The following is a 72,089-nucleotide window of genomic DNA, read 5'->3' as shown; positions in this document are numbered from 1 at the left end:
ACACACAACAAACACAAAGTCACATGCACACGTGGGGAAGGGGTGGCTGTGTTTTAAAACACAGCGTGAATCAATTCTGGTGGGTTTCCGGCGCAGCATATCCCACCAAAGCTCAATAGTCTGATCTGTCTGTAATGAGGTGGTGACACAGGCAGGGTACACGGTGTCTGCTTGGCCAGGTGCCAGAGTCCATGATACCCAATACATGTACTTGAACAATGTTCTGTGTTGACACATGGGTTTTGACCCATGAGGGTGTCGTTGCACAAATATTTATCTTCTTTTTGACCTTGATGTTATGTGTGAAGTGAGCAATATGTGTCACGGTGCTTTACTGTCCCTCAAAGGTATGGACCTTTTCAAGAATCAACTCAACTAACAGATAGCCCAGTCAAATTGTATTATATAAACATGGACAAAATATGAATACAGAAGAAAGATCATGGCCACAGCCAAATATTTACAACTTTACATCTTTAAATTACATCAGTTCTCTACTTTCTTCATGCTTGAGTTTAAATCTATTCATTTGTCTGTATGTTTGGGGGCTCCTGTCATGGATTTCTAAAACCTTTCTCTTTATATACAAGTCTTAACACGTCCAAACTCACTGAAGTTCAAATAAAACAAAGACTGTGATTCTTGGGGTTTAATAAACATACTCAGGGAGAGTGTAAATGAGCAGATTATCACTTTAAAACAAAACAAGTTTTTATTTTTGTCTAATTTGATTTACTCTACTACAAAATAATCTCTATCTACCTGTTTTATAATGTACCGGTACATTTTCTCCAATTTTCTAAATGATTTGGAATTGCCCTCTCAACTTTGTCTCATCTTTTTCCCAGGACTTGCCATGTGATGCTGACCACTTTCAGTAAGTAGCTACCATCCTGTCTGTCCTCACATTAGTGTACATGTGTTGATATGTTTCTCTATATGGCTTGTACTGTTCTCTCTTCCCTGTTCCCCAGGAGGGTCAGTGATTATTGATCACACTAATGAGTTTCCTGCTCCCTCTCGCTCCTCTCCTGTTTATACGGGAAGAGACGCCATTATGGAACTTACTTATATAACCATGCTGCCGGTTATACAGGGTCACTAATGTGAGAGGGGAAACATATTCCACTTGTCCAGTTGTAAAGCCTTGCTTAGCCGGTATCCCTGTAAAGATGCATATTGTGATAGTAAAAAGTGCAATTTACCTGAGTTGTTTAACAAAGATCTTTGCACTTAGGCCCATTACTGCCGTATATCAGCACACAGAAAATGGTTTGTTAACACTGGCATGTTTCCACAATGCAACAAATCAAAACTCGTATAACTCTCTCTTGTAATTGCATTTGCAGTTAGATTTATCGCCTGTCATTTCCCTGTGTTCAGGGCTCTGCGTGAGGAGAATGCAGATCTACACCAGAACCTGCTGCAGACGGTGGTTTGCATCGAGAGCCTGGAAGCAGAGCTGCAGAGAACCAGGGATGAGCTCGGTCTTGTCAAGGACAAATATAAAAGGTTTGGCGCAAGATTGATTCACATTGCATGTGCAGCGTGTGACATGCATGCCTAAAGTAAATACCGACAATTACAGTGAACATAGGATATCTGCCATGTGATGGGTGGTGATGTGGGACAGTGCAGTGTGTTATTGACTGGAAATCAGATAAAAATCCATCAACTAAACCTATGGCTTTCCATAACCGTTTTTTTTAAAGATGAATTGATCCATGGAACAGCTGTTTTATTTATTCTGTCCTGCACAGACAAGGGGCTTCAATGCTTCTGTTGTGTCCCCTGATTCTCTCTCGGGGCTGTTTCTGTCTACAAACAACTGTTGCTACCCACCAGGCTCATACCGAACGCTCACCAACAGAGTGGAGCAGCTGGTATGAAGGCTCACCTCACAGGGGGCTGCAGTCAGGTGTCAGTTGCAGCTTGTACATTTGGAGAGTTTGTTCAAGGCACTTGCCGTAACAGCTGGCGTAAAAAAAAAACGCCAACGACAGGGTGCACAGTGTGCAGTTGAAGAATATGTCGAATCAAGGGTTTCACAGGAGTGAATTGAGTTCTTTGAATGACTCTATATTTTCTTTGATTTGCAGCCTTCTGCAGACACACACTGGGACCAAACAGGCCAACAACCTACTGGGGGAGCATCTGCACATAGCGGTGAGAAAACTGGAGTTAAGCGAAGATGGCATAAAGAAAAACATGCTCTAAGAGCTATAGTATCTTGTATCTCATTCCTTTGCATGCAATTTGACTTTATACTTCTGTGTGCAGTCGGAAAGCCTGAGCAGTGAGAGGAAGTACCTGCTAAACCGTGTGTCTCAGCTGAACTCAGAGCTGGAGGACGCCAACAGGACCATCGCAGCCCTGGAAAACATCAACGTGAGGACACTGCCATCTACTGGCCATTCAGGCTAACTTCAACATACAGTAAACTTCAAAACATGCAGTAATCACACATTTTGTTTCTCCTTTGTTCTGACAGTAAATCTTTCTCTTTTCATAAATAAACGCATATATGAGCTTTTTATATGTATTAGATTCTTGTGACATCCAAGGCAAGACCACCAAGAGGTGACGTCCATCCATATTCATCTCCTATACAGCTCACCGAGGGCCTCGGGGCACAGTACCAGCTTACAGTGGGCCAAGGCAAAGCACAGACAGACAGATGACCTCACACACTCACAGTCCCAATTATGACCAAATTAGAGACACAAATTAAACTCAAATGCCAATTTTTGAGAAAGTAGGAGGGAATCGAAGTACCAGCAGGAAACCCATGCCCCCTCAGGCCGAGCACGCAAACTCCACAATGAAAGTATTTTTATGGCAATTGATTCAGAATTGCAAGTACAGAAAAAAAAAAGTATTTCATCGGGATGCCTGTACATTTGAGTGGTTTTTGGTCACAATGTTGCCAATTCTCAATTCCACTATTTGTCGTGAGTCAGGTTTCTTCTTCTTCTTTTTTTTTTTTCAATTAATTTTTTTATTTAAACTAAAGGGCTTTCTCGTATTAGTTTGCAAGTTCTCCAAGTGAACTCTCTCTCGATACACCAGTCTCCTACAGTCAATGCCATATATCTTTGTTAAGTTTATTGGTGACTCTCAGGTGGCTGTTTACGTAGCTGTGTGTGTGTGTGTGTGTGTGTGTGTGTGTGTGTGTGTGTGTGTGTGTGTGTGTGTGTGGTTATTGTTGGCCTCTTGCTATGTTTGTCCTGCTTTCTCCCCCAGTTTCAACCGGAATTGGCTTTAGCCACCACAAATATAACTTGAATAAAGCTAACATAGAAGATGCATGAATAAACACGGTTTTAGTTTCTTTTCTGCAGAATTCATTGGTAGCATGAGCAAATATTGAAGCACTAATAAACAATCACTGCACTGTTTAGAAATCTGGGAAGAGGACTGTGACTCTTCTGTCTTTTGAAGTTGATTTGCCGTCTAAATAAATAACAATCATGTGGAATTGTGCTTAAACCATGCAAGTTGGTGTCATACATTGTGAATAATTGTTTCCATCAACAAAACAAGGCGTGTTTCCATCACCTCTGACAGAATTAAAAATCAAATTTGAATTCAGTTTACAGAATATTTTTTGTGCGTGTCTGTCGTAGGTGCCGTGTTTGATCAAGGAGCTGCTGGAGAAGCACTTCGACTCAGTTGAGGCAGCACAGACATTTGTCACGGCCTCCCCACCGACAGATGGCCACTCCATCCCTCTGACAGTAAAGGAAGCCCCACACAACTGGCTGACGGACACCGACGCCGCTCCTGAGAGGGTCACCGCCTTCACGCCATTTAAACAGCCTCCGACAGGAAACGGAGAGAGCCTCCCAGAGCAGTGTGAGCGGAGCCACAGCCCACCTTTCTCTGTCGCTGACATCAGCACCGCTATCTATAAAAAGATAGCCGCCAGCTATGCAGCCAGACCCCCGCCTGTCTACCCCCAAAGCCAGCAGCAGTCCTCTGTGGGCGCCCACCACGCCGACCCCTCCTCGCTGGCCCTTGTGGGAGGTGATAGCTGGGGTGGGAAGGAAGGGTTGAAGGTAATGATTTTGGAACAGGGCGTCGGAGACGTGAACTCCGTGTTGGCTCAGCAGATCCTGGATGATTTTCTGCAGCAGCTGCAGGTTCATAAGGAGGCCGGAGCTGGGAAGGAGCAGCCGAGTGGGCAGGAGTGGGCCAGCGGGGTGGAACAATCCGGCAAACTCGCAGACTGAGAACAACACAGTGGGATGACTGTACTGCGTCCTCTTATTCAAAAACTGTAAAACAAATATGTAGAAAAAAAATATTTATTCACATATATCCTAAACATCTGTTTGATGCAAACACATGGAACATATTATTTATTTATTTATATGTAAATTCTTAATAATTCACTTTTAGATTAGTCATTGAAACCTGGAAATTGCTGAAATTAGATTTAGCTTAGTGACACGATTTTCTTACAGACAAATTAAAATTGTATCTTTCACCGGAATATAAAGTAATAATATTGTTTGAATTATTAATGAATGTAAAATTCATAATGGTAAATTTTGAAAAATGTACTTATAAATATGTAAAATTTTGTGTTTGCATCTAATTTTTTTTTGGGATTACCTTTGCTTTTTTTCCATATTATCTGAGGACAAGCTCTTATCTGTGACTTAATAGAGTTTGGCCACTTTGTGTATCACCTTTAACGGTAAAAAGAGAAAAGAAAAGAAAAAGAAAATACCTGCTTGTCTGATATTGCAAATCAATGCATGGCTATATGAAATATGAAAATAGTTTTAACATCCTAACGTTGAATAAAAAGTAACATCTATTAACACCAATAAACATGCAAGACATCAAGGTCTCATGCTATATGGAAATATAAATTTAAGTAAAATTGCCTTGACATTTCAAACTCAACATCTCTTGCTCTCATCTATAGGCAGCAGCCTCTTTCTCTTCAAAGTTAACCTTCTGCTTCAAACACACACTTCTTGATTTTCTTTTCTCTTCTTTTCAAAAATCACTTTTGATAATACCTCAACAATATACTTTAGAAACATGATGTTTATTAAACAGCTTGATAATGTAGTACAGTAACATGTAAAAGAAGTATGATACATTTAATATTTACTGACTAGAGGGTTTGCTTTTCTTTTCTGTAAGGATTTAATCGTTGTATGTGTGTTTGTGTGGGTGTATGTGTGTGCACATCATGTCTGCATAAAATCTTTTAAATAAATGTAGATGACGAAAATGTAGAGGGTAATTATGTACAAGTGCTGTGATGACTTAGATGAATAGAGCAATATATTGTGATTTCAATGTTTATGGCCTCATATGCTCATCTTTTCCAATACGAGTACATTTTGTGTATATTCAGCTGTTCTACTAATAAAGATGATTATGTTAATGCACCATCTCAGATTACAGACATCTGCTCATTACTTATGATTCTCCGCAATCGTGTCAACCTCAAACAATATAACGGCGGTCCTCTTGTCGAACAACATAAACACAGCATTTACATTATCAAAATGAATTACTGAGATCTTTACTGAGCTAAGTACTGGGCACACTTATGGTGTTCAGCCCATATGGGCCCATCAGGCAGGATTTACAATCTAAAAGTCCTCAAATGGTAACTAAAAAAAAAAGATTTCAAAAGAGTCAGTTTCCATAAAAGAGTCTCAGCTATCAGGTATCATCGATGAAAACTGAGCTTAAATACATATCTGCATTAATTGCTGTTGTGTCTCTCTTACTATCGTGCCTAATCATGGTTAAGGTGTCAACACTGTTTGACAAGCAATGTGGTAACGCAAATTGTTCAGTCAGCTCACAGTGTTGACAGCTTAGCAATATGATGACTTATTTACACATTCAGCTAGTTAATTAGTGGTACACGCATGTCATTTGGTGTTTTTGAGTTAATCAGTCAGGGCTCATTATGATCCGATCATGGATCTCACAGATTTAAGAACGAATAACAAATGATAAGCAAACAACTGAGCTAAACTCCCTACAAGTAGACACTAGCAGAGAGCTTATAGAAAGGTATTAATGTTTATTCACGGCCGTGACTCGCGACTGCATCTTAGGTAGGGTTTGCACGTAGTAGATATTTCATGTTTTGTTCGGAGAAAAGAGATTCTCCAGGACTACTGAGATATTTTCCCCAGTAAACAGAAGTTAAGCTAAAACGCATTGGACAGGCGTTGAGGAAGCAGGACAGTGAGACAGCAGCTGTGCAGCTCTTCACATTTTCAACAAAAATAACAACTAACGAGTCAAGAAAATTGCAGAATTTTTAGATTTGATATTCATTTTTTTAAACTAGTATTCAGTGATCAGAATGTTATTTGCAGTGTTGTCGTCATTCTGAACACTGACAAAGAGCAATGGGATGGAAATTCAATTCTTCACCAGTAACACAGCGGCAACAGAAATATGGTAAAGAAGAAGAAAGCTACAACCAGCCTACCAACCTCCACCACTCGAGGTCTACACAAGTTTGATTTCTCGTTTGAAAAGTGCAAATCCTTGAATCAGAGTCACTAATTAAAACCCAAACCGGAAACCTCACTGTTGTTGCGGTTGCAGCAACATTACGTGACAGTTTGCAGGTGTGATGACTGAATTATCTGTTGAAATGAGGTGGTATCGTGAGGCGTGCTTCATCCGCAGCTCTGATCCAGGCTGTCATAAATACTTATGATAACAGTTTAATCCAATTGATCAAACCCCAGCAGCCTCGCTGCCTACTGCACTGTATTCGTAATCCCCTACAAGCATCACTCTTGCCTTACTTTCACTTTGCGTGAACTAGCCTCACCCCAAATAGTTTCTTAACAAACGAATTGGATGCAATCTAATTTTCAGTTTAAACCAGTGGAAATGTGTGAGTGGGCACACTCAAGATAATCTAACATCCAGACATGACGTCAACGCTATTTATTACAGGTTTGGGAGGTGATTGTCAAGCTTTGGAAATATTTGATTGTTGGTTTTCTTTCCTTTGTTTTTTTTTTAGCTTAAATTTGGAGTTGAGTTGAGGTATGCAAACAGATCCGTTTCTCCTCAGAACTAGCAGTCAGTCATGGATTTCAGTGTTAGAAAACAAGGCTCAACAAATAAACTCGTGGTTCACTGTTTCGAATCGCCTGAACTTCTCTGCCTGCATTCCATATTTTTGCTCAAATAGTTAATAAAGCATTGAATAATATGGACAAAACAATGAGGTTCTCGCGATATGGATTTTAATGTCGCTAAGCAATCAGAAATGCACTTCCTCAGTTTCTCACCCATGTTACCGAACCTTCGCTGAAAGGTTTCAGGTAAGTCCACCTGTCATAACAGCCCGATTGGCCCCTCCCACTCTTTATGTCCATCAGAACAAGTTTGCTGATCAGACACTGGCCTGCTTTTCCATTGGCCCCAGGGCTTTAATAGGATCCCAAGTACTCTGTTGGAGGATTAGGGTTCCAAACTCTCGACTTTGGCCAGTCCCTGTGTCCTCCAACCATGGGTACAGCGGTTTAGGGGGGCGCAGAGACCCAGAGGGGCGCCATCAAAAGACCACATCAGATCAAGAGGAGGAGGAAATCGTTGGTTTTTAATTTGAAGGGGAGACGACTGCAGTGACGCCATCCGCTTGAGGAAAAAAAGCACTTTTCTGGAAAAAGGAATATCATCACCATCATCATCATCACATTTTCCTGTGGTTTCACTACAGTGGTTTGGAATATAAAGAATCATTTTGGGACAATATCACCATCCAAGTAAAAGCTTTTGGATTAATCCTCTGAGGTCGACGGTGTCCTTTACCATCCCAGGGATCTTACCTGCTTATCCCCTCCACCTGGAACAACTTAGATGAGCTCAACCTGCTAATAACTCACCAAACAATAAGGCCTGAACCGACCACTGACCAGGCCAGCAGGACACGCTTTGCAACGCTGAAACCCGATTCTTGTGAGCGCTGTTGGGTTTTCTCTCTTTACATGCAGCTGGCAACATCTGGATAGACATCAGTTTTCAACCAGAGTTCACGCCGTCTTCCTCTGTCCAGATCTCATACTCTTCTGACACTTTTCTTTCTGTCTTTGTGCTGACTGCTGCATGATAGTGAGCCATGGCGCTGCTGAAGATGAAGTTCACCCAGCAGAGGCGGGTGCGTCTGGCACAAGGCCTGTGGCTGCTGTCCTGGGTGGCAGTCATGTGCGGGGCCTTCATCTTTTGTCTGGGGGTCTACCTCAAGACAGAGCTGCTTCGGAGGGCCGAGGTACAGAGACCTGAATGCAAACGTTTGCTATAAATGCGATGTCAACCAGAGACACTCGAAGCTAAAGACAGTGCATGAATGTATTCAGCACTGAACAAATATATGATTATGGGCTCCAGCTTTGCTTTCGGTTGTTTGCTGAATCTGCTGTGCTGTGGCTTATCTGGGCTTTTTATCCACACTTAGCTGGGGAGTTCCATCCACAAATACAAACACACAGAAAAACACAAACGCAAACACACACATCAAGCATGTCAAGTCGGGTGGGTGCAGTCTGCTTAAATATAAATCCTACCCAGCGATGCATCTGCACAACAAACTCCTGAGTGGTACATTGAATGTGGGTTGAGGTGGTCGGGGCTCTTGTATGAGGCTGTTTGGTGTTTGATCGATCAGCGATTGATTTGGACAAGTTGGCGGGATTGATCGTATGTTGTCGACACAGGACAGCAGCAGGCATTGCACACACCAGCCTATCAATATTTATTGATTGACAATTTGAGAGACAGGGTTTGTTTTTCATGGCAGTACTGCAACAACTGAAAAGATGATACAAAATTGTAGAAATATTGAAATAAAGGCAACACTTGCACTCTGATCAGCGAAGAAGCAGCTCAAGGACCTTAAAGAATGATTCACGAAGGCTTAATCCTCCTTCACTTGGCAGACCAGTTCCATTATTTATACAGCTTTGTTCCACTTTATTGCACTTTTATTGTTGAAAATACATATTTTCTTTCGTGGAAAAGAGATTAACTACTTCTTCTCAATGGCATCCAAAGTCTAAGATTATCTGTATAAATGCTCCAGGCTGACAGACATTGCACAGTGTTAGAAGTTAACAATGAGCCTTAATTGTACATTTTTTAAACATAACATTAAAACAATAATTAGCCAAAGGTGTTCTGTGGCTGGCAGGCAGCAAAATGCTCATCTAATAATAAACCCAATCCATAATTGACTTTTGCTGTAACAGGAGCAATGAATTAAATTTATCATCATATTGCTATGTAGTTGTTGCGTCCAGCATATCAGCAGCTAATTGAATCTCTTGCCTGCCAAGGTCATTTGTTGAACAGATAAGGCTAATTGAATGTGGGATTATTACTTGCTGAAGGTGGTAGAGGAAATTGACAATGTGAACTGCAGTTGGCTGCAGCTTTTGTGGCAACTATGATCTTTGACAGTCTCTTCTTTTTCTCAAGGTGATGGATAACACAGAGATCCACGTAGTGCCCAACATCCTGATGATGGTGGGTTTGGCCTCCATGGGCACCAACTGGCTTGCCAGTCGAATATGTCAGGATTCCTTGGACGCGAGCCGCTTCCCCCGTTGGAAAGTCTTCCTGCTGGCCTGGTTTGCTGTCGCTGCCCTGCTCTGCTGCCTGCTTTTCTCTGTGGTGGTGCTCAGCTACGCCTTGCAGGGACACCTGGAGGAGTCTTTGAAGGTTGGCTCCATTTTTTTTTATCATTTCAATGAGGACAAGTCAAGTGATACAGTTGGTGTGAGTTTGGGTCTAAAAGAAGACATCTGTGTGAAGAACACCTCCCTGGAGAAAACACAAGACAAAACATGTTCAGTCTCAGGTGCTGAGGCTGAACGAGCCAGGCAGCGGCCTAAGATGTAGGATGAAACGTGGCCACATTCAGAGGAAGCTGCGTCGCAATGTAGACCAAATTTATTTTACAAGTCATTCAAATGTGAAAAAATGAGAAAAAAACTCATCACAGGTAGCAAATCACGCTTTCATCATTTCCTCAAGATAATTAACTATATTTACATGTTACAGTGAACAAGGATTTAACAGGAATTTAAACACCATTAAAAAAACCTGTGTCAATTTAAACAGAAAACTGTCAGAAATCAATCTGTGAACAGGTTTTTGCAGTTTCTTCACGGGTTGCAGTAGTATCAGTCTCAAAAACATCAGATAAAACTGTTCCCCTTTCTCACTTTTTGTCTTTTCAATGCAAGGTGGGCTTGAGGAATGGTATCCGCTTCTACAAGGACACAGATGTACCTGGCCGCTGCTTTCAAAAGGAGACCATTGATCGTCTGCAGATGGAATTTCGCTGCTGCGGGAACAACAACTTCAAGGACTGGTTCGAGGTGCAGTGGGTCAGCAGCAGATTCCTGGACTTCACCTCCAAGGACGTCAAGGAGTGAGTGAATGGTGACAAAAGGTGGAGAGGTTAATGGGACGTAAGAATGTGATGTGGAAAACAAACTTGAAATGCACTGATGGAGAAGGAGAAAGAAAGATGTCTGTGTGGGTGGTAGATGAGCAGACTTAACAGCCAGAAAGGTCAAATAATGTGTTATAGGAAAAGAGAGACCGGACATAATGATGTGAAAGTGAAGAGGAAGACTGTATTAAAAATAGATTTGGCCTTTACTGTGAAAGAGAACAACAGGCATGGATAGAAAAGGTTGGTCACGGATGAATAAAGTGAAAGGGAATGGGTAAACAGAAAGGTTACGACACGTGTTTTGAAGTAGGTCTGCATCCAGGTCAAAGTCAAAGATTCACCTGCTTTCTGACTCTCATCGCTTTGTATTCCTGGCTTTCATGCCTGTCCTGTCCCGATCGTCCCTTTTCCCCGTCTCCAGTCGCATCCGGAGCAACGTGGATGGCCGCTACCTGCTGGATGGTGTTCCCTACAGCTGCTGTAACCCCGCCTCACCTCGGCCCTGCCTCCAGTACCACCTGACAGATAACAGTGCCCACTTCAACTACGACTACCAGGCGGACGAGCTCAACCTGTACAACCGCGGCTGCAGGCAGGCTCTGACCGACTACTACATGGAGCTGATGAACTCCACTGGCCCCGGTGTGCTGTCAGTCATCTTGATACAGGTCGGGGACTTGAATACACTCCAACTATTCTGTCTGCTTCACCGTGGACAGTGTGGGCGTACGTTTTCCACAGTCGTCCTGAAGTCACCCCGCCCCCGCCACGTACAGCAAGAATGCAGAATTTAAATGATGCGTGTCGACTGACGCACAGTGTGTGCCATGACAACAGAAAGAAAGAACATTTCCCAGACTTCCATTGATTATTTTCCCCACCCTCTTTAATTAAACATGCACTTTTGCCTCTTTGCAACAATAACAGTATTGACAGCGCTGCTTTCCTGTCGACTGACAAAGACGACCCCCGAGCACGAATGGGATGATCGTATACGTGTTTCACAGAACATCATTACATGCAGCCCTGCAGCAAATCACACAATCCATACATTCTGAATGCAGCAGCTGGGTGTTGTGCCAATAGACGTCAAGCTGAGCTGTGTCATCTAAATCATCTGTTTGTTTTCAACCGCAAGTCTGAGTTCTTTGCCAAAATGTGCCTCATATAATGCTGCGCAACATCCAAGACAGAGAGTGATAGCAAAGCAGGAGATATAATTATTTTTCCACACTGACAGCAACGTGTTATTGTTCTCGAGTTGCCATTTCATTAAGACTCCAGCATTATCTAGTCTGCATCATGTGGATATTAAAGTTGGGAGAAACACATTGTTAATCCATTTTGAGTGAGGGATCTGATGAAAGTATGCCATTATTGAGCGGATGAGCGCAATAGTGCCTTATGTTTAGCAAGAACTTTACAAAAGTAAACGTCATAGTGTTAAAAGTTTTTAGTGTTTTTGGTTAGAACTAAGGATTCATGGATTCAATTTAGATACTTGAAATGGGACCTGGAAAATTGCTGAAAATAGTGAAAAAAAAGGGGAAATACTCAAACCTCATAACGCTAAGATGGAACAAGTGGACATAGGAGATGATGGATAGATAAGACATATACACACACACACAGATTTCAGTGTGAATACCTTAATAATAATTGGTGACCTAGTATGAGTCTTCAGGTCAGCTTTTTTATTGCAATGTTAGAGTGAAAAGTTAAAAATCATCTGTTGGTACCTTGTTTAATTTCTTCATTGCTGAAGTAAATAATCATAAGAAAAGGTTAATAATTCATCTCAAAGAAATTAACATTTGGCTTAAATGTGACTCACACAGTGCACAAACTGAAAACATCTACAAGATGGTAATATATATATATATATACCGGTATATATATATATATTTTTTTTTTTCCTTCCCCACATTAGTTATGGAGGTTGAGGCTGTGAAGGAGACACCAACAAGTAATTCTGCGGCTGTGCCAGTACTTCATGGCTTGTTTATCACAGTTTATAAATTGGTGATATAACAAAATTGATGCTTCTCTTGAGGCGTCAGTTTTTGTGAGCATATGAAGCCATTCGCCCATCTGATTGGGTGATAAACAATCTGTGAACACAGATTTCAGGCCCAGTTATAACACCATTCTTGCTTCTTTTTTTTCTACCCAGATGTCGGTGATTCTGAGCCTGCGGTACCTGCAGACGGCTGTGGAAGGAGCCATGGCACTGGAGAACCCGGAGGATGAAAGCGAGGGTTACATCCTGGAGAAAGGTTTGAAGGCAACCTTTGAGGACGTCAAAGCCACGGTCCTCGCCATGGTGAAATTAGCCAAGGTTGACCCCGCGGCCGCTGAAGAGTCCACCGCGGCTGGAGATGGAGAGAAGGGTGATAACGCCACGGAGAAGGCTGCGACTCCTACTCCTGCCAGCTAAAGTGAAATGATATTCAAATATCAGCTGAGGAGGCAGGAATGCAGGGGGGGGGGGGGTGTCTGGGGTGTTTTTCTTGGAGGTGTGAGTTGAGGGGTGGCAGCTAGGAGACCTGTTGGGTTTTGACACATTAGGCTTGATTTATGCTCCACCAGTGCAGCAGCCGCAGATCCCTTGTACATGGCCAAAACAGGGCAACACATGAGGAATCCTACTTAGCCCTGCACAGACACAAAAATGAACATCTCCTCTGTGCAGGACTTCACAAAACATGTAACCATCAGAAAATCTGTTCTGGAGATGTGTAGTACTGTTTGTTGTATTTAGAATAAAGTATGTGCTGTTCAATCAGGTTTAGCTTCAACTCATAATATCTTATTTATCACTTTTTTTTTGTTTGTTGACATTTTTATTATTTTTGGCAATGTGTCAATTACATGATACTGAAGTCCATCACTCATCTCAGAGCTGTAGAAGTTTGTCCTCAACTGCAATGAAATGCTTCCGAAACCTGTTAAACTGGCAATGCACATGAATTATATATTAAAAGTAGAACTTTTTAACTGCTTTGTAGTGTCGGCTTCCTTTTGTATGTGCAATATAAAAGAGACGCATTTAAACCGACAATGGGTTATCTGGGTTCAGCAAGGAGTTGGATTAAGAGTGTGTGTTCATGTGTGTGTGTGTGTGTGTGTGTGTGTGTGTGTGTGTGTGTGTGTGTGTGTGTGTGTGTGTGTGTGTGTGTGTGTGTGTGTGTGTGTGTGTGTGTGTGTGTGTGTGTGTGTTGCCCTATATGAAGCTGTCATCGTGTCTATTCTGGCAGCTCTGAAACAATCTGATAATCCTGGAGCGGTTAATCCCAGCACTGCTGCACAAGCAGTATCAGCCCACAGGAATGCACTCTGACACACGGGAGCAGACACAGCACACTGATACACACATAAGAAAGTATTTTATGACGCACAGCAGTTAAATTAAATGTAATTTTTTTTCTTTCCACCCCGCACAATCTATATGTGGTGATGTGTCCCAGCTACAGATTATATCCAAATGTGTGCATTTTTCTTCGTGAATAAAACTCTTATCATAACTCAACGGATGTCTCATTTGATTCCCAAACAAACAGAAGCAGAAAGTCTTTTTTTTTTTAAATTGGTAAAACACAAGTAGCAAACGCAAGAGCTTGAAAGCTTGATTTAATTGTGAGGCCGTTAAATAACTACCAATATCTCACGGCAGGTTTGAAAACATGAAAACAAACAAAAATGAAGTTCAGGTTGTTTTGAAATCACACTTTCATTCAAATTGACTTCACATGTACATGCATGTGTGTGTTTGTTTTCTTTTCCTAAACATTATAGTTGGATTGGGATTGCATTGCATTGTTGCTCTACATAACCCCCCCCCCCATTCCCCCCATATACCCCCTGGTTCAGTGGCACAGTGTAAAACATGTGTTTGAGCCCAAGTGGCCACTTTAAAGCGCCTGTAGGTGTGAATATGAGGATGCATGGTTGTTTATCTCCATGTGTTTGCTCTGTGAAAGACTCGCCACCTGTCCAGGGCGCACCCTGCACCAGGGATCGGTTCCAGCATTACAGATGGATGGAAAATAGGAATATCCTCTTCTAAACCAGCAGAGGTCACTCTTTGCAAAGCCCTTGAAACCTTAAAGCCTTGATCTAAAAAAACAAAACAAACAACAACAAAAAAAAACATTAAATTTCTTACTACTTTAATTAATTCATCTACCAAAGTTTCAGGCAAAACAAGAACAAAACACAACAATGCATTTGTTGTTTGCAGGGAGGAACTCCAGCTGTTTCCCCTGTTCGAACCCACATGACACGAATACATTCGTGTGACTGCTTCTTTAATATTTTCACACCTAAAAGGATTTAGAGAGGATGTCCGTGTATGTGACGTGTGTGGAGGGTGTGTTTAAAAGCAACGCTGCAACACGTGTGTTTAAAAAAAAAAAAGACGGTGTGGTTTTGCAATGAAACTGTCACAGTGAGAGGAAGAGGAGGAGGAAGAGGAGGAGGAGGGAGGGAGGGAGGGGGGGTGGAAGGGCCGCACTAATGTCACACTACTTCACTTCAAGATGGATCGTCTGTCATGCACACATTCGATAATATTCTTTTAATTAGCTCGATGCTGTCGCGTCTCGCAGCCCTCGAAACACAACAATGGAGTCCAACATTAAGGAGATAATAGAGGAATTCATGGAAAGTGCGTTGGCGCAATGGGTACGTCATCTGCCATTTATCACTTCGAATTACAGAGAGAGAGAGAGAGAGAGAGAGAGAGAGAGAGAGAGAGAGAGAGAAAGAGGTCATTTTCAGATACACAGAGAGAAACGAAGATAAAACTGGAGGATGATGTGGAAATTGTGTAAAAAAAAGAAAAGAAAAAAAAAAAGAGGCCCAGCTCTGTTATAAACTCCATATGAATTCCAGTCAGAAATATTTTACTTATAATAACTTCTGGAGCTGTCTGCGTTCCCCTCTTCTCTTCACATAAAGATACATTTTCAGATAGTTTGTCTAAACAATTATGAGTAAAAAACAAAAGCCTTGTTTCTGCCTTTTGTGAAGAGGAAAGCAAACGCTTCACTTCTCCTTTTGGCAGCTCCCTAATGACCAGCTTCCGTGTCCTTGGTGCTTGTTTCTGATCTGAGCACAACACAAGGTTACCCCCACCCTTTTCAAAACAGCAACATTCTCTCTGAGGATCTGTTGCATTTGTACGTTTCTGTATTTCTGGCCGACTTCCACACACCAGCGGTCAGCTCCTGGGGGATTTCCATCCCTTCTGGTCAACGAGCAGTGTTAATGATGTGCTTGAAAGATGCTTGCAGAACCTCATGGGCCAAAAAAGGAGGTCAGAGGTCATGGTTCAACAGGATGCCTGAAGCTGACACAGCCACAGCCTTGGTTTTTTTTGTTTTTTTTTGTTTTTTGCTCAATACCACTTCAGTAGGCCAGTTATTCACTGACCCGAGCGTTTTCACCGCTATCACCGCTGTGCCACCCAATTTATCCTGTCGCACTGGGTCTCCGGCTGCTCCCCTCTCACCTTATGGGCTGAGATAACTCCAGCTTGTTACTCTGTTTACCAACAGCGGCGCTTTTAGAAGGTGCAGGTGGGAATAAACCTCATTATATTGCAGTTTGTGCTGGCAAGACTCGTCTTAGATGAGAGAGAGCGAGAGAGAGAGAGAGAGAGACCTTGGCTGCAGTCCTGCTTGGCTGCCTGTCACTGTGAAGTGCTTCCCAGTGTGCGAGCACAGATCCCACCTGTTCAGACAGGTGCACCGACTCAAGTGGCTTCCTGTGTGAAAATGTTTGCCCCTCTGCATCGCCCTCCTCGTCTCTCACTCCCTCCGCACTCCTATTTTCTGCCTCCGTCTCCGTCCGACCTCGTCCCTGTCCATCGTTTGTGGCTGACACTTACAGCCACACAGACACGCAACACCGTCCCTCTGTGTGTCTCTTACAGGTTCAGCTGTTTGAGAATATGGTGGCGAGCGAAGATGGCATCACGCTGGACAGTCAGTACATGGAAGTCAACTCAAGTCTCAAGAGTGCCCGAGACCACTACCTCAGGCTGACCGACGGGATTTTTCTCAATGAGGTCATGAGGGTCATGTAAGATTGATCAAGATTTTCTTGCTTCATCGCCGTGCAGAATTGCATTCATGCTGTTAAAGAGAAAGCTAATGGGGTGACTTCCTGTTGACTGTTTCCCATCAACATTAAGCACTGAGATGGAAACATTAATTTTCTATTAAAAAAACAACAACAATGAAAACTATTCCATTTGTGCAACGTGGTTGTTTAGACAGGTATTCTAACTGACTGGATTGTTGTCTGGTGTCTTCCTCATAAATCTATTACCAACTAAAAACCATATTCAAAGAGGATAGTATGCAAAAAACATTCTCACGTAGTGCATTAGTTTCCACAAATGACAACAAAAGAGATATTTTATTTTGCATGCCAGTTACACTAAAATGTATCTTCACCTTTAGCGATCCTGAACAAGATAAAGAAACATTGAAATGCTCAAATAAGCATGTGTTCAGAAAGCTTCACAGTAGAAACAATTAACCAGCGTGACAAGAATTGTGCTTGGGAATTGCAACAGCTGTTGATATCAGTATTATGTTATGTAAAAAACAATTAATAAGTCTAACAGAGCAATGTGATTCACACTCTATGGAGGTTAAAAGTCTCTGGTTAGAGGTGACAATATAAATATATGCTGTATATGCCTTTTATTGTAATAATGTGAATAGACACAAGTGAGTAGTGCTGTAGCCAGCTTTAATACATCCATTTAAAAATTAGGCTAAAGCACTAAAATGTCACTTAGCCGAGTCATTCTAAAAGAAACGGTCTCGCTCCTTCATTTTGCCAGCATTGGTACCTATCGATCAATTGATCCATCCATCTTTGGTACCACTTTATACAAATTACATTCGCAGGACACTGGAGTCCATTCCCATCTGACTGGATGGAACGTCAGCGCAGTGCCGGGACAAAACAGATGCAGTCACACACTCTCACATTTACCCCAATAGTAAAATTAATCACCATTTAATATCGCATGTTTTAGACTGTGGGAGAGAAAAACAACACATACGTATTCTCTGTGAAATGCGACTGCCGACTACTACGATGCAGCCCACGGTGCTGCACTCCTTCACAAAGACGAGCTTTACTTGTTTTGAACTAAAGAATCAGCCAAGTCAGGTAACGAAAAAATGTTCAACCGAGTAAAAGTCACATATTCTGTTTCAGTGCCTTACTCCAGCTCTGCAGAGCTGCTGGCTCGGTTGCAGGCTTTGAGTGTGTTTCCATCCGTGCATTAAATGTAAACCCATTCTAAAGCCTCACGTAGTTCTGGAGTCTGTGTGAAAGATCGGTATAAATGTATCCCCCCCCACCAGAAAACCCCCCCGTAAATCATAAACTCGGATGCTGCACATATGCTGGTGTTTTGGTCATCGCCTCTGAATTCCATATCTTAATGTTCAGACAGCAGCAGAAAAATACCTTTTGTTCTCTCGCTGAAAGACGAGATGTTGGTTGTATTTGTTGAACAGCAGATTAATTTGGACTGACCTGAGTCCTTTTAATTCAACAAATCATTGCATGTGGAGTCTCGCCGGCTGCTTCTCGGGCTCATTAAAATTTTATTCACTCCCTGCCTAAATGCACTGTTGCATAAGAATTTCTCATCTGGCGAGAAATGGCACTGGACTGTTTGAACAGTGCAGCAAATAGACAACTGTGTTGTTTCTGTGTTTGTCCAGAGACCCCAACCCAAAAGTGGAGCAGCTGTACGGCGGCGACAGACACGACCACATGCTGCGGGTCCAAAACTTCTGCATCCTGAATCGACACCTCCGAGCCTTTTACCAGGTACGTGAAGGGTCGTGGGGTGAAGGAGGGTGAGACGGGAGTTAGGGTTGAGATCTTAAGCAATTAAATTAGAATTTTAATCCTGGTAGAGGTTTGGATAAGATAACATGCAAAACATTGTGAATACCATAAAAAAAAAAAAAAACCCCAGTATCATTTCACTTTTATATTTCATTTTCAACCTTAAATCAGTTTTTTCTTCTTTGAATCAAATCCTGTGGAAACGACTGGTTTAATGTGCATAATAAGGCTAATACGAAGAACAAACGCTCCACATTTCCATCTGTCGGTCTTCTTGATGAAGATGTGGAAATTAGATTTTGAAAATCAACTCTCAGTACTTGCAAAATAATATTTTCCTGACAGCTTCAGCAAACATCCACGTGTGAAAATTGTCAGTGTGCTACAGAGTGCATCAGATGGCTCCATGCAGCGCGGAAAATAAAACCGGTGGTGTCGAACCTGCGAGGATTCTCGCCTAACTTTGTTCTCTGCAGCCGTGCTCGGCGCCTCTCTCAGCTCATTGTTTGACTTTATAGCCTGCAGCTCCGCTGCTTTTCTTCACATTCACTCCCCTCATCGGCCTCTTTCTACATCCAGCAGACAGCTGACTTCTTCTGAGGAGCTTTTGATGAACTGCCTGTGTGCTACCTGTCCAGCTTCTAACGGCAGGCGGGTAAAGTTAGAGGCTGTGGTGAACACAGTGGATTATTTAACATTTAAAGGGCCTGAGGAGGTGGTAGAAAACCAAACAGGGCGAGATATTAAAATAAAAAAATAAAAAAATATCGTACCTAAACTCGCCAGGTCAAACTCGACTTCAAAATTGCTGATGCCACTGTATAAACACTGTTTCTTCATTTTGTGTATGTGTACAATATTTACGGCATCTAAACTGCAGTCTGTGTATAAATGTGGAGGATATAGCTGCTCCACACAGGTGACATATCTCATAAATGGACTGTTGGTGATGTGATTTCGAATCAGAGTGCGTGCAGAAGTTATCAGGGAATGAAGATGTGATTCGCTGCCTAATATATCAGGCAGGAGAGTCTAATCCTTTTTTTTTTTTTTTATCTCAGAAGTAACAAGCAAGCAGAAAATGTCTCTGACATTTCAAAGCAGTTAAGATGGCGGTTTCTGAAATATGTGAAGTTGTGGGTGCTTAGTTTTTGGAAGAGCAGGACACGGAAGCTCAAATCTTTACAGTTGTTTTATGCACAAATAAAGTCACTCGTAGTGTAGGTTATTTTGGGAGCTGGTTAGAACCAGAGCTTGGCAACAAAGGGTGCGGCTTTGATGGGTTTTTAACCATCCGCAAGCTAAATGGAACGTTTTAATCAGTGGGTGAAGGCACCATTTGTCTTCATAACCAGTCCTTTTTAGAAACTCCGCAAATATGATCACATTAATAACTGTCAGCAGAAGAAATCTCTTAAAAAATACATCTCAGACTTACACAGGATTAAGAGGTATAGAAGATGGATGAATGGATGGACATTTGCGAAAATGTTTGCTTGATTGATGGCACATTGGTTTATTTGCAATAACTAATGACGCAATACTGATAATTTCATCCGATTCTCCGCAAAACACAAAATAGATGCATTTCGCAAAATGTCAAAATACTACATTTGAACTGTTCTTATAGACGTTGTGCTGATATATAAGCATCATATAAGCTGAATTGGGTATTTTGATAGCGTGTCTTACTCGAGAATTACCATTTCAGCAGTGAGGCGAGTCATTACAAAATACTGATACGAACCTCTGGCACAATCATTCAAATTGCAAAATCTTTTGGAAGCAGTCTGATTCTGGTTCGAACTCCATCTGCTGTTGTGAATAGCCTCCATTCACTCTCTCAATCATCTCGAGCAACAAAGTTTTCAAAAACAACCTTGTAATAGGTTTTTTTTTTTTTTGGGGGGGGGGGGGGATGAACTGAAATGACTCCCAGCTCATCATGCGAAGACAAGTCCTGCAAAAAACACTGAAATATTCCTCTGCAATGTAACTTAGGGCCACACTTAATGGCAAAGAGGGTGCGGGGGATGGTGTGACGGCGGAGGACTGGAGAGTCGTGTTGCTGCGAGGTCGTGAAAACAGGATATGATGAAATTCAACTATCAGCGTTAATGCGTGAATATTTTGCCTTCAGGCCGCGGCGGACAGTTTGAAGTGTGCGCACGAGGTGACAGAGCGTTTTGCATGAAGGGGTGGTGAAAGAAACCGAATTTTCCATTCTCTGTCAACATGGCCCTACTTATCATCGCGGCAAAATGGGGTGAAGGAGTGTGTCGGGTTTGGCAAAGCGAATGTTTTAAACTGCAGCCGTGGTTCGAGGCGGAGGAAGGAATGAGAATAAGAGTCCGTCGCGTCGCCCTCAGGTATCACGCATTTCTCATAATGTGCGTCGTGGGCGCCCGCGGCGTTTGAGGAAATGACTCAATTCTTTCCCCCGGAGGACGATTCAAAAGCTTCTGTTCTCAGCAAAGAGAGCCTCCGTGCGCAGCAGTCAGGTGGACTGAACATGCGCTTGCGCCCGCCTGTCGCACAGCATCGGAACACGAGTCGACAAGGTTTCACTTCCTAATTTCCAGTGAGTCACTAATGTCCCTTGAAAGCTCAGAGCCACACGAGAGGCTGGCGATAATTGGGAAGCTCATATGAGCTCTCGAAGGCCACCGGGTTGCTCTCCACTGTTGCTGGGGACGTTTAGTTCCACATCCGTCATTGTTTTACTTCTTGCTGTCGTTTTTTTTTTTTTTTTTTAATGCTGCAACTGTGTTAATGTGAGGAAATGTGTGCGGTACAACGAAAAGGGTGTTTCAGGTTTCAACCTCAGAAGAAGCGAGGAGCCTGGAGAGACTTGATTTTCTCCACTGTGACCTCTGATTTTCTAATAAAGCAACTGAGCTATTTGTGTTGGCGACACAGACGTAAAGGCAGGCCAATTCTGCTTTCTATAAATTCTTCACTATATTGTAGAACTAAAGGTTGAGTATACACTTAATGACTTTGAAAACATTTCCGCTATAGTATGGTTATTCTGCGGCGAGTTGGTATATAAAGAAACCTTGGATACCTTATTACAGTTTTTCTTTTTGTTTGTAAAGTGCAAATGCAATTTACTTTTCAACAGAAGAACTGTGAAGTACAGCCATTTATCCTAAGGCTACCCAGACCAAACACTCATAAATTACGCTTTCATGTGAAATAAAAAAGTTCAGTTTTGCTTTAGATCATCAGAGATGTTTTAATTCTCTTATTGGATCATTTTCAGGTCGGAGTTTGCTGTTGTGTTGAGCTGGACAGTTTTATATTCAGATGTTTTTGACTCTTCCTCTGGAGATAATGGCTTCTACGACCAAAACTCAGTAATTACATCTTAGTAAAAATTTGATTTTGCTCTCTCGTCATCTGATCTGTTCTACTTTATTGTGAATTAGTCTTGTTCTCATTCTACTATTTTATGTTATTTCTTGTCTGCTTGGCTCTACTTTATCTTACTGTAATATGTTCTGTTCTGCTCAATTTTACTCTTGTCTGTTCTACTATTTTCTTACTTTTTCCTCTGTGATTGCATTTCGCTCTACTCTATTTTGTTCTATTGTTTTATTCTGGTCTGATATACTGTATCTTTGTGTGTGGGTTTTTTGTTGTTGTTGAAAATCGATTCTTATTTTTTTCACTGCATGCAAAAGCTTTTAATACCACAACATGAAGCTCTCACTTTCCAACCTTCTAATAATGGGAGATTTTAAATGTTCATTTCACTTGACGACTAATTTAGTGACCCTCTGCATTAAAAAAAAAACTCATTCTCAAAACCGTGACATTTGTAAGACCAATGGACATACAATAAATGTAGTTTCCACTAGTCTGCTTTCCATGGAGCCAAAAATGTAATAAATAATTCAACTAAATAAAAAAAAAAAAGAAGTGAAAAAGCACTGGAGAAAAATGAAACCAGCACCAGTCCAAACAACATAATGTTGGAAGACAGAATTTGGAAAAGACGATGTTGCAGATGGATATTAATTCTCTCCTCAACTGAAGCCAGCAGCTTGCTGAAGACATTTCTTCAGAATTTCCTACTTCTGTATATAGCATTCTATCATAATGAGTTTTAGACTCACAGAAGGGTAAAGGCTTATATATTCTGCAGTGACGTCGTAAAGATAAAATCTGTGCCTCCCTTGGAAATTAACCTCAAGCGTAACTGTCATGGAAATCATAGCAGAGATCACATAATTGCCCCTACTCATACTGTTAATCCCTCACTTTGCCAGGGTGATATTATTGTATCACATGATGAAGTAAAAAATATAGTGCAAGAGGGATTTGAGGAAATACGACCCGCTGTGTATTTTGGCTGGGCTGTCAGACAGGGAATTGTCCAAGCAAGGATATTAGCATGCCAACATCAACAAGCAGCTTCTATATCATTTTTGCTCTGGCTGATCTCCTGCAGGAGTCTGTTTGGCCGAAGACAAAAAAACCCAACAAAACCCACTCGCTGCATTATGACCAGCTCAGGGCTGTGCTCAATAATTCCCTTCACACCCTGAAGGAGCAGAAACGAAAGGGTTTGGCTGTGCATGCCAGTTGCAGGAGGGAGTCCCTGTCTCTTGGTACATTGCTATTCTCACTGTACAGTTTATAAATTATGGTGAGCAGCAGAGAGAGCTGTAATTGTGACTTGCCTCTGTACTCTGGTGGTTTTGCGTTGATGGATTGCAGGAGGATGCGAACAGGCTTTCAGAGCAGTTGGGTGAGGAGCTGGCCAACAGCAGCCGAGTGGCTCTTTGACATTTTTTTTTTTTTTTTAAATGAAGAAGTAGATCATTCTAATTGTTTCAGAAGACTAAATAAATAAAAAGTAACTGGACTATCGCTCGCTGCACTTGTGCTGCACTAGATGGCGGTGTAGGCGGAGGGTGGCGCTGATGAGCCACATGATAAGATGCTTGATTTCACTGCCAGAGACGCCAGGTTTCTGGATGGAGACTGTTTGAGGCATCAGCAGTCCAGCTCGAGGCAGAGTCGATTGAATCTGCCAACAGGTTTGTTCAAGAGCTTCAAACTCAAAATACAGTTTGCTGAAGCTGCCTGATCACACAGTGGGAATTCTGCTATTTCTGGGGAATCAAAACAACCTTTTAGAAGAGAAATTCGTGGAAAATGTGTCCAAATTAAGGAATATATTGCGTAAAGGCCCTGCATCTTTCCTCTACACCCATTGGCATCGGTGGAAAGAACAAACTCCTCACCAGGGAGGAAATCTCCCGCAGAGCCGGATTCAAAGGTTGGCACCATCCTGCCGACACCAGTTGGGTGTTGGTGGAAGTCGGAGAGAAAAAGGAGAGGACAGAGAGACAGAGAGCAACAAACGAACAAGCTGACATGAGACGAACGCCAAGTCAGACAGCCTGCAGACTTGATGGAGGCAGGAGACACAGATCACAAACCTCCAGAGTCAAAGATCCTACAAGTTTTCCAGCGAGGCATAGAGGGGAGAGAGACATAAAGTTGGTGAAGCAATGAAGAAAAGAAGATAATCACATTTTTAATATATCTTTTTTTTTATATCTATCCAACAACCAAATGTATCAAATTTGTGGTGAAATAATCTTCGCCAGTAATAATTTTATTAAATATGTGGAAAATGCACCAAACATCGACCATGTCGTGGGCAGGGAGGGAATTCTCCTGGAAAAATCTGATCGGATTATTTATTACACTCAAGACCAAAAGTAAATACTTGAACGTAAATCAGCCATGTTGGAGAGAATGTGGAACAATCGATACAGACCAGAGACACATGTTTTGGACTTGCTAGAAGATACAGATGTTTTGGACAACTACCGGTATACATATTACACTGCGACATATACTACAATACCACACTCCTAAGAGCTGTATGGTACTTTATTTGGGTAACAGTGGACAGACATAACACAGGAAATCTAAAACTGACGTGTGGTCTAAGACTATAAGAAGCAACTGAAAGAAATTGACTTTTTTCAGAAACCCGCATAGCGACAGACAATTGAAAGACAATGAAGAAGTTGAAAGCTGTGCAAAAGAATGCACAAAATAAAATGAAGCTCCCAATAGGGTATTACCCTTTTTCAATTTTCTTTTATCCATCTTTCCCCTTTGCTTTCACTTTTCTTTCTTTATCTTTCATTCTTTCTTTCTCATATATATCCGATCTCTGTCTGTTTATGTTAACTTCAATTGCATTTGTTCAGGATAAATTGTCATGTTCTGTTTGTGTGATTTGTTGCTTAGAAATAAGAAAAATCTAATAAAATGAAAGTGGAAAACAAAGGTTCCGATAAATAGCTTAACTTTAGCGAGCTTTAGTTTCCTGTTACTGGTTTCTTCTGGTCTCTTAAGCTGTCAGCTGTGACATTTTCAACCCGTCTGCCCTCCGCCCGCATCATTCGTATGTTTTGACCACAAGGTCAACAACAGAAGTACTTAACACATACTTTATTTTTACTACAGGCTTATTAATGTTTTCTTTTTTCGATTTGTTACTGTTGGTCAAGACTAGGGGTGTTAAACTCATTTCAACGCAGGGCCCATAAAGCCCAATGTGATCTCTGATGGGCCGCAACAAAAAAAAAAAAGATTTGCATAATGACCAATAAATAATGCAAACTCCAACTATTTATCTTTCTTGAAAGAGGCATGAGTATAATATACAATGTTTACTTTGAATTTATCTTCATTCAAAACCTGATAAGTTTTAAATATTAGAATAAGAATGCTGCAAGTATAGGAACATGTTAAAACAACAAAGCATAATATTCTTCTCAAATATTGTATCATTAAAAATATTATGTGTCTTGCCACAGTGCTTCTCTCCATGATTTATTCAGCTTTGGGTTTGCATGTTTTCACAATTTCACCCTTACAGTTGGATGTTGATAGCACTTTGCGAGTGATACGGTTGCTCTTTCTCTTGTCACCGCGAAAATCTCAACTCTTGTCTCGGCTGCTCTTACAGTGCAAAACCCAGTGAATAAATTAAAAAGAGCTGCAGTGAATTTTATGGAAACATTAAAGTTAATGTTGTGTTTGTAATTTTTTTCACGATGCAAGATGTTAGTTTTGGCCTGCTTGCTGTTTGTTTAACGTCTCTGGTAAAGACGGTTCAATACGGTGAAATGTGTATTATAGACGCACATATTTCATTTGAAATGTACTGAACCGTCTTGACATTCATGAATGAAGGTTGGGCCTCTATCACGACTCCTGTATTTACACCACAAATCGCAGCAGACTTTTTTTTTTTGTTGACGTTATTCCATCCACACTGCGGGCTCGCTGGTTGTACGGACTGGCTTTGCCAGCGGATCACTCCACATTTGTGATTTTTTTTTTTTCCCCCTGCACTTAACTTTTTCCATTTATCTTTTTGTTCAGGAAGACCTGCAACAGTTGATACTGATGCCCCTCCCAAATGTTGCCATTCTGGGGCAGGACCCCCTAACAGGTATAAGATAACAACACTGATCCTATCAGTGCCACACCGCTCAGCTGCAAGAAAGTAGTTATACTTTATACACAAGTCCATATCTCGGCTATCCGTGAAGCACATTAAGGTGATAATGACGGGGAGGATAGTGGTGTGGGGGGGAGGCCGGTGGTGATGATGATGATGATGATAATGATGATGGTGACAGTTATTTCTGTGTCCTTAGAGGCGGCTGTGGAGGAGCTCAGGCGACTGCTCCTGCTCCTGTTAGGGAGTGCAGTGCAGGTGATTTCACACTCATTCGCACCAGCAGGTTTTTCTGAAGGATGATACCATCTGCATACAACCGCCGCTGTTATTTCACTAATAGTAAATATCATCATCATAAAATGTATAAAAAAAAAAAAAAAAAAAAAACTCACAGTAAAAGAAGTGAATAGCAAATACTCATTATTGAATTCAATTAGTGGTTTTTTTTTAATGTTGAAATTTCATACATGTTGGATTGAATAAATGCTAATAGCGTTGCAATTAAAATCAACTGATACCACGAGTAGATTATGTAATTTGTACTTCCACTTGAGTGACTTAATATATGCTTTTACTATTAACTGAGTAGACTTCAGGTAACATCACAGTAGTTTTATTGGGATGCACATTTTCAGTACTCCTTCCAGCTCTGGTGGGGACACTATATCCACTTTTTGGTCAATTATTTAATGGTTGAATGAACATGAAGGTGAGACGGAGCTTTTTGCCCTAAAGATCGAAACCTAATAACGTTAACCTAATAACTAACGCTTCAAGTTTTTCTCCAAGCCCACTTTCTTGTCACAAAGTTCACTGACTCATTGCATTTTCTTATTCTGTTATTTCAGAAAGCCTATTTTTTTAAGTACGTTTGCTTGTTCAGTGTGACATTCAATGTCTATGTATTCAATTACCAATGCGTACATTCTTCTCATCACATTACCTGTTATCTACTAATCTAAATGTGCATCAGGACTTTACAGCATCGAGGACATGTTAAACCTAATTACAGGGTTGACTTTTTTCCACAACTCACCTGAAACCCTTTGAATTCATGGTACAGCTTTATCTGTAGTAATTTCTAAATTAATGCAATTTATTCAGCAGTCCCATTATATTCAAACAGTTTATGCTGTTAATAGTTACATAGGATGATATAATTAGTAGGTTGGAGGTGCATTACATTGGTTTCGTTGCACTTCATGGAGTAGTGATTATTTGAGCTCTGACTCCACCTTTGGCATTAATTTATGTGGGATATAGGAGACACACAGCAGAACAGTCTACCACTGTTACATTGGGGAGACAGTGAAAAAATGACAAGAATGTATTAGTAAATGTCAAATTGTGCAGAAAGCTGAGCCTTTTCCCACAACAGCCTTCTGTTGGCTCCTGTTGGGTTGGTGTTCAGCGGCTAAGCTTTCGGCTTTGCAGTATTACTTTATTGAAAAGCATAAAAGAAAGCTCTTGTGTGTATATGCTACTTATTAGAAGAGGGATTTCTGCTGATATGTGGGCATGGAAAGATTACACGTTATATTGTTGTCTCATAATGCAACCAAACACTGTAGGATATGTCGTGGAGTAAAATGAAATTAGGGCAGCAAATTCCTTTTTTTTACAATATGAAGTAACAAAGTAAAGATTCTTATTGAATTGCTTGGAAAAAAAAAGAAAAGATCACACACAATTTTCCAATTATAGCATCAAAATGTCAGAGTATGTCAATAGTAAGACTATTTCAGATTAGGTTGATTCGATTGATTGCTGATGATTCTTGTTCACGCACGCACGCACACACTAGCACACCTAATCGTGTCTGATTTTTCAGTGTGAGAAGAAGGAAACATTTATTCAGCAGATCCAGTCTCTGGACATCCAGACCCAGGCGGCCATCGCCAACTGCATTCAGCAGGTATGTCCACATTAAATCGATTCAAGAGTCTCTCAAACTATAAAAGATGTTCACCGTCCGGCCCGCAGTGGTGAGGATTTGGACTGGAGGAGACATCTCTCAGGAGGTTTTGTTCGTAAATGTTATTTTGTCAAGAAATTCTCCACTGTCTGGCCTGCAGGCAGAGAGAGTGGTCCTTCTTATGTGTGATTCAAGTAAGTGTGAAAATGAGCTACTTGTCATTCTGCCGGCAGCCTCCCCAGGACCTCCGGCTGCCCCGTGCTGCCACTGTGGGATAGATCCTCCACCCCTTGTGTCCACCTCTCCACCTCCACCTCTGTCATATCGTCGCCTCTCTTCCGTTACTCTCCGCTGTCCCCTCCAATAAGGCGAAAACGCCAAACTGTATTAGTTTAAAAATACTCCCCATGAATAATTGCCAGCATTACAAAAACAGCATGTTGCACAGCGGAGAGTCTGTATTACAGTAACAGCATGTTGCTACCTTTTTTTTTTCTGTACCGGCTTTCTCAGCCTAATAAATCATTGAGGTGAGAGGTGCGCTCCATGCGTGGATAGATATATACCCCCCCCTCAATTGTTGCTCACATGCCTTCCACCTGAGGACATTTCAGACCCGTCAACATGATCGTCAGTTTTGCATGAATCGCTCATTTTTGGATGCATTTCGCAGACAAAAACTTATTGTTTTTCCTGTTTTACACAGACGCTTAGTATTCACACTGCACTCTCACTGCCCGGGTTGTTTACCCCCTGACCTTGCGTCGTGTTTCCCAGACGCGCATAAGTCTTATGGAGACCTGAGCGTGTGTCCTTGCTGCAGGTGACTCAGGATCCTCGGGTGGTGCTGCCGCTTCAGTGGGAGGAGCTGGTGCAGGATGAGGGCGCAGACTTACAGCTGGTGTTTAGCTCCATGGCCAAACAAATCCAATGCCTGCTGGCACAGAGAGACACACATCTGGAGGTATGAACGAACACACTTGAGGGGAGAATTTGACATTTTCAAGAAATATGCTCCCTTGCCGAGAGCTCGGTGAGAACCTGAGTACCACTCTCATGTCTGAGCAGTAAATATGAGGCAGCCGGCACCTGGTTGGCTTAGTAGTAAGACTGGAGTCAGAGGGAAACACTGCGCCTGGGGTCTAAATAACAAAATCTGCCGCCCAGCACCTCCAAAACAATTTCTCAGCCAGGCACAGCCTCTTCCTGGAGTCAGCATGAGGTTATACAGCAGTACTGCCAAAACAGTAGCTTAGCACATTACCCTCTGAAAAATAACAACTGGTTGTTTTTACATTTTTAGTAGTCAATTAGTAGAAGCAGTTAATCCTAAAGGGGAGGGTTTTTTTTTTGGGGGGGGGGGGGGGGGGGGTGGGTTATGCCTCTCTTTGATATCACTGCTAAACAAGGATTTCCCAGTGATTATTAACTTTCTGAAAATGTATACATCTTTTTCTCATTCACACCTTGGCGTCACATCTTTTTGAAACTTGAATCCAAAGCAATGAGTGATCATCATCTGCCAATTTTTTTTAATGTTAATGTGACAAAAGTGACAATGGTGCAAGACCAGACCGGTTCAGGGTGAGAGGATAGTGCAAACAGACACAGGCGAATACAACAGTGTGAATATAGAGACCTGCAGACATCATCCATCAAAATCCACCAACTCATATTAGGAAGGAGGACAGAGGAGAGACGGGACTAATGATGATAGTCATCGGAAGTGTGGGGGCCTCACCTATCGAAAGTGGTCGAGCAAGGTATTAATGAATTCAAATTATTGCCAAGGTAGTCTCTTGAGACGCAGCGTTTTCATGTCAAGGGTAAGTCATAAACCTCGGTCACGCGGCACGACATCGATATTAAAGTGGCGTGGATCGTCGTCATTGAAATCTTCGGAGGACGGCTAAAAGAGACGTTAGGGAAGATTTCTACTGACGGGAAGAGAAAATCGTCATGTCGCCTCTCATCTATGTTGACTGCCTCCATCGGCTCAGACTGACGGGGTCAGATGTGCGTGGGCGGAAGTGCAGCGCAGCTGGAGTCTAATATCATGTCAGTGCTTGTCAGACTTCATGATGATTTTCATGTGAGTGTCCAGAGTTTAACGCCTGCCGTGAAACTTTGATTTAGAAAAAGATTATGCTGTTGGAGCTTTACTATGACACCAACCTGATTAGTGACATTTTAAAGAGAACAGAAGGAGTCCACCCAACCATCCATCCATCCATCCACCCAACCATCCATCCATCCCACATGCATTGAAAACACTATAAATTCTGCACAGAAATGCTTCTCAGAGCAGAGTTTAACCGGGGATATTCATGCACCAAGCAGTCCCTGATTAAAATTCAGAAAACATCAATGCACTGTTAAGTCTCAAGGTTGATGAGCAATTGAGGGTCAGAGTTAGAAGTTGCAATGAAACTTTTTTTTTCTTAAAAACAGATATAGAAATAGAAAATGCATGTTTTGAGCTTGTGTGTTTCTACTATCTGAGAAAAGGGCACACCGACAAGATTTTCAAACAACCACTTTTCTGGAGATGTCAGTGGCCTCTGAACATCTTCTAAAAATGAAACTTGGATTCCTCCTCATGTTCACTGTTTTGTGAATTCAAACACCGCCTAAATTTTTTTTAAATCAATATGCATAACCAATACCCACATTAAGATTTGTTTTATTCTCCATGGGATTAAAAGGGATTATGAAAGAAATGGTTTAAAATCAAAAGAAGCTCTAAATGCAACATTAATGTGAGATCAGAGCAGCGGAGGATATCAAATTTCTCCCACTCAAATGAGGCCTAATGAAACAGACTAAGCTCTGTCTCTGCTCCAAGTGTGTAACCAGATATGATATGATTGTTATGTTGCTTTGTCCTCATAGACGATATCACAAACTAGAGAGAAGAGCACAAACGAAAAGGTCTTACTTTGCAAAGCAATAAAATTGTGCTAGGCCCGTCAGTGTGAAACAAAAACACTTGATTATTCAGTTACTTTTATATGTTTTAACTGTGGATTCAATCACAGAGTCCCGTGTTTGAAATCATTTGATGTTAGTGGTACTAGAAGAATGATAACAGCAGCAGAGATTGCTTTTTCATTTTGTAATATGAGCATATATACCCAGCAAAACAATATATATATATATTTTTTTTTTAACCTTTATCGGCAATAGAGCGAAACACTAGTTGAATCAACATGCGGCTGACAAGAAAAAAAAATAAAAAATCCAACAAAATATTCCAACCTTCTACTGCTCTTGTGTTCTGGAGATAAAAGTTCACAGTTTGGGTTATTCCATGCTTCTTCTGTCTACTTCAGACATCGATCACTCATCTCTCTCTCTCTCTCTCTCTCTCTCTCTTTCCCTGTAAATCCCAGAGGATGGCAGAGCTCTGTAGGGAGCGGGAAGCTCAAGCTGATTCAACCATGGCGCCCCTGGGTGGCCACAGCGAGGCGCCGCCCCAAGGTCTGGCTCTACAGCTGGCAGACAGCAAGGCCAAGCTCCGCCGTCTTAAACAACAACTGTGAGTGTATGTGTGTGCGTGTGTGGACGTGTGTATGCATTTTCATGGGTGTGAGATGCATCTCTGTACATGTCATATGTGTGTGAGTGAGTGAGTGTGATAGAAAGGCTCAGGGCAACCTTTAGCAAAAGTTGTAATAAAGGTCATCTTGGGAAGAAAAAAAAATAAAATGTGCAAATGAGTTTGTCACAAACTGAGTTGTTCTTCAGCATCGAGTCGAGAACCAGTCAGGTGCTCTCGCCCACAATCCAATTTACACAGCATATTACATGTAGACTATAATATAAAGGTCACAGTTGCTGAATTACGATTTCTATAAATGTCTTCTGCTATTTCTGGCAAACATAATCCATGTTAATCTCATTTCATCGGCCAATTTATCACACGAGATGAATCAAGCGAAGGAAATGTCATGTAAACAGTGTTTTGGAAAAACTGCAATTTATTTTGTGTGTATTTAGAGAGGATAAAGGCGATCAGATACTGGATTACAAGCAGGAGATACAGATGATGGAGGAGCAGCTCAAGAAGCTTCAGAAAGAGGTACCGACACAAGATAAGAGAACGACACAGAAACATGATGCTTTCAGTTGTTCTCTTCAGACATTAGACGCAATTCTTTCTGCAACTCTCGTGCTGTTTTCTGTGGCACACTTCAATGCTTTTCATAGCAAATTAGTTGATTCTTCTTGGGTAAGGTATTCAGTAGGAGCCAGAGTCCTTCTTATTTCTTCTTAATGTGGACAGAAAAACACTACAAATATCTTTGTGGCTATTGCAAAACTAACAAAGCTGTAAAGTCACGACATCCTCACACTTTTGCATTCTGTTTTTTTTTTTTTTTGTCTGGCATTTACAATTTTAGTTGCAAAAAATTGTTCCTCAACCTTTCATATTGGGTTAAAAAGCAAAATCAATAATAAAAAAAAGCCTTTAAGAATCTCTTGCCTGCCAAAGTTTACTCTTTAAAAACTTTTAATAATGTAATTCAGACACGGTTGCTTTTTTTTTTCCAGCTGTCATTAAATGGACTTACATTCATGACTTCAGTCGTGTTTCTTTCTTATTTTGGAGAATTTCATCAGGCAGTATTGTTTTGTAACTGGATCTCCAGAGAATATCCTCAGTTTGATCAATTTAAGCATGGTCATTATCTCTTTGCATCCATATGACTTGTTATAATGTTGGTGTCACACAGGTTCACAATTGCAAGGGGATGGTTTCTTTTCTGTGTCGAAACCACTGCACGAATCCAGATTTGTTATTTTTAAACTGATGAATACTTCTCCTGCTTTCCCCCTTTCAAAGATGAAACAACCAGACAGTGTTTTCTGTGGCTTTGGGAAGAGCTTAGCTGAGCTGACGTTAACACATCCGAATGGGACATATAATACATATATCGGCATATACAGCTTGTGAAATGTGGTTTCTGCTTCGAGTCTGCATTTTTGTCTAAAACATACATGTATTGCCAAGGTGAGGCGTTCAGTGATAAAGGTATAGAGAAATCGGCCGAAGGGAGCAGCCGAAACAAAACAGTCTTCAAACAAGACAAGCCATTATAGATGGAATAAAAGTAAAATATTGTGAATACTAATGTTTCCAAATTGCAAATTATAGAAGTCTCAGCGCACAATTGATGTATGTGTCTTTGAATTTTGAATTTTAATTACTTGTTTGAGGTTTGGTCTTGTGATTCATACATAAAACAAGGTCATTTTCTTTTTCTTTTTGTGAGAACATTTTTGTACAGTACATATGTACCCACATGCACACGCGTCTTTTCTTCTTCGTGCATCAGACTTTGTCAATGTTTGCTTTCCTTCACATCGCATCGTGTGTGTGTGTGTGTGTGTGTGTGTGTGTGTGTGTGTGTGTGTGTGTGTGTGTGTGTGTGTGTGTGTGTGTGTGTGTGTGTGTGTGTGTGTGTGTAGAACCGATCTCTGCATGGTGAGGTGAGGGGCATGCGTGCGCTGCGGGACGAGCTGGACTGCGCCCGAGAGCGAGCCGCCCGGTCAGAGCAGCTGCAAGCTGAGCTTCAAAGTTGTAAACACAGATTACGCAGCCTGGAGCTCACGCGCACTCAGCTGAAGGTACACACACACAAACACGCACACACACACACACACACACACACACACACACACACACACACACACACACACACACACACACACACACACACACACACACACACACACACACACACACACGCATACGCACACACATATACACGAAGACAGAAGTTCCTCTTCTGAATAAGTCATTGACACCAGGAAGAAAACACGGAACAGAGATACAGCCACTCCACAAATAGCACAGCCGTTTGGTTTTTGCAGGGCATTTCGTGCAGAAGAGCATTAACACTGCACATTAAGTATAAAGGTGCAGACAGGCACACAGACTTTCAAAAGGCAGTTTGGTCTCTTAAGCTTTTCCAACGAAGGTCACATTAAGCAGATCCCTTCATAAACCTTTTTCTGAGTAGCTATTATTTTTTTTTAAAAGAAGTACTACTTAATCTCAAAAGCCATATATTCTGTCTCACAGCCCTGAGTGTTTAAATCAAGAGTGAGTATGAACAACTCGCGGCTCAAAGACGCCGAATGAGATTATACTGTGTGATGTCACCGGGATTTACAGCCCGGAGCTGCTTCGTTGACAAGGAACAGCTTCGGTTATTGGGACTTTTATACATAAATGAGATTCATCCTCAGGTGGTAAAACTCCTCTGAGGTAGAAATTGTGCTCATATTATTGTGAACTGCCTCACAGTATCCTCAGCTTTATCTGAGATGATTAATTTTACTTCCATTTGATTCCCCCCGTGACAGCTCAAATTAGCCACCAGGGATGTGTGTGTGTTTTTTTTTTATGTTTGTGTTTGTAATCAACTTCACACAAAATCTTTGTGTGGGTGTTGGTAGAAGGAAAACTATTTCTAAATATGCACCCATGAGAAGATCAGCCGTAATAAGACACTTTATGTCACCCCATCTCGGGTACTATTTTCGTAGTTTTAGTGATCATTGTAATCAGTAATAATCATGATGTTCTGGCACAGTTATTTGGGGAGATGTGAGAATGGAGGTGGGTGGGGGTGCTGCTAAGAATGAGACTCACGGGAACAAAAACTCAATAGGACAAGTTATTGCCGACATTTTGGATGTAATTACTTAAATTCTTAATGTGTAAATTGAGGTTTGGAAGCTCTGAACGAACTGTTGGTTTGTTTACAACTGCTGTGATTGATTAACTTTTCTTAATTGTTGCTGCGTTTAATTTTGATGGTGGTGACATCGAGTGAGTTGTCTGTTTTAAATGACAGCAACAAATTGTTGTTTCCATCACGTTAACATGTCCAATTCATGGACCCAACTCAAGGCTCCTTTGTCAGAAACAACCGTCAGTCGTACAAAACAAAATAACAAATTAAACATATTTGTATTGACTTTGACATTCCTCAAGAGTTTGCTTCTGTTAAGCTGAATTGATTGTGTATATCGTTTATTTTTGTTTTCTTTAAATTTGCTTTTGCGAGCCTTGTTTTTAAAGATACAGATAATAAGCTGATTAAGGTATTGTTACGTAAAATCAGTAAATGTGAAAAAACATGTCACCGATCTTTTGAAACTATAAATAACTGCAAATATCACCTATTATTTCTTACCAGGGATGATAAATGAAGTCATGAATATGAGTTATACCTTATAACACAAAGTGTTTATGTGTTTCCAGATCACAGCGAGGGAAAAATATCTTTACACAGTATGGGAGATCTCGGATAACAATGTACACTGTTTTCTTTTAAGTGATCTGCATTTGAGTAGCATGTTATCGAACCAGCAGCACAGGAACTTTTTCTAAATACTTGTTTAAATATAATTTAGATGCCTTTTCAAGGGCACATGTCTAAGAAGTTAAAAAAACAAATATATGATATGTTATGGTCATGGTTCCATTTGAAAATAATTTTTATAAGTGTGGTGAGCAGCAACACATTATGATAATCAGACGGATTTACTGACACTAATTATGTTATTTAAAAAAAAAAAAGGAAATAATCAGATTAGAGGAAGTCTGTAAAGAAAAAAACTGAATCTCACTGAATAAAATCCAGATCTTCGTTGTAAGAAACATATCAGTGTCTTTAGAGGTGAAAACAGCAAAAGTTTCTTTACCGATCATTGTCATTTCATTTGCCAATTACATTCTAAAAAAATAAAGCCTGTTTGACACTGTTATTTTAGTTGCATTAACATTTGGATTACGGTAACCACTTCCTTTTTTCCATAATTATAACCTGACCTTCACTGCACATGAAGTATGACTCACTGCTCATTTGTTCTCATCTCAGACATTTTAATTTATGACCCCAGGTGTGATCAGTGTGTTGCACAAGAGGTGGAGACACGAATTTCAAAGATCTGGAAGGATTAGGAACACATAGAACATATATTATTATTTCTGAATGTCAACACTCATAGAATGAAAAGAAATCGAACATAAGTACTTGAATAGTAACGGCCTATGAAGGGCAGGTTTTTCCACACTTCTTGTTGTATTGAATTGTACTTATTTTGAAAATATAGTAAAAAGCTGGTTAGATCATTTATTAATAAATTACCCTTAAAGAGATTGGTTGAGAACAAGCTTTGACTGAATGTCCTCATTTTGTTAATTATGTGAAATGATGCCACACGATCATGTAACGTCTACGTTTCTTATGTTTGATGCCCCCTGCAGGAGCAGCAGCAGCTGTGCGCAGCGCTGCACGAGACCAAAACGCTGCTTGAGGACCAGCTGGCGGACGCAAGAGGGCGCTGCTCTTCGCTACGGGAGCTGGAGAGGGACAACCTCCTGCTGCGTCAGAGGACCATGGAGGCGGAAGCAGTGGGTGGCGCTACGAATCATTTTCAGCATGTTTGTCTTGCAAAAGAGTGTCTTGATGAGCACGTGTGCGTTAGAGGAGATCAAATTTATTTAAAGAGCATCTTAAAGAGCTGCCCGAAAGAGCAAGTCATCACAACTTGACGCCGGCGTTCCGCGCCAGAAGAACAAAACTGTGGTCGAAAAAATTATATAATGTATAATATATGGCTTCACATACAGTATAAAAGCCATCCAAAAATTCTTATTGGTGTGACACAAAATAAATGTTCAAGTATTAACTTTTTCACGTCTGTCATGGTAAAGCATAAAGTTATGCCAATATATTTTGCCCTCAGTCTAAATGCGTGTACTGCAGCAGCATGTTGGAGTTATTATGGGAGTGTTGAAGGCTGAATGCTGGCAAAAAGGCACAGTGGCTGATTTCTATTGACGTATAAAGGCAGTGGAGGCTGGTGGTCTCTGGACGAACAAGCGATAATTCAAGAAAAGCAACAAAAGTCAAAGGAGAAAATGAAGTTATCTTGACAGTGTGGGAAGGATTCGATCAGCAGCTCTGCAAACAGGACACAAAATTCCGCTTACTCATATATGCATTAAGGAGTTTGAAGATGAATTGCAACACATGTTGGAGGAGGCTGTCTTGAAATGTGTGCGTGTTGTGTTTTAGCCTCTTTTGACCTGTTTGTATTTTTGTGTGTGTGTGTGTGTGTGTGTGTGTGTGTGTGTGTGTGTGTGTGTGTGTGTGTGTGTGTGTGTGTGTGTGTGTGCAGGAGCGGGACACTGAGAGGCAGCGAGTCGATGAGCTGCTGGAGATGAACATGAGCCTCGAGGCGGACCTGAGGCACCGGAGCAGCACGGTTCCCGCTCCAGTTTTTTCCCTTCGCCACCATTTCCTCCAATCAGAGCTGGACTCCGACGAGGAGCTGAGCGAACTGATTGGTCAGGGCACCTGCCTCTCCGCACCCTGTCATTTAGGACATTTTAATTAACTGATAAGGGAAAATATGTTGAGGTAATACCGGCCCAGAGGATATCAATCAACAATAACCAATAGCATCTCTTCAAATAGCCAATTCTTCTTTTCTCTCCATTTCTCTTTCTCATCAAATCTGCCTCTCCCCCTCTTTTTCATCTTTTTTTTTTTGACGTGACACTTTATTTCTCCTTTTTTTTTTTTTTTTTTAAACCGTCACAGATCAAAAGCCGCTGAGCGTGGAAGTGGGCGAAGCTTCAGCGCTGAGGCTGCTGGGAGCCGAGCAGGAGAACGCGGAGCTGAGGAGACGACTGGAGGAGCTTCAGGCCCAGCAGGAGGTCAGGGTGCAGAGGTCAAAGGCTCTGATACACACACACACACACACACACACACACACACACACACACACACACACACACACACACACACACACACACACACACACACACACACACACACACACACACACACACACACACACACACACACACACACACACAATCTATAGCAGCTTGTCTCCTCTCAGTGGAAGGTTTTAGGTCCATGTGGATCATGAAAAGACCTTGGAATATAAATATTGAAGCAGAGTTGAAGGGTCTTTGATCACACTGATGCAGGAAGGAGACAGCGGAGAGAAGAGATCTACAAATCCAACTCCATTAGACGCAAAGTAGGACATTTATCATAGAGTTTCAATTGTAACGGTGAGAAGAACAATTTCAGTGAATCAAGATTGATAAATTGAAAAAAAAAAGTAGCCCTGGCACATCTGCATCAATTTGAGCGGTTATAGAAGCAAATACAAAGGAAAAAAATAAATGAAGGTGATAAAAATCCATTTCCCTCTCGCTGCAGGCTGATTCTCCGCATGTGAAGGATGAGTTGGCTGGCCTCGAGACGGAGCATGAAAACACACTTCGAGAGGTGAGCAAAGAAAGCCGAACGTCTCAGTGCACCTGGATTTCAGGATTTCAAATCTGTGACATCGCGACACAACACAGACGTGAGCTGAGGGAACAAGAAGCGTCTGACTTAAACACTCATTTCACAGTTTTGTTAAGTTTCTGAATAGGTTTGTTGAACATCATCCGCGGAGAATTAGCTGCACTGGTTGGCAATTTTAGAAAAGTAACGGCTCGTGTGTGTGTGTGGAATGGATTGCCGGAGTCAAATTATCAAAACTCTTACAATTCCCTTTCATATTGCATCGACTCGTCGTTTTCTGTTTTGCTTCATTACTTCCCTCTCGCTGCTTCCATCAGCTGCAGCGCGAAAGACAGAGAAACTACTGTACACGATATGCCTTTTTATATATATATATATATATATAAAAAAAAAAAGCTTTTCATTTCCATGCTGGGGGCGTTTTAAGTTGTCCTTCTGTTCATCCCACTTTCATTAAGGTTGTGTCTCAGTCACGCCTCGAGGGAAATTCATACATTTTCCCGCAAATGTTCTCGTGAAGCGGATAATTTTTTTTCAAAGCCTACACCTGATGCATTTCATTATATTCGGTAAAAGTCGCCTAATTATTCAGATTAGTCCTGCTCCAGTCCAACTGCTCTATATAAATGCAGTAGATCAACGTTCATTTGTAATACCTGGATGTTAGTCGCACTATAAAAAAGTTGATCAGTTCTATATTCTCCTTAGAAGTTTAGTTTTAGTTTGACTCGCACACTCATTTATTGTTTTAGTCATGTAAACAGTGAGTGACATGTTTGTTCTGCCTTTATGATAATAGCAAAACCTCTCAAAAGCTTTGTAAAATACAGTTTGTTTCTATATCCATGGCATTTACACTTCGCCCCTTTTAAATATTTTAAATAATCATGAGATTCACTACACTTGTTTGGTCGCTTCATAAACTGTACAAAGTCAAATCCCAAAATGTACTGCTTGATTTCGTCTTAATTCCATAATATCTTTTTTTTAATTTTAATTTGTATCGCTGCAGGATTAATCTCCGGTTTGTCTGACAAAATCAGAATTAAACCTTTATTCTGGCATTTGGAGCCCCAGGCACTACCTAATGTATCAGTGTGCAATTATTGCACGTGGCATAAACAATCAATATTTTATGAACCAGAATAGTCCGTTGAAGCTCTACATGTTAAAACGCTGTGAATAAAACATTTAATAACAAGTTAATCTATCTTGTGACGAAAAAGAAAGCTTGAAAAAAAAAACCAACACAATTTTTTTAAATATAATTTTCAGTTTCAAAATGTGAAGAATGAAAATGCCACTTTAAAGCAACGCTTGGAGCAGCTGGTGACCAAACTTCAACACCTGGAAGACGCGAGGAAGGAGGGAGGGGGGGAGAAGGTGGAGAGAGGAGTCCAGGGCTCGGAGTCCTGTCGGGGAGAAGGGGAAGGAAGGGTGAGGGTGATGGAGGAGAGAGAGAAACCAGGTGAAATCATCGCGGCTCAGCGGGAAGCCGGTGTGGGTGAGGAGGTCCTACAACGAGGCCAAGCGTGCGAAGAGGAAATCCAGACCAAAAGGAGGGGAAAGGCAGAGGGAGGGTGGGAAGAAATGGAGAAACAAGAAACCGAGGCCACGGAGGAAGTGCAAAGTTCAGCTATTCAGAATCAGCCACCGGGAGACCAACCAGAGACGACAGCTGATCACCAGGCTGCATGTCCTTCATGCGGCCCTGATGTGGAGCATCTGGGGCAGCGCCTCCTGGAGGCCCAGGAGGAGGCTGACAGGCAGGCCGTGGTGGCCCAGGACCTGCGCACCCAGCTGGGGGAGCAGAGCAGGAAAACCTGGGAGGCCGAACAGAGGCTGGTGCTTCTGGAGGCGGAGCTTCAGCGACTGAGGAAATCAGCTGAGAGTCTGGTGGAAGCCCGCAGGCAGATCGAGGTATGGACACATGTATGGCTGGATGGATGAACTAATGCTCGGCACATGAATACATGACTGGTGGATGGCTGGAAAAATGGTTGATAATGTTGTATATTAGATATCAGAAGATTTGTGCTGTAACAAGGTTTTAGTCTGACTTCTGTGTTTTACAATTTTAATACTCAGAGTGACTAAAGAGCGACATAAAATGATGTGGCGGATCGATAAAATGTGATAATATAACAAATGCAATATCCAAACCCTTCAGAATATTTCTAGTGTGACAATAAATCACAGCAAAGATGGATTTCAAAATGACTGATTAAAACAAAGATAAGAAATTCATTACCACTGACAAAACTGTGGAGGTAATAATACACACAAATACTCCAGCAGCATTATTTAGTAAGTCAGATCAATATTAGCTATATGAGTTTACTTTTAAGCATTTTGATTGGTTTATCTGATGCCTTGATGTATAATTTGTGATTTAAATTCGATTCAAAGAAGGGGCCAAACTTGTACTTCAATTTCAGTTTATGTTGAAAACTGTCAGCAGGAAAAAGTGTCATCATGTTGAGCATGTCAGCTAAAAAAAAATAAAAGAAAAGAAAAATCAACAAGGTACCTGGGCTTTCCACAGCTGCTGGGATTCATCTGACCCGCTGTGCACGGGCTGCAGACTCTTTGTATTGCACTGGGAATTAAGTGGGGTATATTGGAAGTGAACCAAATTAACACTCCATCTCTAGAAGCCCGAGAAGTTATTCCTTATGGATTTTACTCTCACATATCAGTCAGATTTTGAGAGAAAGCTGTGAAACCTGGAAGTTGAATTATTATTAACGCAGTCATTTGAGTAATGGATGCAGTCAGACTTCATATAAAACAGTTTTTTGTCGTCGCCCCCCTCCCTTCCCCCAGGTTCTGCAGTCGGAAAGTCTGGTTGTGGAGGAGGAGCTGTGCCGCCTGCGAAGCCAAGCGGAGCTTCACAGGATCCAGACGACGGTCATCGCCACCCTGGAGGGAGAGCGAGCTGCACTGGAGAGAGACAGGGACACGCTACGCAGCACGGTAGACGCCCTGCGCGCCGCCCAGCGCAAGGTTGGAAAGTAGACAGACACACACACGATGTGATGACACCCAACATTTCAGATGTCACTTCAGGGAAGTCTGACGAGGAAGGGTGGATGAAAAAAAATACATGTACAAACCAAATAAAGAAGAAGCAGGCAATCAGATTATTGTGTGATGTGTCTAAATAATTGCATTAGACATGGCTCCCACTTGCCGGATGAATTTCTTTCAACAACTCTGAAAACTAATTATAATATGGCAAGGAGAAAGTGTTCAGCAGGAAGTGGCCTTGACAGCATGAACCGAAATGGATGTTTGGAGCTGTCTGAGTACAAAACATTTTCATACACCCTGCGCCGAGCGAATCAGTCTGATATGAACTGTTTCATTCACACTCTGACAAGAACAGTCTAATCAGAAAGGAACAGGTTAAGGCTTTGGAACGGCTTATTTAGTGCATTCCTCATGATTCAGGCTCAAGGAGAAAACCGACTAAAAGCCACTTTCTTCAGACACCTCACTCCAGCTTGTTCAATGCTGTGTTTAATGTGCTATTTTGCAGTAAAAAAAAAATTGTTTTAAAAATGTTCGGGGCATAGGAGAAAGTGCAAGCTAAGGAAAAGAGCACTGCTAAGTCAGCATTAAAGAAATACCATAAAAGGGATTCATGAATGCCTCCCACTCTACAAGAGCTGTATATAATCCTTCTTTGGATTTTGCAATTGTAGATTGTTGTGTTGTCCACCATCTTTTTAAAAAGAGAAAATGTTGGATTTTTTTGTGTGGATGTATTTCCTTGACATATACCAAGCAAAACAATTCCATATTTTATATTTTAGCTCCATGTAATAGAAGGTGCAATAACTGACGCTGAGAATCGTAGCACATCAGAGGAAGTGATTCGCGTTGTCTTTTATATTTTCTAATCAAAAGATTTCCAGAAAGTAATTTCTTTTTTATTGAAAAGGCACACACTTGAACAACCGAGTACCCGCTATGTTTGATCTTGACAAGTACTGTTACTTCAAATTACGACTAGAATAACTTGAACCTCGGCACCAAATTACAAAGAACAAATTTCACTGTTTGTCGATTTCTTTTATAAAACTTGAAAGGCTTCCACTCAAGGAATAAATCAATTCATAAATGACATTATTGATATTATTTTTTCAAAAACTATGCTTTATAAATTAAACCTAAATAGGGATATACATTACATTCTATTTTTATCCGTTTTGCTTCCATGTTGCTATGCAGGTTTTTTTCTGTACTTCTCTATGAGCATGAGCTGATGGCTCTGTTGTAAATGTTGTATTAAAAGTATTCAATTCAGCATGAAATGTGGAGAAAGCTGCTCCTTTTTCTGTGGAGATGTGTTATCTAGCAGGGAAGTTATTATTTTGATAATCATGTTGATATGATTTGTATGTATCCTTGAGCTCTCATGCATTGTGGTATATATATATATATATATATATATAATATAAGTTCTCCACCACCTTTAGATTTGCTTCTTTGCACTTATATTTCACTACAAATCAATGGCGAATGTATGAAATAAAGCCTTCTGGGGATTCATACAGTCATACAGAACATTCTGATCACACAGTTTTTATCATGTTAATGATTGGGATCAGGCAGCAAGTTTACGTGTTAAAATAGAAAAAAAATTGACAGGTGAATTTGATAAAGGCTACATTTTGATGGTTGGAGGAACATGGCAGGGCTTACCCTGAAAGTGCAGCTCCTGTGGGACGCGCCCAGTACGTCTGCCAGTTAACAGTGACGGGTGAACCAGTGACAGGGTCGTAGCAACGGAGGGTGTCTAATGCATGTGGAGAGTGAAGGCTGTCCTGTGTGGGTCAATCTAATCCAATTCCTCCTGCAAACTGCCATAGAGCTTTAGGTCTGTTCTGATGGAAAACTGTCAGTTTTTCCCTTGTTTTTCTGGGGTGAATTGGGCGTAAAAAGGAAGATGTACACAGTTTCTGGCAGGTGGTTATATTGTTACGACTGGTCGGGGTATTTCTAATATGAGACTTTAACAGAATATATTGAATAGGGGTTTATTTTACTTATCATCATCACTGGACACAACACAATAAAACACCTGCTCCATTGTGCTTCTAGAGGTCAAATCATCCACAGGGTGCTCTTAAGTAAACCTGGCAGAGTCCCAGCAGTACTTCAGTTTGAAGGGCAAACTGTGTTGAGTTTAAAAATAACATGTACTTACAGGGCAGTTGTCTAAAGCCAATTCCTGATATACTATATTATTTTTTTGTTAGGATTTTGTTTTTATGTTAATTCACTTTTTTCACTTTATATTGTTCCATTATTGTCCAATTCAGTACTGCTGGACTCTGGAGCCAGCTCTAGCTGACTATATGGACGGTGTCCAGGTAAACCGTGGACAAGTCGCCAGTCCATCACAGGCCAAACACAGAGAGACAGACAACCCAAACACACCTTCACATTTACATGCAATTTAGATTCACCAACTAACCTCATACCTGAAAGCTCCACACAGCATCCAGGTAACTGAGGGGAAAACATGCAATACGAGCAATAACGAATTGTTTCTTTCTTTTCAGTGCGACCAGTTCGAGATGACCACCCAGACCCTCAGGGCCGAGCTGGAACGACACGGCCGGTCTTTGGACACCTCGCGTCGTCGGGAGGAGGAACTGGAGGCAGAACTACGCGAGGCCACCCTGGAGGTGGAATCCCTGGCCAGGGCGCGGGACCAGGCGCTGCTGGAGGCCTCGCGGTTAGAGCAGGAGAAGGAAGTGTGTCAGTCGGAGCTCGACAGCAAACGTAAGGAGGGCAGGCAGAGAGAGAGGGAGGCGGTGAGGTTAAGGCAGCAGCTGGAGAGCACCACCTCAGCCCTGGAGCACAGCAATCAGAGAGCGCGGGCTCTGGACGCTGAACACAGGTACCTTCACCCGCGTACACACACTTAACCCGATTCACTCAATTAACTTAACTGGACCGCACCATACGTTTATCTGTAATGTCTCTTCATTCAACCTGCGTCTGACCTGACTCTCCTGATGCTGGCTTGTGTGTGCAGACGTGTGTGTCAGCAGCTGTCTGAGTCCAAGGAGCGCTGCACTCAGCTGCAGGACCTGGAGAAAGAGCTCAGCACTCGATTAAGCAGGGTGGAGGAGGGTAAACAGCAGCTGCAGGAGCAACACGTGGAAGTTCAGGCCAAGATTAGCTCACTGTCCCAGGTGAGTGTGCACCATATCGGGGGGTTTTCACTAACAGTAAGCCTCGCCGCAGGGATGGAGGGCAGGTCAACTTAACCCAAATTCTACTTTCTAACATTATGTTGAGAGCTGGAATCATAATTTTATACCCACGCCTGTTCTTAATGTGTAAAGCCATTGTAACACATTTTGATTATGTTTTTGTGCACCTGGAAAATCGAGTTGCTGCTACACAGTTTAGAAAATAAAAGAAAAAAAAGCTCCAAGAACACAACTGCAGGGTTTGTGAAAAAAATTGAGAAACATTTTAGTGTTCAACATTTTATCCCTGCACAGGGACCAAATAATATCCCAAAATTGCAAATTCGACCAAGTAAAGCATGTTTTATTGTAAATGTGCAAAATGCAACATTTCTGAGGGGAATTCGTGACAGGGTGGTTCAAGTTGTCAGCAGAACGTTCTGCAATCGAAATAACACAAGTGAAATGTCAAAAAACGCGAGTCAAAAAGAATCTTATCTTAGATAGAATAAATACTCAGGAACATTGCAGCATAGACAAATACAGGACATTTTAGAAATACATTTTATTTTGTGCTAATATCTTTGGGTTTCCAGTGATTTCTGGTGCTACAAAATAACAGTGTATGAAATCCTCCTCTCCTCACTGCATCGTGCTTAATATTCAGTGATTTCTCTGCGAGGCTGTCAAAACTTGCGGGTGCTGGATGAACTATTGCCCCGCTTTTCTCTCTCTTATCAGAATCTGTCCAGTGAGCAGGCACATTCTCAAAAGCTGGCTACTGAGGTCGAACATCTGAGCCAGAAGCTACAAAGAGCTCAAGCTGAACTGAAGGTGGCAGCCGTCTCTCTCAGTCAGTCCCAGGAGGAAATGGAGTCGCTCTCCCAGCGCCTCCAGAAAAGCGAATCTTTCATTCAGTTGGAAAAAAGACGACGAAGCGCCGACTCGGAATTGTCACACGAGGAGGAGACGCCACCTCCGGATCAAAGCCCCGAAGTGGGCGGAGGTTGTGACCTTTCCGTGACCCCTGAGCTCACAGCAGGAGACACAGAGTGGCGGCTGAGCGAGAGGGTGACGGAGCTGGAAAAAGAGGTCTGTGCCGGGATTTGGTCGTAATTCTGAGAATGATTTGTGGGTTTGTGTGTGTGTGTGTGTGGGGGCTCTGAATCTCATTTGCAGGGTGTCTGCGTGATTCAGTGCAAGCTTATGTGTGAAGGAGATGATCTATGTTATGTTGAGAATCTTGCTCGAGGGATGGTTGACGACTATCAGCTCACAGTGGGCCACTTCCCAGAGTGCAGCACTTTATTTCCAGAACTACTGCTTTATCTCTGCTCATCAGTTTTAAAATGTCACCTCGGCTACTGTTAATCTTCCTTATCTCCTCTGCTGCTCTCTTGATTCGCCTCCTCACTGTTTCTTAGAAACTCTTAGAAACTATCCCCACATCAAGCTGGGAGGGGCGTGCCCACTGACTCCAGTGGGGTTAGAAATTTCATCCAGTGTCAGGATGGCGGCGTGTTGACACGGCCTGGATTTAAAGTTTCAGGTTAGGATACATGAAGTCAGACACAAACAGCTTCAGGCTTCAATTATTCCTTCCACTCATACCGACTTAGTTACAGGAGTGATTGTTGATACTGAAGTTTTTGGATTTGACAGGAGGGAAAGAAAAGAAAAAAAAAATCATCTCATGGAAATTTAAGAATAAACACAGTAGTAAAGTGAATGCACATAGTTACTATGCAGGACTGAGATCAGATAGGAGACTGCTGGCGTGAAAAAGCAGGGAATCTAAAATGCCAGTGGAAGGAAAAAAAGTAGAAATCCCTTGAGTGTAGCAGTATGATCCACTCAGCAATATACTGGTATGAAATGTGAAAGAAACCAAGGAGGAGAAGCAGCACGCTCGAACTGAGCAGTAGACTCTCGAGGCGATGCGAACATGAAATGTGACGTTGAGCTGCCAGAACTCACAAAAGTCTGGCAGTATTTTTAACTGCCAACCACAATCAAGATGATCTCTCCTTCATTTGTCACTGTGTAAGTAGTGGATGTAAACTGCATGAATACGTTTGGAACCTGTAGGTTAGTCAAGGGATGAATCTCCTCTCTGCTCTCAGCCACCGTCTGAGATCTCTCTGAAAAAAATCAGCTACAGATTTGAAATAAGCTCACTCGCAACAGTAGATTCTGAGACGTGTGCCACAGAGGTTAGCACAGCAACTGTGGATGTTCTCGCGGTCTGAAAAATTAAAAGGATCTTCCCCGCCCGCAGAAAGCGGTGGCGGTTGCAGAACAAGAGGCTTTGCTGATGCGGTTGTCTCAGTCCCAGGAGGCATGTGAGCACCTCAAGGAGCAGCTGGAGGCGCTGCGCCGACATTCCATCAGCCTGCAGGACTCCTGCACCCAACTGCAGACACTCAACACACAGCTACAGGTGACCTAACTAAAAAAAAAAAAAAAAAAAATGTTAAAAACTTTGAATGCACAGCAATATTACAAAAATATTTTTCTTAAAAACACCATTCATACTGAAGAGAATTTCAGCAATCATCTCATGCCTCTAGTTATGCAAACATTTGATTTATCGATTCATTTATTGCTTTGCAGGGCTATTTGTTTTCTTATGGAATCACACTGTGGTCGAATTTTATCTGATTAACTTGTTTAAGACAACAAAGATGCATCAGAAGGTGGTGTTTATTCATTCTGTTTTGTTGCCGTGCGATTACGTGCTCTGTAATCTTTTTCTCAGCAAGATAATGAAATCTCCCAAAATGTCAAAGCGTTTCTTTCACGCTCAGGTATTAAATTACCAGAGGCAAAATCTCTCATACATCACTTATTAGATTCACAAAGTGGGATACAGTTGTCCAGAATTCATAATCTTATATAGAAAATAACACAGGTTTGTGAGATGGAGCTGCTTCAGAATTAATCAGAGGTTCTGTTCCATCCTTGATGGTACTTAATATGAGAACAACACTGAGGCCCTCTGGATATTTGGCTCGCACACAGGTGGAGCAGGCCTCTCTGAGCTCGCAGCATGCCGGAGTGCTGTCGCGCTGCAGTGCGAGCGAGGCCCGGTGCGCCGCCCTGGAGGCCGAGGCCAAGGTGTGGGCACGGGACCGCGAGGAGTCCGTGGCCAGGACGGAGGCTCTGCGGCGGGACCACGAGCGGATGACGTCGCTGCAGCAGCGACAGGAGGTGGAGCTGGAGGAGCTGCTGGACAAACACTCCCAGTTGAGGAGCAACTGCCGCGGCTTGGAGGCGCAGCACAGGGAGCTGGAGGGCAGGTGCGAACACTCAACAGCTGCATCCGAGTCGACAAGAAACAACCCAGACGAACTCACTTTTGAGATTCGTGACATATTTTCTGTTGCTGAGACGACTTTCGGTTCTCCCGAAGCGAGCAGGACACGCCAACCGGCCCACCTGACCCGAATCCTTTAACTCGCACTCCGTCTCACATCTGAAGCCTTTCTTTTCTTGGTCGGGCTGAATATTGTGTCTCTTAATCTGAAGGTACAAGGAGCTGCTGGATGGCAAAACCCAGCTGGAGGAGAGGGAGCGAGAGATGAGGATGGAGAGAGAGAAGATGGAGGCAGAGGCCCAGAGGAGGCTGGAGAGAGAACGAGAGCTGGAGAGACTGAGGGAAAACAATGAGAGGTAACGCATCCAGTCGGCTTCATCAGCGCCGCATTCATGAGACGTGATCATCCTGTCACGACGCTCATGTTCATTTCAAAGCGGGGCGCTGCAGCCATGATGCTGCTCCATGAGGCACAGTAAGATATGCAGGGTTGAATGTAAATGTGCTCAGTAATGCACAGAATGCACTTTTTGTTCCTGATTTAGGCCGTTTTGGGCCGAGCAGAGAAAAACAAGGCTACAAGGCAAGCGTCAACAAACCAGGCGGAAGATTTGGATCTCTGTCAGCAATCCTCTCTCAAAGCACCTGCATCTAAAGAGTCATTTCGTGACCGACTGTCCATTGTGTTCTGTCGTTTTATTCATCACCTCACTGAGCGTTTAATCCTCAGACTTAAGATCTGAGGTTGGAAGCTGTGATGAGAGCCTTTGATTATGTTTCCCCTTGATTATGATGATGAGGATTATCATAAGATGTGCCATAATTAGTTAATCATCCGTCATATTCATAATGCAATTGATTTCTGACTGACTGCTGCACATGATGCACTGCCAGTGAAGCCAGTGGTATGGACAAAAAATTGCTATTTATATATACACATGCAGAAATTTAGAATTTAGAAAAGGTTTGAAGGTTGATAGTTTCAGTCACGTTGATGTTTACCCGAATTAAAGACGAGATTTGAATATATACATTTGATAAATTGGTATTCTATTGTTTATCAAATTGACGAGATCAAACTCACAGAGAATTATTGTCAGAATCTGTGACGGTTTGTTCCTCATATTGAGTTTCAGGTCGTTGTTTAGCTCTCCAAATCAGCTCTTTGGTTGCAGAAAAGCTCAAGATGCTAAAAATCGAAACACATATGTCATTGACTGGTGAACAGGTGGCAGAAGTACAGACACTTGTGTAAAGACCTGGTTAAAGCACTTGTATTGATTCAACTTAGCTCATGAAGAAATAAAGATGTACGGTCTTTGAAATGTACTTAAAGTATGAAAGTACAAAACCTTTTGAAAACATTTCTGCTTCACGAGGCAAAGGATTTCTTTTAGCGAGTGCCTGTGGAAAGGTGTGTGTGTGTGTGTGTGTGTGTGTGTGTGTGTGTGTGTGTGTGTGTGCGTACATGACAACATGTGCATATAAATATCTCCGTCTTCACAAAGGCTTGCTTGAAATTTGGGTTTTAAATTCCCTCGATAAGGACTCTCAGGCTCTGTGCCGTTCTGGTCTGCACTGTATTCTTACGTATACAATTTTAAAGTAGCACTTCAGTAAAGCCCAGTGATATATAAACACAACCTTACATGTGAGTTTTCTCTGGTTGCTCTGGTTTCATCCCACAATCCAAATGCATGGCTGTTTCAACGTGCATCCTGGGTTTTGCCCAGAACCGAGGTGTCAAACAAACGGCCCAGAGGGACGAAATCAACCTGCCAGAGGCCTGAATCCGGCCAGCAGAGTGACAGTCCGTCTAACTATGACAAAGGAGACACTGCCTGCAGTCTTTAAATGAAAGGAACTGCTGTTCATAATTTTGTTGACATGAGGTTGTGGGATTTTTGCACGATCAGCAGACAAAGCACAATTGAGACCTGAGAACTGAGCAGCTGATCGCAGTACAATGCTGCATTGAAAGCAGTTGATGAACACATGTCTGTTAAAAGCTACAGAAATCTGAGACATGGAAGGTTTTTTTTAGTATTAATAGAATCACGGTGGCATTTTTGATAGCTCTTTAAAAAAAAAAAGAAAAAAGCTTTATGTACTCATAGGTTTTGTTGAACATACATCAAATCTGAACATTTTCAGGATGCACATGTGTTTTTGCATTATTTATTATCGTACTGTTATTTACAAGTCTGCACTCCCCTTCTATCAAATGGAGCCCCTGAACTAAAATGATTGTGACATCCTTGGTCTGAAAGATGAATGAACGAGGAGATGAAGACCAGGAATTGGAAATGTTTTGCCGCTCTGAATCTCCTCCATCATCAGCATTATCTGATTCACTTCCTGCCATGTGGATAGTAGTTCTCCGAGCATCACATTTAATGGACATCTTTCTTCCCTTGTCAAAACCATTCTTTGTTTTCTGTTATGTTTACTTCCATCCCTGTTTTCATCTTTTCATCTCCATTTTGGTGCAAATACATAAAGTGATCTTTTCTTTTTTCTGGATGTTGTTGTACGTTTGCCTTTTAGGTCCAAATTAATCAAGAGGATTTGCCATGCAGTGATGCAAGAAGCGATTGTAACGTTGTATTGTTTTTCACAAGTTAAGACGCAGTTACCAGATTAAGACATAGTAGATAAATGAAACTACAGACACTCAAATAAAGTCCATATACTTAAAAATTTTACTGCTACAATAGCAGAATATTTGCATGTATTTTCCACCTCAGGTGCGACTGAAGCAGTTCTCGATACAGATTAAACCGCCGAACAGAAACAAAGCTCTAATTGGAGAGTAGATTTCATCCAGTATCGCTCCCAAAAACGTTTTCATGTTTCAAAAAGACAAATTTTCATATTGCCTTTGATAATGATTGAATGATTTGTGAACAATTATCGCTCTGTTTCTTCTCTGTTGGTTGGAAGTAACTGCATATTGGAAGGCTTCCCTCTGGGCTCCTGGAAACGTGTCTTTTTATTTATTTATTTTCGAACCATGCATTGAAGGAAAAATATGTAATCATTAGTTGCAGTGGCTGATTGCTTCAGCGGGGAACCACGCTGCGTCTGCCTCACTTTTAACTTACAGAAAAATGTTACAGTTTAAAAAAAACTAAGTTTTTAATCCACATTGGGAAATAAAATATCCAGTTTATTAGTGGATATTACTCAATTCCCCCCCCAGTGATCGTTAAGAGTTGCATCTCATTCTGTTCTCATTACAGAGAAACAAATATACAGTAATTTCTCCTGTTTCATAAAGACTGAGGACTCAGATGTGCTGTGATGAGCAAATGTGTGTGTGTGTGTGTGTGTGTGTGTGTTGCAGGCTGCAGGCCCAGCAGAGGGAGTGGTTGGCGTCGCAGGCGGAGCTGCTGGCTCAGGGCTCCGTGCTGAGGGCGGAGCTGAGCGCCTCCCAGCTGGAGAGGACCCGGCTGGAGGGCGAGCTCAGCACCCTGAGGGAAACCAACCAGAGCCTGGACCTCAACAGCGCCAGGCTCACCAGCCAGTACCAGGTACACCTGCAAATTATTATTATTGTGTTGGTTAATATTATTATTTTTGTTTTTAATTCAGACCAGGTGACTGTGAAGAGCATGCAAAACAGGATTTGGCTCTTCACAGCAGTGCCACAGAGACACTTAACCCCTCCTAAAAAAAAATAAAACAAAAAAACAAAAAACAAACACATTTATTAATTAAACTAAATTAATAGGAATTCATAGCAGAGTGATTTACATAGATGCTGTCATGCGAAGCACCATTCCTCACATCCTCGTAACATCGGTAACGATTAGTGCTTGGCTGATTCATAATACTTGATATAAAGCCAATTTCAACTTGACACGTCAGAAGATAATGATCTATTAGTTACAAATAGAATCTGAATACCAACCAGCTAATGAGGAGGGCTCATATCTTTTGCCTTGGGAGAAGTTTTAGTCTTCCGTGTAAACTTGGCAAACATTTTTTTTTTTTTTTTTTTAAGTTGTTGCTCGAGGGAATGAAACAGGTGGAAATCGATCTCCTGCAAAAGATTGAAGAAGTCAGTCTGCAGCTCACGGAGCTGCTGACTGAGGGGGAAAAACTTTAAAGGTCTGTTGAAACATCTGAAATAAGTTTGCACAAGAAAAGAGTAATGCAGACTCTTTTGTTTTCTTTTTATGTAGAGTCCTGGTGACAATTTGATTTCACATATTTATGCATTATTGATATTATTCTGTCGGCAATTCTGCTTAATGTGCACAGACCCTAAAGTGCAGGATAATGATCACACATTAGAGAATTTCACAGGAAGGAAGGACAAAGATGAGAAATCAGTGTTAAAATCCCACCAAAATGTTTACGATTGTTTTTGCACAGATTGAAAGATGTTTAATAACTAAAGATAAAAGTTAATTGCCAGGCTAAAATGTACATTTAAATCAGTTCGGACAATCATCTTTGCTCCACGCAAGTTTTATGTGACGAATGAGCGTCATATATGTTATTCAGTGAGATCATACTTATTATTACACAAAAGCTGAATGTTTGAGTCAACAAAGTACGCATCAAACTTCAAGGTGGTGAACACAACAAGGCTTAATTTGAAGCGCAATTGTTTTTCTTCTAAAGAAACCATAGATCTCTAAGTAAAAATTTTAAAATATTTATTTACTTGATTATAGTGTTTACGTCGGAAAATTATATTAAAAGATCAAGTGTGAATTTAAATGCATATAGCTTTAAACCAGTTCTAATAGTGAATCATGAACATTGGCTTGAGCTAAGCAGAAATGCAAAAAGGTGGATTTGTTTCTGTGTTTTCTCAAAATAAAATAGTTATGCACGTGTTAATTTCTTAGAGGCAGGTTTAGTTATTTATAAAAAGGTGTATTTAAAAAATATATATAACATACTCTAAGTCTTCTTAAGCTCAAAAGGTGATAATTCGTTTTTTTTAAAAGTGAGATATCAGCTTTAACACTTTCAGACTTGTTTTAAAAAAAAATTTTTTTACTTTCATTATCTTTGAATAGAAGCATGCAGATGATCTAACAAGCCGCTTCAGGCAGGTTCAACCCCTTTATCTAACACATAATGTAGAAAGAAATCAGTTCAGTGTGAGGTATCCATTTAAATGTAAGAGCTTTTTTTTTTTTTTTTAAATAGAAGTATGATGTGGAACAATGCTGAATACTCCGACAGACCTCATCTATGTCACACATTTTGTGATTCTGTGCTCATTTTCAGTCTGATTTAGAACTCAAATCATGTTATTGTTGACTGAGGTGCTGCTCTCCGTCCCCCAGAGTGGGATACAGCAGGTAGGTAGATTTAGAGCTCAGGATTCAGACACTTAAGCCTCTCATTATATTGTAATTCTCCAGAAAAAATAGAGCTCAGCTTGAAGTCTGGGTGGTCGTCCCATCGGCCTGGTGGGGCGTGAACAGACAAGTCTGAGTGTAAGTGAGACTTGAAGCGATTCTCTTGCGTGCTGAATATCTAATTTTGGAACAGAAAGATCACGTTAAATTTAAATTCTTAAATAAACTTGGAATAATAAAAATCAAAGAGAAGTCAAGATGGCTGTGGAAAAATAACTTAATCATCTATAACATTAATAAGTACATTAAAAAAAAGAAATTCAAATTCAAAATTCTACAATACAAAAGCTCAGAAATTTGATGGGGGGGGGGTTGCAACACTGGTGCAATACTGATTTATATATGTTAATATTTTCAAATATAATTGATAAAAATTGAAATTAAAGCTCCAGAAACTTCTCAGAGAATTGAATATAGTTTGCTATACACAAGGTGTATAGCAGCTTTCCTGTCTTTTTTACTATGTCCATGAGATGTGCTTAAGTCTCGGATGTAAGCTCTGCTATAATACCGAGATCAGAAAGAGCAGCTGAACAAAATTTTCTGTCATCGGTGAGATTTTCAGTCGCTGTCTGTCATTGTGAAGTGTGAGAGAACTCGGACCTCTCGTTCTCCAGCTTTGTGACGATTCATCAAAGAGGTTTTCTGTGTTTTGGCCTTGAAATTCACTCAACTCCACGCATCATCCAGCTCGCGTTTCTTTTCAGCTGTCAATGAGTCGACCAGTTGAGACATCACTCCACATCCGCATTGAGTTTCCAAAGCCTCTTCACATCTGATTGCGTTTGTCTGCTTTGTGCCGGTGGCATCGGCCCAGAGTTCATATTTACTTGACAAGAAGCCCACAAAATTCAGTTGATCATTAAAACCTATGACCAGGAACCCCGGGTTCTATTCAAGTCTATGGTGTGACAACGATTTGCTTAGTGATTATAATAATCCAATCCAGCCCATCTTTAGTTATGATGTACTTCAAAACAAACACAGAGTTCTTCTTCTTCTTCTTCTTTTTCTTCTTCTATACTAATACTACTATTAATAGTAGGATTGTTAGCCGGTGCCTGCCTCTGAATCAGTTGCGGGTTTGTAGGCGTGTGTCCGCGCACGTGTGTGCGTTCTAAGTAATTGTCTCTCTGTGTTTCTCTGGTGATGGACTGCTGAGCCGTCCCCGGCGTACTCTGCTTTTCACTCGGCGTCTGCTTGGATAGACTGCAGTTCGCCACGACCCTTGTCCGCATGAAACAGGTTTCAAGACAAACGGTCAAAAGTCACTCGTGATGCAAAGCTGCTGTTATTCAACACGTCGTCATGGCAACCGCATATCAGTGTGAATTATGCGCTCGACCAACTCTTCTGAACCTTACCTTTTAACTATGTAATCCCTAAAAAAAAGAAAGGCTAAAAGTCAAAGCAGATCAGTTGTAATGATTAAATATGAATTGACAGACTGTAAAGCCAGTAACAAACCCCAGCCTGGTACAAGGTCAGTCTCCACAGACTAAAACTGGAAACGAAGGCCAAACACATTATATGAACCTGAATGTTTGGTTTGTGTTCAACGTGTGGGCAGCAGGCAGAAAAGCACGTTCTTCTGTTTTCAATACGGTAACAAAGCTTTTATTCTGGCAAGCTTATGTAATTTCAAATGTTGAAATGCTTAATCAGCTGCCAACATATATATGTGTAAAAAGAGCAACAACAACAACCTTGAAATCTAGTCAGGTTGGATTTTGCTGTGAAATGTGGCGACAGTGATAAAGACGGCACTTGGCCGTCTTTATATTTAACTTGTGTTAAACTTCACACCTCGCTGATTGGAGTTTTAACCGTATTATAGACACATTTCATCACGGGTACCATTTAATATGCTGGCTGATATGTGTAAACCCCAGAATGCATCTGTGTCTCGTGTTGAAATGTTTTCCTCCAGTCGATTTAGTTGTTTCCGAGAACATTTGCTGCAGTCTGTAAAAAAAAAACCCAAAAAACTCCCCTGCTGCAGAGTGGAAACTCTTGTGCACCGTTTTATTAGGTGAAATAAACATGCGTGTGAGTTGTGTTGATCTATATTTTTTCTACTAATTGGTAATTTGAAAAAGTGTGTGTGTGTGTGTGTTTGCTGGAGTGACAGTAATGAAGAATAGTTCAGCAAAGTGAGTTTGTGGCTGGAAACTGTTCTGCTAATCTTAATAAGGAAAAGGCTGGCAGCAGGTATGCTGATGTTCATTAGTCAGATTGTTGACAGTAACACTGTCAGTGTTGAAGGCGAGTGTGTGTGTGTATATGTCTTTTTTGCTCCTGCTGCAAAGTAAAAAAAAAAAAAAAAAAAAAATCTTGTTAATTGATAAAATCAGGCCTGTGGTGTGTGCTTATGCTGGCACTGAAGAGACTGAGGGGGTGTTTTGTGACTATTCTGCCGAGTGTTTTTAGCTTTGGCTGCTTCAGCAACACCTGCGACTCTTATGTGTTTGGTATGAAAGTGTGACGACACATTTTTTTTTTTTTTTTTTTTTTTTGCGGTATAAGGAAATGCTTCTTCCCAACACTTAAATAGTACCCATGGTGGACTCAGTTGAATTAAAATTGCAAGAGAAGCACTTATAAGGCTCTAATTTCACACATCTGTAGCGCAATAATCTCGAGTTGCATTTTTTTTTTAAATGCAGAGCTTTGTTTTGTTTAATGAGCAACTTTCTTTGTGAATGCAAACTGTAATTGCCAGCATGCACACGCTGTAAAAATGGGTTAAGTATTACATTACTTACACCTAATTGCAAGCTAGGAAAAGTGCAGCACAGAGGTTGAACTGGTGTTCAGTTGGGGATAATTTGCACATTTCTGTGTCGTCTTCAGCGAACTGTTTGACTTATTATAATAATCACCTGCTCCTCGTGTTTTTTTTCTTCGCACTACAGTGAATCAGATTCCAATGCAGATTTTCAAACATCACTTTATCAGAATTTCTGGGCCTGAAAAGTATCACCATGTGGTTTTTGTGTGGTCTTGTCTCGTGAAGTGGCTCATGAATTCTTGGTTCCTTCTTTTTGAACATTTAGGTGTTTAAATGCCCTTGCTAAAGAATGAATATTATACTTTATTATATTCACTCACATATATCACAGTGACGTTACATTAGCAATTCATTTCTCTCTCGTATAAAGACAAATGAGGGACTGCACGTTGGTTGATCACCCCGCTTTTCCTCACAGCGAGGATGTTCAGGGTTTGAATCATGACCGGGCCGGTCAGTGTGGAGTTCCAAAAAAACCATGCATGTTAATCGCCCGCGATGTTGAACTGGTTCAAAAATCACATCGAAGGTGGATGGACGGATAAAATACAGAAGATGACTGCTGAAACCCGAAGAGGAATGTATTTAGCTGCCCAGCTAAATGATCCACTCTTGATTCTTTCATGGTTCTGGGGTTTAGCTGCTGACGCAGCTGAAGGGCAACATGGAGGAGGAGAACCGACATCTAGCGGAGCAGAACCAGAGTCTGCTGAAGGAGAACCGAGCCTTACTGGAGCAGAGCCTGGAGCGCCGGGACCAGCACTACTCACAGCAGAGGGAGTACCAGTCAGTGCACACACACACACACACACACACACACACACACACACACACACACACACACACACACACACACACACACACACACACACACACACACACACACACACAGTAAGAAACAAACATAGCAGGTAATTTGTTTCGCTGGGGATTACTGCCAAGAAAGCAGACGTGAATTGAAGAAGAAATGAGGTTCATTCACGATAGAACAAAAACATTTGGATGCTGCAGCAGCAGCAGCAGCATCAGCAGACTTCATGTGTTCCAGGAGATGCGTTGTGTTAACATTTATAAGATTGCAGTAAAAAAACAGTCTGTGTTCATATCTAGTACATAAAAGCACTCGTATAAAGGTTTGAGACTGTGAGACAGTAATTTCACAGTCCAGCAGCACTCAGCAGTCGTCCTTTTGAATGACTAATAGGCTGGTAGCAGATTAATCCAGAACTAATAGTGAGCATGCGGCGCTGACTTCACTCTTCAAGTGTAATGAACCAAATTTTGCACAAATTATATCTTTTTGTAGCTTCATTTTCAGCTTCGGTTCTCAAAAAGATTACTTTTGTCTGGCGGGCTCCTTTTTGTGGATGAAAACGGCAGATAAAACATGTCAGTGTGAACGTTTCACGTTGTTTTAACGGTGTATTTCAGTTCAGCGCCACCGCCGCGCGAGGTCTGTCACCTTCGGGTCCGTGCTGCGCCGCTGGATGTCTGAAACAAACGCATGTTAAAAATGGTCACGCATTGTTCAGATGTTCATCGTTTTCGTGGAGAAGAAAATTGATGCCAGCGGGTTATCGAAGGATGTGAGATGAGAGGATGATCTTGGGATTCATTCATGGATCCTGTAGAATCACTTCTGTGTTTAAAAAAAACCGTGGACAGATACTGTGTTTATTGTGTTCCAATCTGATTAATGCGGAGCTGCAGAACAGGAAACAATTCTGAAAGTTGCTCAGGAAAGTTTTCAGGGTAACACGGACTCTGCTGAAGGTTGAAGGCACCCAGCAGAGAGTTTGAGCTGAGCGGGTCAGTGTTTGTCTGTTTTTCATTCACCCTGAAAAACAGCACATAAGGACACGATGTGTATTCCTGCAGTTTCACACGACTCCTCTGACCTAGGTTGGTGGAGATAATGCATCGAAAGGAAAAAAGAAAAAAGAAAATCTTTACGGTTGTAGTAGGGAAAGATGTGAAACAGCAAAAGAAACCACAGTTTGAATGCGTCTCAGTTTCATTTTTTTTAATCTAAAAATACATCAGACGCCATGTGCTTGTCGGTCCTGCGGGATACAAGCCGGTTTGTGTCGGGAGACAAACGCTAGATATAATGTGAAAGGAGTCATCACCTGAAGCTCTTCAGAGTGATGTAGAGGGTTTTAGCGTCTTTCAGCTGCCTGCTTTGGGTTGTTTCATTAGCTATTCCCCTGAATGCAGCAAAGAGACATTTTACACAAAACATTTTCTGCAGGCTCCTGGAGTCAAGTCTTGTATTGTCTGGTTATGAATATGTCAGATTTTTCCAGAATATTGCACCGTGTGAGTCAAGGTGAAGAGGAAGTTCACAAGTGTTGTGAGTCGACCTCAGGTTGATAAATTCTCCAGGTTTCGTCTTAATGTCTTCTTTCTCCATTTTCAAGCTGAACTTTAGCCTCATTTTCTTCTGTGTTTCAATGATTCACTTGCTTCATGAGTCTCGAGGACATTTGTAGATTGTAATCGAAGAAATAGAGTGTCACATTAAAAAAAAAAACCCAACAATCTGAAATGGATTTCTCTGGTGCACTTTCGCTACCTCACACACCAGCAGCAGCAGCAGCAGCAGCAGCGATGACTTGCATTTAAAGAGCTTGGTCATTATTTGGAGTTCAGTGTCGGTTGGACTGGCCAGGATGGCGATCGAGCGAAGACGACCTACTTGCAGCTGCAGTGATGCTGCAAAGTTGTGTAGTGCTGCACATTTAGAACGATAAGTATAGTCTATGGTGACACGGTTCCCTTTGCGATAACTTTTTTGCTGGGATTTTTAACTCAAATCGGATGTGTCTTACAATTTCCCAGCAGGTCGGCCTGCCAGACAAAGTAAACAAGACCAGACAGGAACGTGAAACAGCAGGTCAACGCCTGGCAGCAGGTCAGACTCCAGGGTGGCATCAGGTGGAGGTTGGAAAAGAAAAATCACACAGCAGCACTGGTGGTCTGGCAGAGAGCAGGGAAACTGGCTGGTACATTTTAGATATTGTTGGTGGATGAATGAAGAGCTAGTTGATAAACAGATGGATGAATTGGAATGGGGGGGGGTCGCTGGAGATCGGTAGGATGGCCGATCTGGAAAGTTTTTTAAGAAATTCACATTCAAGATGAACAAGATTAAAAAAAAATATCTGGTGAACACACATTGAAGGATACTTCCCCTCAAAATACAACCCAAGCTTCAACTTGTGTAAAAAAATCCAAAACAAAAAATAAAAGATTATTATAGACCAGTTGGACAGAAATACAATTTAAAATGAGAGTTGGTCTTGTTTGATGTTCCAAATAGAAGCAGCTTTTTTTCCTACTGTGGTTCATTGCATTAATGAGAGCAAACCCCCTCAGGTAGTGGGTACGTGCCTGCTGATGACAGACCGTCATATCGAGCTCTGGCGTGTCGACGTGACTCTTTAAAGATGCTGGGCGTCGCTGTGGAAACGAGGAGGTGACCTTCAGACCCGGCCAAGTTTGTGTGCCGACAGTTTGATCAAAGCTGACGTGAACCAGTATCACCGCCTGCTGCTGAATGCAAAGATTTGAACTGGAAAATGACAAATGGAAAAAGAAAAACCCCAACCTGTCAATACCGCCATTATTTTCCAATTTTTATTATTTTTTTCACTCTAAAGCCTGAAGCTTAAAAGAAATAAATGCTTTTGGAGAGTTTTGCTTACTCCTGAAGTTGAGGTTATTTGTGCAGGACTCTGGCCAGACTCAAATAAACTGTAGTACGGTTCATTAGGAGAGGGAATCTAATCCAAACTAACACCAGGACCTGAGTCCAAATAGAGTGTCCGGGATGGGAGGAGGCGGATGTTTTTATCTCACAGCCAGCAGTTTCTCTTACTTGGATAAACAAGCATTAAAAATGGAGCAGAAATCACAGTGGGGCAAAGGCTCTTGTCCAGTTTTTCTTTGTTTTTCTTTACAGCAGTGAAAAACTAAGACTTGCCCAAGAGGGAAAGCTGACATCCAGTGACTGTGTCGTGTATTAATTCATGCTCAAATCAAAACATCACTTGCTCAGTGTGGTTCAGATTTAAAAAAGCAGCGTTGCTCATTTCAGATAAATTGCATTTAAAAACATAATTTAATGAAAGCTAAATGAAATGATCTGTTTGTGCCCTTCGCTGATTCACACATCATTTTGCTGGCAGTTTATTTTCTTTTTCTGGAGTCTGGGAAATATATTTAGATCCTGGCACGGTGCAAGAAGGCAGCTTAGATTGTTTGATTGACAAAATGACTTGAATTGTGAGCGACACTGAGAAACGATGCAATGCACGGAGAAGTTTTGTGAATCCAGTTGGGTAAACGTGGAAAGTTGCCTCATAAGCTTTCAAAAGATGAATCTAACTGGCCCTGGAGAGAGCTCTATCAAACTCTACAGTCCTGATGTGGATTCAGAAAATCAAAACAAAAGATTTACTTGGAATTGAGTAGGTAACCTATAAGTAATAATAGAATATTTAAATACAGGGGGGAAAAACATCAACACTGCATCAAAAAGACATTGACTCTTTCAATCTAAAGATCCTTGACATAAAGCAGAGTCGCTGCTTTGCTTCTGCTCACACTATTCAACGATCAACTGTGTAATAGATGTTGAGATGCTGCAACGAGAGTACAAACCTTTGCTGGCATGACGCTTTAGGGAATTGCAGATTGAGCTTGAAAGTCTGTGCAATAACATTCAGTTGTATGAAAAGATTCCGGTTGAAGCATCACAGCAGCTTCTGTTTATCAACAAGGATGCTATAGGAACTGGTGAAGTCAGACGGCGTCGGCCACATTATAATACACATTTGCAGGAATAATCCTGATAATGCACTCATGAAATGAATGAAAATACCTTCCTACACCTTTTCCCCCCTTATCTTCCTCCACTGCTTCCGTCCTCTCATGCTCTGTGTGTTTTCCCACAGGGAGAAACTCAACGAACTCCGGCGGGAGAAGCAGAAGTTGGTGGAGAAGATTATGGATCAGTATAGAGTCCTGGAGCCCAGCATGCCACTTCCAACCAACAAGGCCAAGTACCTTATATCACTTATGTTTACCTCTACCGTACACAGGCCTGCTGATATATTCATTATCTGGCTTGTGGCAGAACACATTATCTTCACAAATGATAGTGCTACTTTCAAGAAAAAAACCACATTAAATTCAAAAATACGAGGTACATTTAAACTGTTTATATCCTTGAAACTGTTAGGATTAGGATTGTTCAGCAGTTTTATTCATTCCTAACATTGGTCTGGCGACGTTAAAATAACAATTCATAACATTTGGAAAAGGATAAAATGATAAAACCTGGATCAACGGCCCAACAGATCAAAGCTCGAATGCGACAAACATGAAGTTATAGCTGCGCTGAGTTTTAAACCGGTGTGAATGTCAATGGGACTTGAAAGGTGTAAATGTTTGGGACTTGCTGCTTAAATATTTCCTTTTTAATTGTCTTTCAGTAGCATTAATTCTCATCTCTGAAGCTTGCAGTGGCCAACTGAATACTTAAATAGCGTTTTAATTGAATTAGGATATTTCATTCGCCCCAGTTTTATTATATTTGTTCTTGGCTTTTCTCCCAAATTGCCAGAAAAAGTTGAATTACATTCTTATTATTCCCTCTTTTGGTTTTGTTTCATTGTGTTCTCTAACGCTGCAATCCCACATTTGCAGGTCATGTTGAATTGGCCTACTGTAATTCTCCTTTGTTCATAGAATTTGTTCTATCATCTTCACACAGTGGGATATTATGTTGTACAAAAGACAATATAAGTTTTTGTATCAGATGTTTCATATTGGTAGATATCTTATATTTCACACTGTTTGTATTCTTTAGTTATCAGATGATTTTATACACACACACACACGTCAGTTCTATTTAATTCAAACATGGACTCTCAACAGATCTAAAGTTTTTGGAATGCAGATTTCTCCGTTCATGAGTTGTTCACGCACACTAAGTGTACTTGTCTCGCACTGGACAGCTGACAAGCTTTTTATATAATAAATGTAACATTTAAAAAGTGCGTTTTACCCCTGGTGCTATGGCTTATTATGGTCATGACATTTTAATTATAGCTTTTCCAAATGTATTTTCAGCAAGTGCACTCTTGGCATACTAAGTGACATTTGGCACCTGGAAGAACATTTTGTTCTTATTTTGAGTTTTCTTACTAGAGGCAGGGGGGGGGGGGGGGGGGGGGGGCAAAAAAGCACAACAGTATTTGAAACAAAGAATGCATTTGGTGAAGAAGATGCATTCTGTGACACTTGGCATCCTGTCGCTGTTTCCTGGAAAATAAAGGTGTGTTTGTGCGTATGCAGACAGACACTCCCAGGGCTCATCGCTCTTTGTAAATGGTTCCTGTCCTCTGTGTCCTCGTAGGAAATCTAACTGGATTGCCGACAGGATGAAGAAGCTAATCAAACCCCGGGGAGGAGGAAGAGAGGGACGCGCCCTCTTCACTGCCGTGGGCAGCGTGGAAAACCTGGCCGACAGCTCGGAATTTACATCAGACACACACACGTCTCAGGCTGGTGAGACGACAAATGTGCACACACACACACACACACACAGACACACACACACACACTGACAGTCCCGCACGGCCTCTCTCTTCCTCACGTCGACAAACACGGCAACACCGGCCGACTGGTTTTTCACGAAGATATGCTCACATGCTCACCCCATCAAGCGAGGCTACGGGCGCGCATACAAATCATCTCATGACTACCAAGTGTGGTCGGCGTTGATACCGCTCTCCTCCTCTCAGATCCCTCCCTGCAGAGTGCCAAGACTCACCGAGCCTGGCTTCCTCTGCTCGCCACATGTTGAAAGCCAGAGACTCGTGAGGCTTCATTTTTCTTTTTCGTGTCTTTTACTGACTGAGAGTCAGAAATAAAGAAATTAAAAAATGGAGCAGATGTTTTCTAAGCTGGGATTTAAGCCCCAACCTGCATTCTTGATATGTTCTCTCCCTATGCTGGCACTCGAATATTGTCTCCTGTTTATTTTCCCCTCACATTGTGTTTTCTACTATCCTCCTTAAACCCAGATTTCTCAAACTTGAAGGATGGATCTTTTTGTTTCCCTCCTCGACAGAAACACTGCTGGTCTTTGTTGAGCCTGTATCCCAGACTGAGATTTGATCTCTCATCCATGCAGCGAGTGGAAGAAGCAGAAAATCTCTCCACTATGAAGAGTCGGCTAAGACGTCTCCGACAAACCACTTTTTACATGTTTGCTGTGACATTTCCCACAATAATTGACTAAACTGCCTCAGCGCTGGATCATGTTAAATCTGTTCACTCTACTTTTTTAAATGTGAAGGTCAAACTTTGCCCTTGTTAAACTTTTTGGTTAACTCATTTGCATTCCAAATCTCACAAATTCTTTGCACCAAATTAGTCATTCACTCTTTCAAATAAACTTAGAAACACCAAAAAAGACTAAAAACATAGCTTTTAGGACGTTGCTGTTTAATAATGTCACTGCATAAGTATTTAAAGTATCATAATGAATAATTTGCAATAAACACAAATGTGAGTACATATAACAAGATTAGTAAACGTTTATAACAGTTTTATTGTGATTGGTCTTTCAATAAAGGCATTTTAGAGTAACAGAGTAATTAAATAATCAGCAATGGGAACATATTTTTTATGTACTGATAGTTAACACATTACAATAAAACATTAATTACATGTTTTATTATACAGATTGCAGTTCCAGTCTCTCCTGCGAGGAAGTTTATATTACAAAAGGCTAAATTTGTTTAATGCCTGCCCAAGAAATTAATGAAATTAAATCAGGAAAAGAGGTTGCATCATTTCCACTTTGCATAATTGCATTTATCCTACAGTTTGTACACAGTTATTGATGCATCCCAGGAGGAATTACAGCCTTAAAAGACCAGCATAAGAACTCAAAATTATGTTCCGAACAAAATCCCATTAATGTCTATTACAAAGCATTTACATTTATTTGTTTATGCACTTTAAGTACTCGCTAAGTAATCACTAAAAGGGGGTATAAAGTATCGGATTTATTTTTAGTGCTTTTATTTTTTTCTTGTGCCAAACAAAGAGCATCTCCTTTATGTTCTCTGGGATCGATGTCTGGCCGAGTCGCGCGGCCGTCGGGAGTCACTCTGGGGTTTTAATATTTTGCTCAAGGACAACTCATGACAAGAAGGACAGGAATCAAACAAATAACCCAGCGATTAATGGCGGCCCGGCTCAACCAGCTGTGCCACGGTTATCGCATTTGCTTAATTTATTTCTGCCTTTGCCGCAGTCCCCGAAACACCGGAGGAAAGTGTTGTACCCTCGTTGTTTGTGCCGTAAATCAATCCTGCTGATTTGTCCCATCTGGTGGCACAAGGTGAAAAATGTGGCTTTCAGAAAGACAAATACTGAAAACTATAATGCACAGGGCGATGTGCATTGATTATACTCATAACTCAGAATGAAGGAGCCGTTGATTTACAGACGATGAAATGCTATCACCTGTAACTGTATACTTGCTCTGAATAAACAAGGGATTTGAGTAATAATAACCATTTGTCAACCATGAATTCATTCCCCTCTGTTCCAGACCCTCGCAGCGCTCCGGTCTCTCCTTCTCCTTTGAGAAAATCCCGATCCCAGACAGACCCGGACATTTCCGTCCCCGGCACACCGGCTTCCCGCTCCGGCTCGGGGGGCCGCCGGAAACTGGGCTCTCGTCACGGCTGGGGGCTGGGTCTCGCTCGACAAGGCTCAGGAGTGTCTCAGTCCTTCAGCCCGGGCGACCACAAGACGCACCCCCGCCTGCGCTCCAGCCAGAACTCGTCCGAGGTCCTCTGGGAGGGAGGGAAGAGTGACGTGAAGGCACCTCAGGAGGCTGGCGCCCCGTCAGCCGGTCGGCAGAGTGTCGAGGACGACGAAGGAAAAGGTGAGAAGGCGGACAAAGTGGAGTGACGGTGTTTACATCTGGACACTTTTAGAAACGTCCACCCGATTAAAATCACAAAAACGACTTTGGTCCCACAAGAGGGAGAACTGGAAACCACATAGTGAGATCATGTAAAGTGTGTGTGTGTGTTTGGACGAGTTACATCCATATATAACAAGATCAATGACTTAATAAGTTGTATGTCAAGCTGAGTAAAGTGAAACTGAACCTAAAGGGATTCAAACAACTACAATCATTCGGAAACACAACTAATCTGTATTTTTTTTTTTTTTTTTTAATAAAACATGCACTGCTCTCTTACACTGTGATCTCCTCTGCCTCCAGACACTCAACACTCCAGCGACGAAACATCCGACAAAGATCTACACACTCACTCCAGCTGAATCAAGTAAAAGTGTTTTTTTTTTTTTTTCCTATTGGATGCTTCCAGCCAACGGTTTGAAATGCATCTTTGTGTATGTCAGTATTTTTGAATACATGAATAAATTCCTGAATTGGTGATATGTGGTTGCTGACTTCTACCATAAATGATTTCCCCCAACTCTCTAAATGGAAGAATTACTCCACCAAAGTACTGATATTTCTGGATCTGAGACAAATAAAATCATTTATATATTCCCCATTTTTCCTCGTTTAACGCCGTCCCCAAACAGAAAAACGTCAGTCATGTTTTATTATCCTCATAAAGTCAATATTGGTTTCTTTTGAATATGTAATCATATGCTAATATGGAAATAACCCCTCACAAAAGTCATAAAATAGAAAATAAACCTATGCAGCTATTTTTTATTTTTTTAGAACAAATAGTGGAAATTTCTAGCAGCAACAAGCCTCCTCAGGCAGTCTTTCTTTAAACCCTCTGGCGATCTTGTCTTCCCACCATGGACACAGTTGCAGGAAACCAGCTTTATGACGAACTCTCAGCAGGCTGAGCCAAGACGGTTCGTGAGATTACAGTCTGCGACATAATGATCTGAGCAGACTTCAGCACAACCCCTGTGTCTTTGCAAAAATGGAGAGCAAAATACAGGCGTAAGCTCTAAACATGTGCAGGCTAAATGTCGCTGCTCAACAGAGGAGGGAGGTCCAAGAAGGAGATGAGAAGTCGGACTTAAAGGATTAAGACATTGAAAGTAATCGTGCTGCTTCACCTCAGTTTCTGTCATGGGAGTTGCAGTTTTTTGGGAATTTTTTTGGGCCAAGAACACTTAAATCCCTATCCTCCTATATTTATTAAAGAAATTCAAAATGACACACTGGACTGATTTACGTTGGCCACCATCATCGTATAAACCGCTAACGCGAGTGTCTTTCCTTCATCAAGGACGGACTTATCCGAGGTTGATTTCAATAAGAAATTCAGCAGATCCTCCGCGGAGAACATCCAGGATATTAAAGCAGGTTTCATCCACAACACATAATGTACAGTGTGTACCTCAGCTGTGAGGGGATGTGGAGCAGAGCTGGTGAAAGTAAAAGCCGTCACATGCAAATTTCTCCTGAGCATTACTGTTTAGTGCTCGAAGCGCTTCATCTCGCTTTCCAAAAACCTTTACGGGATTAACTAAATATGTTGGGTGTACCTGCTGTTCCTTCTGATCACCTCTTCTTTGAGTTGGCTCTTTCAAAGTCAAAAAAATAAATAAATAAATAAAGTAAGTCTTGAGAAAGCTGATCACATATTTTTTGTGAGGTGTGCTTCAAGGTAAAATGGAATAGCAGTTGGCTACTGTGTGCCCGTAAATTTCTAAATATTAGCAGTGAAGCAAGGTGAACGAAAAAGTGAGATTTCTGGAAATGACCTCATAAAGGTGTCCAAAACAACGTGAGATTTAAGTGAAGAAGGGAGAAACTCTTGATTGTGCTTTCTGCAGTCCAGGTACACGCCGGGGGTCAGGTTGATGCAGGAAGCAAAAATAAATAGATAAATCTAATGAACCTTCTAACCGGTGGATCTGATCTGAGTTCAGCAGGATAAACATGAATAAACTCCACCATCTGGCTCACATATGGTTGAAAATCCCATTTTATTTCAGGGACTCTGCATAAATCCAGTCATTGATATGACGGTAAATGATCTGCACTGGCGCTTTAATGAGAGTCCTCTTCATCCCCTTTCACTGTTGCACCAAATGGTGTCAGTGTAGAGCCGCCAGGCTTCTGTCAACAGACAGACAGACGGATGGATGAAGCAGGGAGGGGGAATTAGCATGCAGCTTTCCAAATGAGCAGGCCTGAGAGTTCATCATGGAGCTAAAAGTGCCCTCTTATAAGACAAGCAGCTTCCAAAATGAGCCCCTGCCTCCCAGATTAAGACGAGGACACGTCAGCATTCCTAGTCGGGACTGTGTTTCCAGGGTGAGGTGATGCATACGCGTGCAGAAAACCCGAAGGATAATAGCAGGCCGGAGCCGTGTCTCTCCAGCCGGCCCTCCCCTATGGCACATCCTGAATTATGATTTGCGAATGACAAATGGATCGCTAATACAATTCATGAATTATGTAGTTGTCATGGTGACATTAATCAAAAAGCAGGGCCCTTCTCTCAGCTCCGAACATTGTGTTTGTGGAATTGAGATGCATGACGGGGGCTGCCCACCGAGCCGCCTGAATGAGCGCGGGGCAAAGCGAGAGAAAGATATTGGTTCTGCCAGTCACTCAGAGGCTTATTATGAGTGCAATGCAACAATCACACGCCCTCAGGCACACAGACAGACAGCGCCCACAGACAAAAGTGAAGGGTACGGCTTTACATTCTCAAACAACAGAGCTCTGTGTGTTCACAGGTTATTTTTTTCAACCTCCATATGTTGTCTGGAAATGCCTAAAGAGGCGTACTTAAAGAGGGGAAAGATTGAGAAAAGGGTTGCAATATGAATTAGGTTTATTAGGCAACAGATCACTGAAATATACTAGTACTTTGATGTAAAGTGTCGACGACGTGAGAATACCAAGCCGGGGGGAAAAAAAAGAAAAAAAAAAGCCCTAAAGGCAAAACAGTTTGAGAAAAGCCCCAAAATGAGTGATTAAGCGCCATCTCAGCCTCTGATTTCCTGAAGCAGTGAATGATGGATGGCTGCCTCGGATGACATCACAGCTGGATCTCAAGAGTCTGCTCAGCTGCTTAATTATTGAGCACCTGAAGGGTGTAACACCAACCCTGAAAATCACTTTCTAACCTTGCTTTTCAAGGTTTTTGGCCTCCCTCCATTTGTAAAGACCTCTCGTTGTCTCTTAAGACCTCTCTCTCTGTATTTCCTCTTTCTCACTGAATGCCTCCCTTATTTTATTTATTTATTTTTTCTCGAGCTAAGTGGACTTTCCACCTCTGTGGTACGCATATGTCTCTCCTCATCACCCCTCCCTGTCCGTTTACCTCCAGCCTGGCCTGAGCTATCAAACTTTAATGACTGTGTCTTACTAAAGAGTCTCCAGCGACCAAAAACCTCACTTAAACCACTTAGTCCACTGACTCAACAGGCCAGGCATCCTAAATACTTTGAGGTGCATTAGGTTTTTGTTTGGTCTTAACATTTGGCTGTGAGACATCTCCTCGCAGCTGAATCCAAATCAAGCTGGGTTTTTTTTTTTTTTTTAATCCACCCAAACTTGTTTCTGTTTTAGAAGCAGCCCACAGCTCTGAAACTTTACTTAGAGTTAGTAAGAAGTTATAATTCCTGGATTGTCGTTGAGCTATTTCCTCCCAGCATTGCCCCCGCCCCCACCTCCCCGCCACCGCCGAGATCACGCGATCAAAGATCACGCGGTGATCTTTGATCGAGAAGTGCCGGTGTAATTCAATTAATTATAATTTGCTCCAGGCAGCAGCAGTCAGGTAAAAAGGGGAGGATCATCGAGAGGGAGAACAGTGCAACTCGGTGGCAAAATAACAAGTGAGTGGAGTGTGCGTGCACACTCGTCGAATGGACCTCCGCAACCTCGCCTGCTCACAAACCTGTCAGATTCTGTGTGCGTTCGGCAGGCTTTTACTCAATGAGGTTAGTCCAAAGGTGAGCACGTTCATCTATAACTTCCTTCTGTCTGCATCCGTCCATTTCTCCACCCCTTTCTCTTACTACCCCCACCCACCTCTGTTATTTCATCATCCTCCTCTTTAGTTCATTCGGGATCCTTCCTCCTCTGCTAACAGCCCCCCCCCCCCCCCCCCCCCCCCCCCCCCACCTCCTCCCGGCGCCCCCAGCTCGCTCCCCCTCCCTCCCACTGCACTCCCTTTCTCTCCCCTAGTGTATTAAGGGGCTTTGACGCTCTCAGTAAAAGCTGATTTATTCTCTGGGTGGTATCGATCGGTTTCTGCATTAAAGATTATAATTCATTACCCCGGCCCCTTTTAATACATTAAACACTCAAAATAAAAATAAAAGACCGCCCACCCCCCACCAGACGCTCAGTGTCCCGAGGGTGCGGGAAAACACTCTCGTCGAGACGTCCGCTCTGTCGTCCTCGGTCCCACCTGTGTGTGTGTGTGAGTGTGTGTGCGTGCGTGTGCGCGCTGAACACTCAGACAGTTGCGCACAGCGACACTCCCGCCGCATGAACACCCATGAGGCTTTATACACAAAAGGCAAACACCTTGTTAGAACAACAAAACAAATCACTGACAGCAGGGGTCAAAACAGTGAACAGGAGATGTGATAGATAGAGCTGCAAGAGCTAACCCATCCAGAACATTAATCAGCAATTACTCAGAGAATTGATTCATTGCTTAATTGTTTGATGCAGGTGAAAACACTTGGTGAGACAAAATCAGACACGTGAGAGGATCAGTACCAACTTTCCTGTTTTCCAGTTAAAAAAAAAAAAAAAAAAAAAAGTCCTCATTTACTAAAAGGCCACCGTTCGATCACTGGCGTCTCCGTCTTTGATCGTCTGTTACTCGAATGTCACCGGCAGGATTTTTTGGTTCCAAATCAAATAATTCAGAAAGGTTTTGGGGCAGATTGGCGTGTCATTTCATGCAGACATTTATACTCCCCTCAAGATCACTCACTTCTTTCGCTGAGCTCCCATCGTCAGGAAATACCATCCACTGCCCATAAAGACGGATACGGCGAGTGATGAGATCACCCGCGGTTCTGCCTCCAAGCCAAATTGAAGCCTTGAGAATGTCTTTATGGTCAATGTAGTCTGTTTTTCAAATCCCGCTTTGACCTTTCAGATATGAAGCAATGCTTAATGCTGAACTGGAACACATGTACCATCATCAGCACATTACAAACTGTACTGAAAGCCATTAAGGACACAATTTAAAACCTCCAAATCAGAACCTATTAGGCATCTGCTAGGAACCCCCCCCCCCCCCCCACCCCCACACACACACACACACACACACACACACACACACACACACACACACACACACACACACACACACACACACACACACACACACACACGCACACACACACAAACAAGCAAACTGCAGGCATTGATGATATAATGTATGTTTGCATTGAGAGCAAAAAAACCCAATAAAACAACATAAATTATTCAAAACATGTCCATGCTTCAGAAGAAGCAACTGATGCTGAAATCACTGCATTACAACACCTTTTGCTCGTAATCTGATATTTGCCTTCTTTTGTTTATAGTTGGGGAAGAGGAATGGTGCTGTAAAGTAAAACAACAAAAAACAATTCCATAACCGAGCTAATCGATGCCTATGACATGATTTGTCACGTTTTTATGGGATTCGTTTGCAGTGAATTTTAGTAAGTAACAAAAATTGCAATCAATAAAAATATTACTCGCTCTTAAAAATGATAAATGTCACCACTTAAGTGGACATAATGACACTGCACATTGCAAAAATAACTGCAAACATGACATTTCTTTTCTGCGTATTGCCCTAAATTCAGCCTTGGTCCTGAATTTCAGTCTAAAAGTCCCACAATCGAGCTCCGTTGAGAACAGGCTGTTTCGGCGTCTGTAACTTTAAAATGCTAATTGGCTGTGGGTGTTTACCTGGGGCATTTGAAAGGAGAAAAAAAGGTGCCCCACTCTTAATTTTAGAGGTCAGAACTCATCTACCTGTGGTAAAAGTTATTTCCCTGTGTGATGTCACGAAGGGAAAATCTGTGATTAGCCTGTAAGAGCACATGTTCACTGAAAAGTGGAGCAAGCAAGTGAGTGAGATGTGACCTCATACAGGCTATGTGGACATACATTGGTAGAAAACCATTAGAAAGTGAATTTTTTCATAATATGGGACATTTAAATAAAAGTTATTTTTGTCAGCAGACTGAAACGATGATCAGGTCCAGACAAAGTTCACAAAATGGATAGATAGATAGATAGATAGATAGATAGATAGATAGATAGATAGATAGATTTGTGTACTGTCTACATTCACTCCCTTGTTTGTCAATAATGTGGCTTCGTTGGAATAGTCAGGATTTAAAAAGCACCATGTGTCCCCTATTGATTTTACCCCAAACAGCCTCACCAATTCCCTGCACAAAACAAGATTGCCCTTCCCCATTGTCTTGACACATTGATTTTGTATCCACGAGGGCTTGAGGAGCAATCCCTCTGATTCAGGTCCTCCTCGCGCTGTCACTCTGATGGACAATTTCCCTCTCCATCCTTACCTTTCCCCGTCTCTCCTCTTTCTCCATCCATTAAAGGACTCTTCTACCTCTAAGCTCTAACTTCTCTCCGTCCAGGCTCCTCACCTCCTCCCCCGGCCTCTTGCCACTCCCCCCCCCCCCCCCCCCTCCGCCTCTCTTTCCCTCTGACAGGCTTTCAGACAGTAAATCAGAGACATTGATCCAGCACAGCGCCCAAGTGTCCTGGATTCTGCTAAAGAGCCATTTTCATTTCACAAGCAGTTTACTGGCCTCGCTACCCCCCCCCACCCGTAAACATTGCTCTCCTCCCTCTTCTCTCGCTCTCTCCATCACGGCCTCATCCATACACATCACCCATCTCGCCTAACTGCCGGATCCTCATCGTCTCTGAGTGCCGTCCGTTGTTTTCCTCCCACTTTCGGCTGCCGATTCACAATTTTCTTTGTAGACAAATACCTCTAAAGGCTTGAAACGCTTCACTAATACATAGCGAACGCACACATTCACCCAGCAGACACTCATTAGTGCAGAGTACCATCAGTCCTGTACAAACCAGCGGCGAAGCAGAGCTTCCTGCATGTGTTCCAAGAGGTCTGACTCCAACATCAGGATTAATTTAACCTCCTTATAATTTGTTTGACATCAGCACAGCGAGGAGCCGTGCGGCACGACTTCGTTAACAGG

At 41.8% G+C, this 72,089-nt stretch overlaps 2 protein-coding genes across 2 annotated transcripts; both read left to right on the top strand.

Annotated features, from left to right (window-relative positions):
• Window positions 1–8,128: 8,128 nt before the first annotated feature.
• On the top strand, window positions 8,129–12,905 carry rom1b (retinal outer segment membrane protein 1b; the record flags this gene model as incomplete). The annotated part of the gene is made up of 5 exons (XM_080502425.1): window positions 8,129–8,278; window positions 9,484–9,726; window positions 10,254–10,441; window positions 10,890–11,136; window positions 12,642–12,905. The coding sequence occupies 5 exons, from the start codon at window positions 8,129–8,131 to the stop codon at window positions 12,903–12,905; spliced, it is 1,092 nt and encodes a 363-aa protein (XP_080358551.1).
• Window positions 12,906–15,079: 2,174 nt separating this feature from the next.
• ccdc88b (coiled-coil domain containing 88B) lies at window positions 15,080–65,253 on the top strand. Its single transcript, XM_080501716.1, has 28 exons — window positions 15,080–15,151; window positions 16,404–16,552; window positions 18,223–18,331; window positions 25,775–25,844; window positions 26,053–26,111; window positions 27,688–27,771; window positions 28,595–28,735; window positions 31,164–31,309; window positions 31,771–31,852; window positions 33,244–33,402; window positions 36,056–36,202; window positions 36,973–37,141; window positions 37,398–37,513; window positions 38,031–38,099; window positions 39,396–40,040; window positions 40,947–41,126; window positions 43,694–44,034; window positions 44,173–44,332; window positions 45,074–45,424; window positions 46,611–46,772; window positions 47,354–47,631; window positions 47,861–48,004; window positions 50,995–51,181; window positions 56,464–56,609; window positions 60,782–60,889; window positions 62,248–62,399; window positions 64,459–64,797; window positions 65,143–65,253. The coding sequence occupies exons 1-28, from the start codon at window positions 15,092–15,094 to the stop codon at window positions 65,199–65,201; spliced, it is 4,812 nt and encodes a 1,603-aa protein (XP_080357842.1). The 5' UTR covers window positions 15,080–15,091; the 3' UTR covers window positions 65,202–65,253.
• The last annotated feature ends 6,836 nt before the right edge of the window (window positions 65,254–72,089 follow it).

This window comes from Blennius ocellaris, assembly GCF_963422515.1.
Source record: "Blennius ocellaris genome assembly, chromosome: 9".
In the NCBI taxonomy this organism is placed as follows: domain Eukaryota; kingdom Metazoa; phylum Chordata; class Actinopteri; order Blenniiformes; family Blenniidae; genus Blennius; species Blennius ocellaris.
This window is presented reverse-complemented; position numbering and strand designations above follow the sequence as displayed.

What these genes read in the sequence shown, in the direction of transcription:
- ccdc88b (XM_080501716.1), top strand. Translation starts at nt 15,092, where the DNA reads ATGGAGTCCAACATTAAGGAGATAATAGAGGAATTCATGGAAAGTGCG. An exon ending in GGAGCTGAGCGAACTGATTG is followed by an intron (nt 37,142 to 37,397) that starts GTCAGGGCACCT and finishes AAACCGTCACAG; the next exon opens with ATCAAAAGCCGCTGAGCGTG. An exon ending in GCTCTGGACGCTGAACACAG is followed by an intron (nt 44,035 to 44,172) that starts GTACCTTCACCC and finishes TTGTGTGTGCAG; the next exon opens with ACGTGTGTGTCAGCAGCTGT.